Source organism: Schistocerca piceifrons, chromosome 2 (genome assembly GCF_021461385.2).
Source record: "Schistocerca piceifrons isolate TAMUIC-IGC-003096 chromosome 2, iqSchPice1.1, whole genome shotgun sequence".
Taxonomy (NCBI): domain Eukaryota; kingdom Metazoa; phylum Arthropoda; class Insecta; order Orthoptera; family Acrididae; genus Schistocerca; species Schistocerca piceifrons.
In genome coordinates this window covers 458,183,013-458,255,101 of record NC_060139.1, presented here as the reverse complement: position 1 = coordinate 458,255,101, position 72,089 = coordinate 458,183,013, and the positions used below count along the sequence as shown (strand labels likewise).

The 72,089-nt window shown below is 38.4% G+C and overlaps 1 protein-coding gene across 1 annotated transcript; it reads right to left on the bottom strand.

Annotated features, from left to right (window-relative positions):
* Positions 1 to 20,382: 20,382 nt before the first annotated feature.
* Positions 20,383 to 71,552, bottom strand: LOC124777859 (translational activator of cytochrome c oxidase 1). The gene is made up of 5 exons (XM_047253395.1): positions 71,304 to 71,552; positions 65,665 to 65,777; positions 60,057 to 60,190; positions 34,573 to 34,726; positions 20,383 to 20,944 (listed from the first exon to the last, which is right to left on the bottom strand). The coding sequence occupies exons 1-5, from the start codon at positions 71,485 to 71,487 to the stop codon at positions 20,744 to 20,746; spliced, it is 786 nt and encodes a 261-aa protein (XP_047109351.1). The 5' UTR covers positions 71,488 to 71,552; the 3' UTR covers positions 20,383 to 20,743.
* Positions 71,553 to 72,089: the final 537 nt, after the last annotated feature.

The window sequence follows — 72,089 nt, the reverse complement described above, 5'->3', positions numbered from 1 at the left end:
GAAATAGACAAGAAGGTATCAGAATAAAAGATACAATAGGTCAATCAAACCAGCAAAATCGGTCCAATAATTTTAGAAGAATCCTTGGAAATGTAGAATGTAAGGTTTTAAAAATGATGTGTTGATGATGGACTTATGTTACAGATGCCTGAAGGAAGTCTTCTGATATACCCTTCAGTCTGATTTGTCTGCTGGTGTATGCTGAAAGTCAGATGTCAGAAGTCTGATGCCTTGCGAATCAGCTACTAATTCTGTAGTCACCGAACAGCTGCACCTGCTAATCTTCAGTTTCAGATGGTCCTAGGCCATCACAAAGTTAAATGTTGAAGTCACTGGCTGATGATTATTGTATCCCTGTGAGCAAGAGGTGCAGTCAGCATATCTACCGTAAGCTGACTATTCAACCCAGGTGCAACAAAGGGCCATCGTGTTTTATCCTCATGCAAGAGGAATTCTGCAGACAACTTGGCCCATAACCAAGGTAGTCAGATGACATGTTACACTGTAATGGGGCATGTTTAATTAATAAATAATAGAAAAGGTGCTCAGATGCCAGCATATCACAATACTGTGTACACTGCCATATTAACTAATAATTGGGTCAATTGACTTCAAGCTAGAAGTATCATGTGTGGACACATAGCTTACCTGTACCATATCTTGTTTAATGAACTTCACGCAATAAATGTAGGAATGCATTTGTTAACTAACTGGTCTCTTTAATATACTACCACTCCAGTTACACAGAAACAGGCTCAGAAAGTGATAGCAAAAGTCAGGGCCAGTTCAAGACCACATTTCCATGCTAGCGACCATTTGGTGCCCCTCCTCCCCACCCCCTCCCACCCCACAGATTTTAGTTGCCTTTCCTTGGGCTCTTGGAAAGGTCTTTAAAAATTTTGCACATGGATGCCCCTAACGCCTCTCTTAGCTTGGTGGCACAAGTAGCCACTAGTGTCGTTTGGCCCTTAAACTGGCCCTCCCGATAGTATCTGTGTAGCACACTGGAAGAAGATGCCAGCCGAGACTCCAGAAGTTTAGTTTGTTGTCCATCCTTTCTGAGATGCAAATGTGCGTAGTAGCTTGTAGGCAAGGCCATGGCCAGTGGTCAACTAACCAGCACGATAACTGAATTGCGTTCCTACCTTTTTGTTCAATCTCCAATACACTGATTTGGAAATTCAGCTACTACTTCGCTTGCTGGACCTGGATTCACGAACTCTGGTAGTGTGTGTTACTGTTTAAGATTTTTCATGTGACTCAAAGGGCAGGTGCAAATGCTTAAATTGGATGGCACTTTGGCAAATTGTGCGTCTGGGATCTACCCTATGTGATCAAAAGTATCCAGACACCTGGCTGAAAATGACTCACAAGTTCGTGGTGCCCTCCATTGGTAATGCTGGAATTCAATATGGTGTTGGCCCACCCTTAGCCTCAATGATAGCTTCCACTCTCACAGGCATACATTCAATCAGGCGCTGGAAGGTTTCTTGGGGAATTGCAGCCCATTCTTCACGGAGTGCTGCACTGGGGAGAGGTATTGATTTCAGTCAGTGAGGCCTAGCACGAAGTCGGCATTCCAAAACATACCAAAGGTGTTCTATAGGATTCAGGTCAGGCCTCTGTGCAGGCCAGTCCATTACAGGAATATTATTGTCATGCAACCACTCCACTACAGGTTGTGCATTATGAACAGGTGCTCGATCGTGCTGAAAGATGCAATCACCATCCCCAAATTGCTCTTCAACAGTAGGAAGCAAGAATGTGCTTAAAACATCAATGTAGGCCTGTGCTGTGATAGTGCCATGCAAAACAACAAGGGTGCAAGCCCCCTCAATAAAAAACACAACCACACCATAACACCATCAGCTCTGAATTTTACTGTTGGCACTACACCCACTGGCAGATGACATTCACCGGGCATTCGCCAAACCCACACATTGCCACATTGAATACCATGATTCATCACTCTGCACATCATTTTTCCCTTTCCAGTCGTCCAGTGTTTATGTTCCTTACACCAAACAAGGCATCATTTGCCATTTACAGGTTTGATGTGTGGCTTATGAGCAGTCGCTTGACCATGAAATCCAAGTTTTCTCACCTCCTGCCTAACTATCATAGAACCTGCAGTGGATCCTGATGCAGTTTGGGATTCCTGTGTGATGGTCTGGATAGATGTCTGCCTATTACACATTATGACCCTCTTCAACTGTCGGCGGTCTCTGTCAGTCAGTGGGCGAGGTCAGCCTGTATGCTTTTGTGCTGTACATGACCCTTCATGTTTCCACTTCACTATCACATCAGAAACAGTGGGCCTAGGGATGTTTAGGAGTGTGGAAATCTCACGTACAGACATATGACACAAGTGACACCCAATCACCTGGCCATATTCGAGGTCCGTGAGTTTCACGGAGCCCCCAATTCTGCTCTCTCACAATGTCTAATGATTACTGAGGTCACTGATATGGAGTACCCTGCAGTAGGTGGCAGCACAATGCACCTAATATGAAAAACATATGTTTTTGGGGGTGTCCGGATACTTTTGATCACATAGTGTACCTCAGTTATTCGACAGGGGAAAGGGGACCTACAGTTTAACATGGAATCCAAACCACATGTCACTCCTGGTGACACTTCATGTCAGGCTGTGACCTCTCAGTTTCCAGCCTGTGCTTTACCACTAGATGACCAGGCCTGTCACACTGGCTCTCTCTGTTCAAAGGTACTGATTTTGAACTCACTCTTTACCATATTTTTGGCAATTCAATAGGTACATTGTTCTTGGTATCCAAGTGCTACATGGTTCACGGCAGATAGCTGGCTTGTCCGTGTCAGGATATGACATGAAAGTGGTGTCCAACAACTCAAACCCTTGCTTGTAACTAGTTTATTTATTTATTAGTGCATTGCAGATGCAAAGTTTATTGAAGTGTTGCAGCAGCAGCAACAGCAACAACAACAAATCTACATACAGTTTGAGATATTGCAGAAACAGCAAGGTGACGTGTTGAATTGCATAGAAGAGCAAGACAATGTTCTTTTAACAGCAACAACACAAACAGTATCTACCTATGCCAGCAGCACCTCTGTTATCAGGATTTGAGTATTTGAAAGAAATGCTGTGTTTTACTATGAATACTTTAATAACAACATTTATAATGTCCATGTGCAAATGTGAATGATTAGAAAAACAAAAAATAGAACATCAAAGCCAATGAATAAAAATGAAATCACAAAATAAACATGAGTTAGCGATTACATTACAATGCGTTATGACATTGCAGGTAGTGCTAATGGTACTTTCTACTGGAATGGACTAACGTTGTGCTGTGCATATGCTGTACAATATTATGAAAATTCCTGTATCATAACAGTGATGTAAAGGATGATAAACTAAACACTCTGCTGCTCCTTATGTAGACTGATTAACCTCCTACTGTCATTAACTATGCTTCCTCCAGAAATACAGTTCCTACTTCAGGTGTTCCCACCCAGCTGTTTATGTCACCAAAAACTGTCATTCCGTCTTACTCATTTAGTGCTTCCATCATGTCCTCCATATTATAAAAAAGGATTCCTTCACTTCATTAAGTGCATTTACATTTATTGCATAGTCTCCAATGATAGTCATCTTCTCATCATGTAAATTTAATTCCAGTTTCATTATCTTCTCACATATTTGTTCTGTGTTGATTATACACCTCATCCATTTATTGTGTATTAGTATCAACACTTCTTCTCTAGCACATTGGGATTTTGGTACCTCATTCCACATATAACAACTCTCCAGAATCTCTTCTCCAGAGCCTTCTTCTTAGTTTCGATTGGAATTATTACATCCAGCTCTAACTTACTTATTTCAGGTAAATCTGCTTTTATCTCAAACTTTGAGTATTCCAAGTACCAATCCAAATTATCCTTTTGCAGAGCTGGAGTCATTGTCTTTTAATCCTACATTTGGGAGTGAATACAACCAGAGAATGCGGTGCATGTCAGTTGCTCCATCCCCCTTCCAGGAGGACCAGGTACTTTTTTCCAGGAGTATCTTCCCTTATATTGACTGTCTTTCTAGACTTTTGAGTTCTACCTACCCCTATATTGCTAGTTTTGGTCCACTCTGAGTATTTAACTTCCTTGCTACCACCCATATCCCAATACCCATACCCATGGAGCATTGCCCTACCCACCACCTGAGGAGGTGTCTGAAGGAGGCAGCAACTCCACAACGGCCTTTTTCTTAACCTCAGCATTGTGTGATTGTTGCAGAATGTGCCAAAACCACAAACTATGGAAAACTAATGCTCTATACAGTCATGTTTCACTCTAGTAATCAATAAGTACAATACTCCCAACATTTCTTACATCACTGAAGATCACTAATGATAGCTCACAGGTGTCGAAAATATTTTCCGTAATAGTAGGAGACATGCTGTTCTTCTTAAACTCACAGGTGACCAATCTTCCTAAAATCTTCTTAAAACATTCTCTCTGTTCTCTCTGCTTTTAAGATTTAATCACATGTGCTTCTTAGTGAAGCCATATCATCTGTGGAGTATCTTCAGTTAAAGATATACAGTTCACCAATTCAATAAAATTACTTTCAACATTTTTTCCAGCTTCTGCAGTGAAAGTAACTGTGCAGTTGTTCTCGCATTTTGGATCACATGGCCAGTAATATTCTAGTACACCTCTAAAAAAAGATACGTAATTGAAAGATCAACATTCTGATGATATAGCAAATCATTCATTAACTTGTTTATCATGGTTGTACCATCTGGGAAAATGAATCATTCATCTAGTGATATATCAGCAATTCCTACAAATGGGACACATCTAAGAATACCCACACTAAACTATCACACTCTGTACAATTTAAGGTTTTTTCTCCTTTTTACGAATATTTGGCCCTCATGTTGTGAGAAGCAGCTTAAATAAGCAGTCAAGCGCCTTCTGGTTCTTTTTATTATTCTTTCTAAGAACTTGCTTGTCAATGTCGTGTCAGAGTTGTAATATACTGGCTGTTTCAACATCATGAATAAGCTGTAGACCATCACCTGAAGTAACACAACAGCATATGATTCATAACTTATTCAACTATCAATGTTAATTTTATCAAAGGTAAGAGCAAATACCTCCTTGAAGGTTTTAAAAAATTCTGCTTCGACTCTTGTCATAACCTGATGTGGGTTGCAACACACTTTCTTAGAAGCTTACACTCAGATCAGAGGTGATGGAGTATTTGAGGCCGTCCACTTCTAATAATAGAATGAGGTTTGTGGTGGCAAAAGTAGATAATGATTATATAGTTCATAATACTTGTACTCACAGAGATTATATTACATGGTTCACACACAAAACAGGAATTAGTAGTCGAAAATAGTCCACACCTCATAGACAGCGAGGACAAAGATGAAACAAAAAGCCAGATAATCAACATGACAACACTACCACTTAATCTGGTGACAATTTCAACTTATGGACAAGATATATGTGTTGCTCTCTAGTGAGTGGTTTAGTTAACATGTCAACAGGCATTTTCTTAATGACAATCTCACTTCTTTTTGCATATTGTCTAATGACATGTCCTTTAGCACAAACAAGTTGCAATCTAGAATGCAACACAGTATTTTGTGACAGTCTATCAGAACTCTGGTTGTCATGGAAAATGATTACAGAATTTTTATATTCATAATTTAACAATTCTCCTATCAGCCATTTCAAATACATTGCCTCTTTGACTACAGAACTGAAGCTGCATGTTTAGCTTCAGTAGTTGAGATTGCAACGTACTTCAGTTTCTTGCTCTCCCAGGAAATTGTATTTGTCCTCAACAGGAGAGAACTTCCATATTGTGACAACCCTGTAGCTAAATCATCTGCAAAATTTGAGTCAAGAAAGCCAATTACATGCAGGTTAAAAAATGATGAAATTCCTCCAGCTGTATTAAGGCGTTGGTTTTATTGGCAACTGTTGTTACAACATCAACTTCAGGCCCATACTTGTTGACAGCAACCGTATGTATCTACCACTAGTAGTCAGTGGTGAGACAGGCGTGTTCCATGTGGATGGCAAGTAGTAACTCGTTTGAGTTACTACTTGCCTTCCGCATGGAACACGCCTATTTCACAACTGACTACTAGTGGTAGACACATATGGTTGCTGTCAACAAGTATGGGCCTGAAGTTGATGTTGTAACAACAGTTGCCAATAAAACCAACGCCTTAATACAGCTGGAGGAATTTCATCATTTTTTAACCTGCATGTAATTGGCTTTGTACACTTTACCTTCATTCCCTTTTGGTACAAAACCCTTTGGTTATTTCATGAGAATACTTTTCTCCAAGTCCCCATACAGAAAAGCAGGCTTAGTATCAAAATGATAAATTTGATCTTAATATTTACAGCTAAACTAATGAGAACTCTTAAGAGTACAATGTCTCACAATAGGTGAAATGGTTTCACAATAATCTATACCAAACTTCTGTGTATACCCCTCAGCAACAAGTCTAGCACAGTAGAGTGCTGTGCCATCTGCATTCCTTTTCAGCTTAAATACCCACCTGTTACGTACAATAGTTTTACTCTTTGGCAGGTCCACAAGTTCGCAAATGCTATTGTTTGGAAACCCTTTACTTCCTCTTTCATGGTATTTAACCAGTTTTCTCTGCCAATCCTCGACACAGCATACTCCAAGGTTACATTGACTTCTTCCGAACTGGAAAAATCACTTACCAAATAGGTGACATAATCTGGGTACTCCTTAGGCTTAGGTACACTGACTGACCTTCCGCCTGGGTTGGACCTTTTCTGGAGCATCACTGTCTGTTGGTTGCATCTCAGTCCCTTTTATGTCTGCCGCTGACTGAGCAACCAGGATGTAGTGTGGGTCTTGATTGATGTCAGCTCTGTCACACCCAGCACCACTGACTTGCAACAGTTCCTCTGGCTCTCCCTGTTCAACATACTGTTTATTTGGCCATAACATACAGTAATCTTCATTATTTACAGCTGGTGCCCTGGTGTGTCAGTCGTGCACTCACTCTCCAGAAAAATAACACTACTGCATTTCAAAAACTTCCTTGGGGTTCTGTGGATCAATTGGTCTGCAACCTTTGGTCATTTCATTGTAACCAACAAAAACAAGTTCTTTAGCTTTGGCATCCCACTTTCTTCTATTTTGATCTGATATATGGAGAAGGGCTCAACAACCAAACACCTTTAAATGGTTCAAACAAGATACTTTTCCCTTCCAAACTCCTGTGAAATCTTTACCATTAAGTACTCTGTGAGGAACGTGGTTCTTTACGCAAACAGCTGTATTGCATGTCTCTGCTAAATATTGCTTGGGGAGACCAGATTCAAAAATAACATGCACCATGCCATCTTATCTCACAAATTGATTTGTTCATCCTCTCCACTGCACCATTCTGTTCTGGACTACAGGGCACACTAAGCTCATGCTCTATTCCATTCCCTCTGAGAAGTGAATTAAACTTAAGAGTTCACAAATTCACTACCATTGTCTGATCTAACTGCTTTGATCTTTGCACCAACTCTACTTTCTGCCCAAGTTTTAAACATATAAAAAAATTCAAATGTTTGATCTGTACTCTTTGGAGACCAACATAATAGCCTTCTGGAACAATCATCCACAAGTATGTACAGAAAATAGCCATAACATGTGATACTTGCTCCATGTGGCCACATAAATCCGTATGCACAAGGTCAAGCAACTCAGTTGCACATTGTCCTACAGTCTTAGGGAATGGGAATTTTGACATCTTACTAAGTACACTTGTCAGGAGGTTCAGATTCACAACACTTCAACTTTATGCAACCACACTGTAAACATTACTTAATTCCAGTGTAAACTCTACCATGGCCAAGTCTACAATACCATAAATCTTCCATATTACTAAATCTTTTAACAGCAAGAGCATACTTATCTGACAACACAGGTTCAGCATTTTTTTAGTTTATAAATACCATTTGACTGTAACCCAGACCAAAGTAGCTCATCACTTTTGAGTATTTTACATCCATATTTGTCAGAAACAAAATTTATACCTTACTTAACCAAAGAAGAGACTGACAACAAATTAATGGCTAAGCCAGGGACAAAAACAACATTCCTGATTGAACAAACATCTGGTGAATTGACATCATCATTTCCTTTCCCTTCACTTACTAATTCAACATTTTCAGTACACATCACAGTTTTTTGTTTGCAGTTTTCTGAACAAAATCCTGAAGTCATTCCTTTCTTGAAGTAACGTGTGATGATGCTCCCGAATGAATGATCCACTCATTCTGGTTGAAATCCGACATACCAAGTGCATAAAATGATGATTTGTCTGCCCCCTTGGAAATCTTCTTTGACAATTCTTGTTTCTGGGAACAGTTGGATTTTAAATGACCATATTTCCAACAATAGAAACACATTATTTTCTTCTTTTGGTGCTTGTCTTTGGAGGAAGCCTGTTGTGATTTCTTACATTGCTTTGTGACTAAGGCATTATCACCCCCATCTTTGTCCAGCTTGAGATAGTCTTACACAGTTCCTTTAAGCAACTTTGCTTTTCTGACTTGAAATTGTTGTTCATTGTACTGGACTCTATACCCATCCGGTAAGGCAAACAAACTTTTGGTAAACTTCTAAGCATAATGAGTGCAATTAGCTGGTTTGTCCACGCTCAGCAGTTTGTTGGCTGCATCTGGAATACGTGTAATGTAACTCTGAACATTTCTTTCAAATTTGGATAATGTAGCATCCAATAGGACATCCCAGAACTTCAACTACCTAGTTTTATTCTTACTGGCATGCAAGTTTTCCAGGCTATCCAAGCTTTCTTTGCCTTTGCTGTGTTCTCCACGTGCACAGAGATTTATCCATGTGCAAAAGAATAAGTGTCCAAGCATCTATATCTTTCTCTACATTTGTAGCAGTACTTGCACCTACAGCACAATGCCATAATTTTTTATGCATTAAATGAGTTTCGTTCCAAACTTCCACATCTTGTAATCATCTTTGTTTCTCAGTTTGTCATAACTGGAGTGGCGGTTTTGCTCAAACTTAGATTTGAAACCATTTTTGAAAACCTGAATTCACAGACACTAAACCATGTAACTGATTTCTTTCAAAAACGAAGAGTTCAAATGCTGAAGACTTTGACAGAACACAAACTGAAACAAGTATCACTCACAAAATGGTAACATAAGCTGAAATGTTTGTTCAGTTATTTATCTTCCTACATGCACAATGTTCATAGTTCACTGCACAGATTTACTGTTCAAGGCCCAGATTCTGTTAGCAGAGTGAGGTTTGTGGTAGTAAAGATAAATAATGATTCCATTGTTCATAATACTTGTATTGACAGAGAATGTACACTGAGGTGACAAAAGTCAAAGGGCAGCAATATGCACAAATACAAATGGCAGTAGTATTGCGTACACAAGGTATAAAAGGACAGCTCATCAATGGAGCTGTCATTTGTACTCAGGAGAGCCATGCGAAAAGGTTTCTGATGCCATTATGACCACATGGTCATAATGATGCGTGGAACATTCCACTTTGAAAATCGCTAGGGAATTCAATTTCCTGAGATCCATAGTGTCAAAAGTGTGCTGTGAATACCAAATTTCAGGTGTTACCTCTCACCATGGGCAACACAATGGCCGACAGCCTTCATTTAACGACTGAGAGCAGCAGCGTTTGTGTAGAGTTGTCAGAAATAATATACAAGCAACATTGTGTGAAATATCTGTAAAAATCAATGTGGGACGTACGGCAAAATTTGGCATTAATCGGCTATGGCAGCAGATGATCTACACGAGCACTTTTGCTAACAGCACATCGCCTGCAGTCCCTCTCCTGAGCACGTGAGCACATCGTATGGATCCTAAATTACTGGAAAACCATGGCCTGATCAGATGAATCCAAATTTCAGTTGGTAGGAGCTGATGGTAGGGTTTGAGTGTGGTGCAGACCCAACAAAGCCATGAACGTAGGATATCAACAGCTGGTGGTGACTCCATAATGTTGTGGGCTGCATATACATGGAATGGACTAGGTCTTCTAGTTCAACTGAATCAATCTTTTACTGGAAATGGTTGCGTTTGGCTAACTGGAGACCTTTTGCAGCCATTCATGGACTCCAATTAAGGATGACAATTCACCATGTCACAGGGTCACAATTGCTCGCAACTGGTTTGAAGAACATTCTGGACAATTTGAACGAATGGTTTGGTCACCCAGATCACCCAATATTAATCACTGGCAGAGGTCAGTTCATGTACAAAATACGACACCAGCAACAATTTCGCAATTATGGATGGCTAAGGAGGAACTTGGCTCAATAATTCTGTGGGAGACTTCCAACAACTTGTTGAGTATACGCCATGTCAAGTTGCTGCACTATGCTGGGCAAAAGGAGATCCTACATTATATTAGGAGGTATTCCATGACTTTCATCACCTCAGTGTATTAGATGATACTCACACAAAACAGGACCTACTGCACAAAGCTAGTCTACACCTCACAGGCAGCGAGGACAAGAAGAGAGCCAGACTACCAGCATAACAGTTTATTGGTCCATGAGCACCTGTGTACAGCAGTGAAAGGGCAATGGGCTCAAGCTGACATGGTTCCAGTCTCTATGGCTCATATGTTAAGCTAAGGAGGCAACTAATGTGGTAATGAGAAAATGAGGCTCTGGATGACTTACTGGTTTGGTTTTTATTGTTTCTTCATGTGTTAGCAATGAACATGCAGACAATAGTTTATAACTTCAGTAAGTATAAAACGTAGAAGAGGCTCACTAGATTCTCCAATTAGTTACCTGAATAAATGAGCAATTGTTAAGATTCAGGTGCACACAGTTATGTATGGGTCTACAGACCATGAACCATGGAAGTGCCAGATTCTATTGCTCTAATCGAATCCTTAAATTCAAGTACTCATCATTGGGGCATTGAATGGCAGGACAAATGATACTTCCATCTCATCAGATAATTATATTTTTTGTTAAACAGCTCTTAATGTGAGTACCTTTGCAGAAAAATCGAAACTGTGTACCAAAATATTCTTTCCTGTCAGTTATGCATGAAACCAGGAGCAAATTTAATTACTAAATCATGTTTTAACATTGGCAAAGACAGAAGTAAAAGGAGCTTGCTTCTAAATGTTGACTTTAACAGTTCAACAACTCCTACTGAAGATGTGGTGCACAGGACATTGACTTACCTTCAGGTGTGAGAGCACTGACAATTCACTGAGAGGTCAAAGAGGTCAAACAGAAAATTGTTAGCCTACTGCAAATGAAACTGTGCAGCACGGCTGGATTGCGATGATTTCCAAAAAGTGGCCTTGTATCTCCATTGCCTGCATGGCTGTCTAAATTTTTGGTGTCCAAGCACATTTTCACAACTTTCCAGAGAGAAAGAATTTTAAAGTCCAATAAGGTGATGGAAGTAGATACATCCATGATATATCCTACATGCAGCAAGTAAAGACCAGCTCTCAACTGAGTCTCTTTTAGGGTCTGCAAGTTAAACATCCAGCGCTAAGATCGTTTAAGACAATGCCAACATTATTTAATAAGCTTATGCAATAAATCTGACAAGAAACTTTACTGTGCTGAAGTTTGTACTAATCTCAATTTGATAATTATTTTAAGAAGTAAACATACGCAACTGCAAGGTACTTGAATCTGTTTGAACAATGTTCTACTAATTTGAGCAGCCCCACTCTATTTTTAGCGCTGTAACTATATACTTCAGCTTGACTGATTTAGAATAGCAGTTGTTTTAAAATGTACCAGATTTAAAAAGTGTGATTGTTTATGATCAGTACGAGGAATATACCTAGTAACAACATACAGGTCATTGATTACCACAACAGAAAATTTAAGTTTGCAGCCCTGCTGTCTCTGCCACACAATGTTGAACGATCACGGTGTATTAGCTGATTAACTGGAACTCGTCAACTATTAAATTTCTAACTATTTTGGTCTGAGCCACCATCATCAATTCCTGAAGGAAATTACGAGATAAAATTCAGGGTGGTGGGAGGGGCACTGAGACTTCCAGGTATTTCCAGGAAAGTATTACAAATATCCGTGTGAAAAAATTCATTTCTTTCTCATATATCATAACTGAAGAAATTAATAAGTAATGGTCCTCGCCTACAAGCGAATAGAATTTTATAGCATAAAAATAGTTTAAAATGTTGTGTGTAGCTACAGTTTAGGATAAAACAGACTATAATAGGATGTCTATAATAAAATGGTTAAAATAGCTGATAAAGACAACTTAAAATGAAAATTATTAAATCAACAGAATTTCTGCTGTTGTTACAACAACTTTTAACACAACTTCTTCAAGTCTGCATGGACGAATTGCTGTTGAAGGTAATACAGGTACTTTCAATTCTGTAGAAGATAATACTGAAGTGCGTGGCTAAGAAGTAATAAGTGACAGGGCAGCAGATGACTTTCACGGCTGAAAAAACACATGAAGTTACAATGATGATCTCTTACTTAAAGCACATTATGTATGCTTTTATCCCTTCGTGTGGCCAGAAAGCACATGATGTCCTATGTTACTTAATGATATTTTTTTTCTGTTCTCTGTCTCTGTCAATCTAAAACTCCACCCAAACATGCCATGAAGGCCCAATGGTACCAACCAACCGCTGTATCATCCTCAGCCCACAGGTGTCACTGAATGCGGATGTGGAGGGGCATGTGGTCAGCACACCATTCTCCTGGCCACATGTAAGTTTACGAGATCAGAGCCGCTACTTCCCAATCAAGTAGCTCCTCAGCTTGCCTCACAAGGGTTGAGTACACCCCACTTGCCAACAGCACTCAGCAGACCGAATGGTCGCCCATCCAAGTACTAGCCCAGCCCGACAGCACTCAACTTTTGTGATTTGATGGGAACTGGTGCTATCATGGCAGCAAGGCCATTGGCTTCTGTCTCTGTGCATACTGGTGACAAGCATTTCTTGCAGTGTATTCGGATCATCTGTAACAGTATTTGCCATACAGTTTTCATATCATCTGCTATGTCATGTCTAGTGACATGGAAACTGTAATTATATGACATGCTGCATTATTAATAGTCGAAGAAGGTTCACACAACAAAATGAAAGGCGTCATTTGTGTCAGTGGATGAAAACATACTACAGAAGAATTGGCAGTAACAATTTACTATTGGTGCTTAATATGGAAGATGGCTCTGGCTTTGGTAACGTCACTCACATGTCATCCACTGATTTTTAATTTCTAGCAAATGTGGTAGCACCATTTGTTAAAAATAAAAACAAAAAACTCAAATTTCAGGAAAGCAATTATGGTCAACAAAAGACTTGCTGTTACTCTTTGTTTTTTTGGCAATGGGAGATTTATTTCAGAACCATGCACACTTATTTCACATTTTGAAGCGAGTTATATCTCACATAGTACCTGAAGATTGTGGAGCACTTGTGGAAGTCCTGAAGGTAATTGCATGAAAAACATTGTTAAATATGCAGACGATCAAATTTTTATTCAGTTGGTATGATTCCACATAAATCATCAAAAATTACTGCCTTAAGAGGGGCAACAGTTTCTGGGTTGCCTATGAATGTGACAGGGGAACAAACACTACTTCTTGTACTTCTTTGTCCACAGGATCTAGTTTCCTTTGGCTTGCAAACATCATCAGAAAATTGTGGAAGTGGATAGTTGAACCATTTTAGGCTGTACAACAGGATCCGCATCACTGTCTGATGTTATGCTGTTTACCACCTTCCTCTTTTCCCATCGATACTGAATGACATGCAACCTTTCTATTCAACAGAGTCATTGCTAGTATCAAATGTAGCAGCAGTCTGGTTCACGGATAAAACTCAAACTCAGCAGCCTGCTGCCTTGTCTACTACAATTTTTTCAGAAAAACTCATTACAAGAAGCAAAAAGACAACACAAAACAACTCTGTAGTACACCAGACACTATGTGGCACATAAACATGCACTACGTCATGCAGTGGTGCAATGCAATAGCTGATCTGAAACACTGTTTCCTTTGATCTGTACCAAAATAGCTAGGGATAGTTGTTTCCATGTCTCAAAACATATGCCCAAACAGTGTCCACAAGTAGCAAACAGAAACACGTATTGAAAACACGTTTAAAGCTCAGTTTGTATGCAATTTTACGACCATTACGACCTAGATCTCTATTTACATTGTTGGGGCTAACATGTGCACCTGGCCTTACAACTCAATAATTTATTTGGAATAATATTCATGTAAGTAGTATGATACATTAAGTATTTTGTAACTTGGGATTTATAAAGCTCAATAAAATTAAATTACAATGCTACGTTGTTGTTGTTGTGGTCTTCAGTCCTGAGACTGGTTTGATGCAGCTCTCCATGCTACTCCATCCTGTGCAAGCTTCTTCATCTCCCAGTATGTACTGCAACCTACATCCTTCTGAAACAACAGGCGCGCTGCCAAGATGGACTCACCGCCTTATCGGCGGGGTCAAAGGTCAAGCGCTCAGAGAGCTGACGTAACATGCTGTTGCATACTCTATGTCGACAGATCCTAGATGTACGCTTACAGGTTCTCAGCTACGCTACAGATTTTTGGGCTACGCTACAGGTCAATTTATTTGTGAAAATACAATGTACAATCTCCTACAAATTTAACATATTCACAAGTACCTTTCCCTTTAATCCATATAAAAACAGTTTCATTAACAGATATCTTACGTCTATTACGTGTATACAAGGAAAAGGGTGAGGGTGACATATATGTAGATTTTCCAAAATCTTTATTTGCATTTTCAGTAATATGATATGTTCGGTATGCTATGATGTCCCGATCAACGAAGCTTTCCAGTCCAGATACATTGGGTACTCCTGTTCCACCACGTACAACAGCGACTGTTAGCCATCCATTCCCGTGGGTAAAGGAATCATTGATGTCAATGCTGAAGTTCAGTCTGCATCCACAAAAGACTGCAGGTCCGTCCAGTAGAGAGTGTGCAGCAACAGATTTGATTGTATTCTTTTTCTTGTCGGCGGCAGATGTGATCATTTCAACGTCTTCAATTGTTTTATATATAGTTTGTCTTGCACGACGGCTGCGCCTGTATCTTCCAGTCCTGATACATTGGGTACGCCTGTTCCACCACGTACAACAGCGACTGTCAGCCATCCATTTCCGTGGGTAAAGGAATCATTGATGTCGATGCTGAAATTCAGTCTGCATCCACAAAAGACTGCAGGTCCGTCCAGTAGAGAGTGTGCAGCAACAGATTTGATTGTATTCTTTTTCTTGTCGGCTGCACAGGCAACTGCATTGAACGCTGCCAAGATGCCATACAGAAGATACAGGCGCAGCCGTCGTGCAAGACAAACTATATATAAAACAGTTGAAGACGTTGAAATGATCACATCTGCTGCCGACAAGAAAAAGAATACAATCAAATCTGTTGCTGCACACTCTCTACTGGACGGACCTGCAGTCTTTTGTGGATGTAGACTGAATTTCAGCATCGACATCAATGATTCCTTTACCCACGGAAATGGATGGCTGACAGTCGCTGTTGTACGTGGTGGAACAGGCGTACCCAATGTATCAGGACTGGAAAGCTTTGTTGACCGTGACATCATAGCATACCGAACATATCACATTACTGAAAATGCAAATAAAGACTTTGGAAAATCTACATATATGTCACCCTCACCCTTTTCCTTGTACACACGTAATAGACGTAAGATATCTGTTAATGAAACTGTTTTTATATGGATTAAAGGTAAAGGTACTTGTGAATATGTTAAATTTGTAGGTGATTGTACATTGTATTTTCACAAATAAATTGACCTGTAGCGTAGCTGTTGTACGTGGTGGAACAGGAGTACCCAATGTATCTGGACTGGAAAGCTTCGTTGATCGGGACATCATAGCATACCGAACATATCATATTACTGAAAATGCAAATAAAGATTTTGGAAAATCTACATATATGTCACCCTCACCCTTTTCCTTGTATACACGTAATAGACGTAAGATATCTGTTAATGAAACTGTTTTTATATGGATTAAAGGGAAAGGTACTTGTGAATATGTTAAATTTGTAGGAGATTGTACATTGTATTTTCACAAATAAATTGACCTGTTGCAGCCGTCGTGCAAGACAAACTATATATAAAACAATTGAAGACGTTGAAATGATCACATCTGCCGCCGACAAGAAAAAGAATACAATCAAATCTGTTGCTGCACACTCTCTACTGGACGGACCTGCAGTCTTTTGTGGATGCAGACTGAATTTCAGCATCGACATCAATGATTCCTTTACCCACGGAAATGGATGGCTGACAGTCGCTGTCGTACGTGGTGGAACAGGCGTACCCAATGTATCTGGACTGGAAAGCTTCGTTGATCGGGACATCATAGCATACCGAACATATCACATTACTGAAAATGCAAATAAAGACTTTGGAAAATCTACATATATGTCACCCTCACCCTTTTCCTTGTATACACGTAATAGACGTAAGATATCTGTTAATGAAACTGTTTTTATATGGATTAAAGGGAAAGGTACTTGTGAATATGTCTCCCTCTACGATTTTTACCCTCAACGCTGCCCTCCAATACTAAATTGGTGATCCCTTGATGCCTGGGAAGAACATGTCCTACCAATCGATCCCTTCTTCTAGTCAGGTTGTGCCACAAACTTCTCTTCTCCCCAATCCTATTCAATACCTCCTCATTAGTTAAGTGGTCTACCCATCTAATCTTCAGCATTCTTCTGTAGCACCACATTTCGAAAGCTTCTATTCTCTTCTTGTCTAAACTATTTATCGTCCATGTTTCACTTCCATATGTGGCTACACTCATACAAATACTTTCAGAAACGACTTCCTGATATTTAAATTTATACTCCATGTTAACAAATTTCTCTTCTTCAGAAACGCTTTCCTTGCAATTGCCAGTCTACATTTTATGTCCTCTCTACTTCGACCATCATCAGTTATTTTGCTCCCCAAATAGCAAAACTCCTTTACTACTTTAAGTGTCTCATTTCCTAATCTAATTCCCTCCGCATCACCCGACTTAATTCGACTACGTTCCATTATCCTCGTTTTGCTTTTGTTGATGTTCATCTTGTATCCTCCTTTCAAGACACTGTCCATTCCATTCAACTGCTCTTCCAAGTCCTTTGCTGTCTCTGACAGAATTACAATGTCATCGGCAAACCTCAAACTTTTTATTTCTTCTCCATGGATTTTAATACCTACTCCGAATTTTTCTTTTGTTTCCTTTACTGCTTGCTCAATATACAGATTGAACAACATCGGGGAGAGGCTACAACCCTGTCTTACTCCCTTCCCAACCACTGCTTCCCTTTCATGTCCCTCGACTCTTATAACTGCTATCTGGTTTCTGTACAAATTGTAAATAGCCTTTCGCTCCCTGTATTTTACCCCTGCCACCTTTAGAATTTGAAAGAGAGTATTCCAGTCAACATTGTCAAAAGCTTTCTCTAAGTCTACAAATGCTAAAAACGTAGGTTTGCCTTTCCTTAATCTTTCTTCTAAGATAAGTCGTAAGGTCAGTATTGCCTCACGTGTTCCAGTGTTTCTACGGAATCCAAACTGATCTTCCCCGAGGTTGGCTTCTACTAGTTTTTCCATTCGTCTGTAAAGAATTCGTGTTAGTATTTTGCAGCTGTTACTTATTAAACTGATAGTTCGGTAATTTTCACATCTGTCAACACCTGCTTTCTTTGGGATTGGAATTATTATATTCTTCTTGAAGTCTGACGGTATTTCACCTGTTTCATACATCTTGCTCACCAGATGGTAGAGTTTTGTCAGGACTGGCTCTCCCAAGGCCGTCAGTAGTTCCAATGGAATGTTGTCTACTCCGGGGGCCTTGTTTCGACTCAGGTCTTTCAGTGCTCTGTCAAACTCTTCATGCAGTATCGTATCTCCCATTTCATCTTCATCTACATCCTCTTCCATTTCCATAATATTGTCCTCAAGTACGTCGCCCTTGTATAGACCCTCTATATACTCCTTCCACCTTTCTGCTTTCCCTTCTTTGCTTAGAACTGGGTTTCCATCTGAGCTCTTGACATTCATACAAGTCGTTCTCTTATCTCCAAAGGTCTCTTTAATTTTCCTGTAGGCAGTATCTATCTTACCCCTAGTGAGATAAGCCTCCACATCCTTACATTTGTCCTCTAGCCATCCCTGCTTAGCCATTTTGCACTTCTTGTCGATTTCATTTTTGAGATGTTTGTATTCCTTTTTGCCTGATCCATTTACTGCATTTTTATATTTTCTCCTTTCATCAATTAAATTCAATATTTCTTCTGTTACCCAAGGATTTCTACTAGCCCTCGTCTTTTTACCTACTTGATCCTCTGCTGCCTTCAATATTTCATCCCTCAGAGCTACCCATTCTTCTTCTACTGTATTTCTTTCCCCCTTTCCTGTCAATTGTTCCCTTATGCTCTCCCTGAAACTCTGTACAACCTCTGTTTTAGTCAGTTTATCCAAGTCCCATCTCCTTAAATTCCCCCCTTTTTGCAGTTTCTTCAGTTTTAATCTATAGTTCATAACCAATAGACTGTGGTCAGAGTCCACGTCTGCCCCTGGAAATGTCTTACAATTTAAAACCTGGTTCCTAAATCTCTGTCTTACCGTTATATAATCTATCTGAAACCTGTCGGTATCTCCAGGGTTCTTCCATGTATACAACCTTCTTTTATGATTCTTGAACCAAGTGTTAGCTATGATTAAGTTGCGCTCTGTGCAAAATTCTACCAGACGGCTTCCTCTTTCATTTCTTAGCCCCAATCCATATTCAGCTATTACGTTTCCTTCTTTCCCTTTTCCTACTACCGAATTCCAGTCACCCATGACTATTAAATTTTCGTCTCCCTTCACTATCTGAATAATTTCTTTTATTTCATCATACATTTCTTCAATTTCTTCGTCATCAGCAGAGCTAGTTGGCATATAAACTTGTACTACTGTAGTAGGCATGGGTTTCGTGTCTATCTTGGCTACAATAATGTGTTCACTATGCTGTTTGTAGTAGCTTACCCGCATTCCTATTTTTTTATTCATTATTAAACCTACTCCTGCATTACCCCTATTTGACTTTGTATTTATAACCCTGTATGCGCCTGACCAAAGGTCTTGTTCCTCCTGCCACCGAACTTCACTAATGCCCACTGTATCTAACTTTAACCTATCCATTTCCCTTTTTAAATTTTCTAACCTACCTACCCGATTACGGGATCTGACATTCCACGCTCCGATCCGTAGAGTGCCAGTTTTCTTTCTTCTAATAACGACATCCTCTGGAGTAGTCCCCGCCCGGAGATCCAAATGGAGGACTACTTTACCTCCGGAATATTTTACCCAAGAGGACGCCATCATCATTAACCATACAGTAAAGCTGCATGCCCTCGGGAAAAATTACAGCTGTAGTTTCCCCTTGCTTTCAACCGTTCGCATTACCAGCACAGCAAGGCCGTTTTGGTTAGTGTTACAAGGCCAGATCAGTCAATCATCCAGACTGTTGCCCCTACAACTACTGAAAAGGCTGCTGCCCCTCTTCAGGAACCACACGTTTGTCTGGCCTCTCAACAGATACCCCTCCGTTGTGGTTGCACCTTCGGTACGGCTATCTGTATTGCTGAGGCACGCAAGCCTCCCCACCAACGGCAAGGTCCATGGTTCATGCTACGCTAAAAACACAGAATTCCATGGGTTTTATGAAATTCATCCGTTATGTTGCTCAACCTGCCAGTCCACCATTTGTTTCATGGTGGTTTAACAGCACCAAACAGCACAAATCTCGATGAATATGCTGCTTGTATATTAAAAATTTCTGAAAGATATCAAACTCTAGTCTACTTTTTTAAAATGTAGTTTGTGTTGAAAAAAGTAAAAAAGAGTATTTTTCAATTTACTTTTTCTAATTATCTATAATATATTGAGAACATACTGAACTAGGCCTCTCAATAACATTCAGCAGTGAATTAGAAAACTCTGTTAATATTTGCTTCATTAAAACATAATACTCTTCCACACTCATGAGAGTATTTGCTAATTAAGCTGTACTCTGACATATTTGCTTTCTAAGTTCAGCTTTGTCACAGCAGTGATGAAAATATAATTTATGGTTCCTAATACATTTGCTGTTTGTAAATCTTGTTTCTTCCCCATTGTGCCTTATACTGAAAATCTCTCAAGGGCTTCTGTTCTAAATAATGTCTGTTATCTTTGCAAGTTGTGATTAACTTTTGTCATTTGGCTGCATTTGAAGAAACTTAATTAAATTGAACCACAAAAAGATAAGAACAGTAATCAAATGTACCTTTTAATAAAATTGACAAAAAAATGAATGCAAAACATATCTCTTGAATTACTGCTCCTTCTTTATGGCAACATGGGACACTTGTAGAAGATAATGATAGAAAATATATAATATGCTGTATCTTATGCAATAATATAAACAAATACAGCTGTGAATGTTAATCTTCATTACACAGTACAAGTACAAGTACAAGTTGACTACGTATCTTAAATATACTTAAGGAGATAGGCAGGTGTTGGTAATTGGTACAGTTACTTAATGATATAAACAAGGCTGTTGTCTTTTTTGTATTGATGGCAATATTTACAACATTCTTCAAAAGCATCATAATTAATTTCCTTCATCATGCAATATTATCATATATCCTAACAACATCTGGATGCTGTTCTAGCTTCAGATAAACAGAAGACAGTTCATCCAAAATATCATCACTCAGTGTCACTTGGCTCTTTGGAATGTATTCTTGTTCTGCATATCTAATATCATACAGTCTTGTCTGCAGACCCTTTTTGACAGCATAGAACTGTTCAGCTGCACATATAAACTGAAACAAAAGAAGAGAATGGATAGGATTTCAGTCTTTGAGACAAAGTCACAAAACAAATAAGCAACCAGACTTAAGGTAAATAAAAATTACAAATAAAATTTACAGAGCCAAGTTCATAATAGAATAAAATTGAGCTGTGCAAAATCTGAGCACAAGAAACAAAAAAATTCAATGTTTTATGAGCACTTCAATGGATAACTGGAAAATATCGAGCAAGTTCGAAGACAATTTTAGCCAAATTTAAGATTACTTAAAATTAAAGCTGGCAGTAATCCAAAGGAACTATTTGGATCAGGTGAACAACATTTTGTGCTCTACACATTACAAAAATTTCAAGGCTGTGCTATTTTCACGATACAGGATGTCAAAATTACCTGCTTCTATGATGAAATCATGCTTCTCACTCAGTTTGAGTTCCTGAAAAAGCACTGCTTCAATCCTTTGCAAAAACATATCATGTCATTAAAAGAGCTAATGTGGTCTAGATAAAGCAAGAGCAGGTGCATTAAATATCTTCAACAATGTGAATGTTTATCGGGTAGCCAAGAAACTTTCTGCTCTTCCGTTCTCCTCAACAGCTTCACATGCTGATGGTGATAAAGAATGGGAACTGCAGAAAGAGTCAACTGAAGTTTGTCAAATCTTGGATACACCCACCTAAATTGTCAAAGTCTAGAAATTAGATTCACAGCACTACATAAAGCTCAGAACTGCCATGCACAAAGTGAAAATTTGTATGCAAAGCACAATTTCTGATGAGTGTAAGCCACCACATATACCTGTACAGCAAAATTTTAGTGATCAACATATACTGCATCAATTATGACTGATGAACTACCAAATGCTATGAAGCAAAAAATTTAAGTTTCTGCAAATCTTTAAATCCGCAAATTTTTTACTGTAGGTTGGATAAGGAGTACACATGCTGTGTGTGGATGCAAGAGGAGCTCACTGCAGTTCATGAAACACTGAAGATACTGTCAGCCATAGTCAGCCGTCTGCTGTCTCGAGGTGTGGTGCTGGTAGAGAAACAGGTACGTCGCATGAGATGCGCCAGGGTCACTTGTTTTCCCCTCACACACTGCTGTGAAGCACCTTCCAGTGTACCCAATGCAGGACAATTGTGCTCACCACAAGAGTGATTGGCAGGTTGTAACACATTCATGTCGCTCGACGTGGAGGGTCAATGTGAGGACTGGCCGCCTGGTCTCACCCATTCGCCCTGTATGTGGACAAGTGGCTGCTCCTTCAGCAGGGGCTGAGGAGTCGGTTGGGGGGGGGGGGGTAGGGGGGGGAGAGGAGACTGGGAGATTTGGCAGGTTTGATAGTTATCAATGAGATGTGCTAGGGAGCCTCTTAGAAAAATAGCGTCCAAGGCTGGAAAAAATATGTCTGCCAAAAAGCCTCATTGGAACATGCAGATACTTTCATTCGAGGTAATCAATGGTTCACAATCTAACAACTCAGCGTTCAACTGGATAACTCTGTTGGTTGTACTGACACATTCATCCACCAGTTAGGGGAACTCAAAGGTGTGTGGCCACTGGGTTTTTCAACTCCTGACAGAAGATCATAAAAAGCAATGGAAGACTATCTGTGCAGAATTGCTTGTATGTTACAAGGCTGACTGTGGCAACTGTTTGTTGAACTTCATCACAGGTGATGAAACATGGGATCTTCACTTTGAACCAGGCAATCCATGGAGTGGTGCCACACCACCTCTTCTCCAAAAAAAAAGAAAAAAGTTCAAACCTGCACCCTCATACAGTAAAGTCATGGCAATGGTCTTCTGGGACTCTGAAGGAGTTGTCCTGTTTGATGTCCACCGTCATTACTTAAGGAAAAGGATTCTATCCATCATTCACTTGTTGACCAGTCTGGTGGGGCAATAGAAGACAGCAAAAAGGAAAGCTGAAATTCTCAATTTCACATTTTAAAAATCGTTCATGGAGGAGGATCATACTGACATCCCATTGTTTGACCCTCGCACAGACTCCCATATGGAGGACATAGTAATAGATATCCCTGGTGTACAAAATCAATAGAAAGAGTTGAAAACATATAAGGTGCCAGGTCCAGATGGAACCCCAATTCAGTTTTGCAGAGAGTACTCTTAGGCATTGACCCGTTACTTGTTGTTGTTTGTTGTTGTTGTGGTCTTCAGTCCTGAGACTGGTTTGATGCAGCTCTCCATGCTACTCTATCCTGTGCAAGCTTCTTCATCTCCCAGTACCTACTGCAACCTACATCCTTCTGAATCTGCTTAGTGTATTCATCTCTTGGTCTCCCTCTACGATTTTTACCCTCCACGCTGCCCTCCAACACTAAATTGGTGACCCCTTGATGCCTCAGAACATGTCCTACCAACCGATCCCTTCTTCTGGTCAAGTTGTGTCACAAACTTCTCTTCTCCCCAATCCTATTCAATACTTCCTGATTAGTTATGTGATCTACCCATCTAATCTTCAGCATTCTTCTGTAGCACCACATTTCGAAAGCTTCTATTCTCTTCTTGTCCAAACTATTTATTGTCCATGTTTCACTTCCACACATGGCTACACTCATACAAATACTTTCAGAAATGACTTCCTGACACTTAAATCTATACTCGATGTTAACAAATTTCTCTTCTTCAGAAACGCTTTCCTTGCCATTGCAAGTCTACATTTTATGTCCTCTCTACTTCGACCATCATCAGTTATTTTGCTCCCCAAATAGCAAAACTCCTTTACTACTTTAAGTGTCTCATTTCCTAATCTAATTCCCTCCGCATCACCCGACTTAATTCGACTACGTTCCATTATCCTCGTTTTGCTTTTGTTGATGTTCATCTTATATCCTCCTTTCAAGACACTGTCCATTCCATTCAACTGCTCTTCCAAGTCCTTTGCTGTCTCTGACAGAATTACAATGTCATCGGCAAACCTCAAACTTTTTATTTCTTCTCCATGGATTTTAATACCTACTCCGAATTTTTCTTTTGTTTCCTTTACTGCTTGCTCAATATACAGATTGAACAACATCGGGGAGAGGCTACAACCCTGTCTTACTCCCTTCCCAACCACTGCTTCCCTTTCATGTCCCTCGACTCTTATAACTGCTATCTGGTTTCTGTACAAATTGTAAATAGCCTTTCGCTCCCTATATTTTACCCCTGCCACCTTTAGAATTTGAAAGAGAGTATTCCAGTCAACAATGTCAAAAGCTTTCTCTAAGTCTACAAATGCTAAAAACGTAGGTTTGCCTTTCCTTAATCTTTCTTCTAAGATAAGTCGTAAGGTCAGTATTGCCTCACGTGTTCCAGTGTTTCTACGGAATCCAAACTGATCTTCCCCGAGGTTGGCTTCTACTAGTTTTTCCATTCGTCTGTAAAGAATTCGTGTTAGTATTTTGCAGCTGTGACTTATTAAACTGATAGTTCGGTAATTTTCACATCTGTCAACACCTGCTTTCTTTGGGATTGGAATTATTATATTCTTCTTGAAGTCTGACGGTATTTCACCTGTTTCATACATCTTGCTCACCAGATGGTAGAGTTTTGTCAGGACTGGCTCTCCCAAGGCCGTCAGTAGTTCCAATGGAATGTTGTCTACTCCGGGGGCCTTGTTTCGACTCAGGTCTTTCAGTGCTCTGTCAAACTCTTCATGCAGTATCGTATCTCCCATTTCATCTTCATCTACATCCTCTTCCATTTCCATAATATTGTCCTCAAGTACGTCGCCCTTGTATAGACCCTCTATATACTCCTTCCACCTTTCTGCTTTCCCTTCTTTGCTTAGAACTGGGTTTCCATCTGAGCTCTTGACATTCATACAAGTCGTTCTCTTATCTCCAAAGGTCTCTTTAATTTTCCTGTAGGCAGTATCTATCTTACCCCTAGTGAGATAAGCCTCCACATCCTTACATTTGTCCTCTAGCCATCCCTGCTTAGCCATTTTGCACTTCTTGTCGATTTCATTTTTGAGATGTTTGTATTCCTTTTTGCCTGATCCATTCACTGCATTTTTATATTTTCTCCTTTCATCAATTAAATTCAATATTTCTTCTGTTACCCAAGGATTTCTACTAGCCCTCGTCATTTTACCTACTTGATCCTCTGCTGCCTTCACTACTTCATACCTCAAAGCTACCCATTCTTTTTCTACTGTATTTCTTTCCCTCATTCCTGTCAATTGTTCCCTTATGCTCTCCCTGAAACTCTGTACAACCTCTGGTTTAGTCAGTTTATCCAGGTCCCATCTCCTTAAATTCCCACCTTTTTGCAATTTCTTCAGTTTTAATCTACAGGTCATAACCAATAGATTGTGGTCAGAGTCCACATCTGCCCCTGGAAATGTCTTACAATTTAAAACCTGGTTCCTAAATCTCTGTCTTACCATTATATAATCTATCTGATACCTTTTAGTATCTCCAGGGTTCTTCCATGTATACAACCTTCTTTCATGATTCTTGAACCAAGTGTTAGCTATGATTATGTTGTGCTCTGTGCAAAATTCTACCAGGCGGCTTCCTCTTTCATTTCTTAGCCCCAATCCATATTCACCTATTACGTTTCCTTCTCTCCCTTTTCCTACACTCGAATTCCAGTCACCCATGACTATTAAATTTTCGTTTCCCTTCACTATCTGAATAATTTCTTTTATTTCATCATACATTTCTTCAATTTCTTCATCATCTGCAGAGCTAGTTGGCATATAAACTTGTACTACTGTAGTAGGTGTGGGCTTTGTATCTATCTTGGCCACAATAATGCGTTCACTATGCTGTTTGTAGTAGCTTACCCGCATTCCTATTTTCCTATTCATTATTAAACTTACTCCTGCATTACCCCTATTTGATTTTGTGTTTATAACCCTGTGGTCACCTGACCTGAAGTCTTGTTCCTCCTGCCACCGAACTTCACTAATTCCCACCATATCTAACTTTTAACCTATCCATTTCCCTTTTTAAATTTTCTAACCTACCTGCCCGATTACGGGATCTGACATTCCACGCTCCGATCCGTAGAACGCCAGTTTTCTTTCTCCTGATAACGACGTCCTCTTGAGTAGTCCCCGCCCGGAGATCCGAATGGGGGACTATTTTACCTCCGGAATATTTTACCCAAGAGGACGCCATCATCATTTAATCATATAGTAAAGCTGCATGCCCTCGGGAAAAATTATGGCTGTAGTTTCCCCTTGCTTTCAGCCATTCACAGTATCAGCTTAGCAAGGCCGTTTTGGTTATTGTTACAAGGCCAGATCAGTCAATCATCCAGACTGTTGCCCTTGCAACTACTGAAAAGGCTGCTGCCCCTCTTCAGGAACCACACGTTTGTCTGGCCTCTCACAGATGTGTGTTGCACCTACGGTATGGCTATCTGTATCGCTGAGGCACACAAGCCTCCCCACCAACGGCAAGGTCCATGGTTCATGGGGGGGGACCCCCTACTTAGTTTGCATTTATTGTGGATCTCTCACCCAGCATGAAGTCCCAAGTAAAAGGAAGATGCACAGGTGATCCCCATATTCAGGAAGGGAAGAACGGCCAACAACATTGCAGATAAATATTATCAGCACTGGTTTGTTGCATAATTCTTAAGGATATTCTAAGTTCGAAAATAATAAATCTTCTTTATCCTAAAAACAATGCACAAAGGGCAACAGGCAGCTTCCATATTCCTGGATTTCTGGTCAAGTGTTTGATACAGTGTCCACTGCAGACTGTTAATGTAGGTTTAAGCTAAGAAATGTACATGTTTCTTCGCTGTCATATGTTAGGCCCCATGGCTGAGTACTATGTTGCATAACATGTCATGTATCTTAACTAAACCATTCAACAGCCCACAATTGGCATGGCACCAGATCACTGAGCGCATTGATACATCATCGTGTATGTACACTTTTTATTTTGCAAACATATTTTTACGCACATTATCGTTCCAAACTGGGCTTCACCAGATTCTGTCCAACACCAGTAACTGAAAATAAAGCTATTTCAAACCATCTCTGATAAAATAGTTCATCTGGATACAATCTGCTATCAAATTGTGACTATTTAGTAATTTCGCGTTTTAGCACTTTGGGGCAGAATTCACACCTATTTCGCATTTATCACAAAATGCGAATTTTTCCAGACCCTAGATATGACGGACAGGGTGAGCAGTAAACTGCAACTATTTGTTGATGATGTTGTAGTGAACAGAGAAGTGTTGACGTTGTGTGACTGTAAGGGAACACAGGCTGAATTATGCGAGATTTATATTACGTGTGATGAATAACGGCTTGTCCTAATTCGGAAAAAAAATTAATGTCAATTAAAACAGATGATAAGGGAAAATAACTTTCTAATGTTCAAACACAGTATCAGTGATGTGCTACTTGACACACTCATGACAATTCAATATCTAGGCGTAACAATGAAAAATCAAAATTAAGTGGAACTAACACGTTAAGGTCAGTAGGACAAATGGAAGACTATAGTTTATTGGGAGAATATTAGGAAGTGTAGCTCATCTATAGAGGTGATTGTATATAAAACACTACAACAACCTGTTCTTGAGTACTGTTCTAGTGTGTAAGGTCCCCACCAGGTTTGATTAAAAGACAGTGAAGCAATTCAGATAGTTGCTACTCACCATATAGTGGAGAGGCTGACTCACAGATAAGCACAACAAAAAGAGTGTCACAAAATAAGCCTTCGGCCAACAAGGCCTTTCTCAAAAACACACACACACACACACACACACACACACACACACACATACATACACACACACACGAGACACTCACAAACACAACTGCAGTCTCTGGCAGCTGAAGCTAATCCATCTGGCTTCAAATGCCAGAGACTGCAGTTGTGTGTATGGTGAGTTGTGTTTGCATGTGCGCGCACGCGCGCATGTATGTGTGTGTGTGTGTGTGTGTGTGTGTGTGTGTGTGTGTCACATCTGTTTTTGACAAAGGCCTTATTGGCCAAAAGCTTATTTTGTGACAGCCCTTTTGTTGTGCCTGCAACTCAATATCTCCACTATATGACGAGTAGCAACTACTCTTTTCATAGTACTGTGACATTCCATCCTGGATTTTCCATTGTTTGAAGCATTTCAGAGTTGTTCTGCTAGATTTTTAGTGGCAAGTTCAATCACTGTGCGATTATTACAGAGTATTCTTTTCGCAAAACACTACTGAAAAATTTAGAGCACAGGCATTTGCAGCTAACTGCAGAACAACTCTACTGCCAACAATATAAATTTTTTGTAAGGACTGCAAAGACAGGATAAGAGAAATTAGGACTCATACAGAGGAGCACAGGTAGTCATTTTTCCTGTGCTCCATTTGCGAGTGGAACATGAAAGGGAATGACTAGTAGTGCAATGCACCAATGCTCCTTGTGGAGTATGTATGTAGATGTAGAGGTACATGTAAACAAGACTGGTCAATACCACAAGTGGCTTAATAATTTACAGTTTCACACAGAATGTTAAAAAAACTAGAAAGCTTCCACAGTAGATGGTTATATATAAATATGTCTGGCAAAAAGGAAGTAAAAATGCTTCCTGCTGAGACACAAAGTAAGTTATTAGCTTACCTCAAGGGTGGCAAATTTAGCCTAGAATTAAAATGCATTCAATGGACTGTTATGTGCAAAAACATGAAAACATTTTGTAAAAGTTGTACTTCATGTTCAGATTAAATCTGTAACTACTATACAAATAATTTAGGTCTCTTATACAAAACACATGTTACAATGATAGTCTGCACATGTTTCACAGTTGTATTTTCAAGCTCCTTTTTTAAACTCACCCAGAGGAACTCCAAGACAAACATAACCTTTTGTGGCACAGAAATATCTGCTGTTTCTAATTAACTAAAAAATTAAGAAAATATGTGGTGACAATTTACATATGTGTAATATACATCAAAGTATGCACAAATTTGATACAAAAAAATTTGATGCCATGTTTATGTTCCATTTAACTTTTAGAATACTTACAAATAACTGCTTCAATCTGGCAATCTGAGAGCTAGTAACTTCTCCGTAGGACTGCTAAAGGGCACTCAACAAATTCTGATAGTTCAAAAGTTGTTGTAAACATAAAATGACTGGAAACCTGTTATGCCCAATTTATCCAAAGCTTATGTAGCACAAGAATGGTGATGCCATAGTCTTGAGATTCTAGAAGTGTGTTGAGCATAAAACTTTGTGCATCTGATCCAAATATTTACTTTTGATTAGTACTAGCATCAATTTTAAGTTGTCTCAGGCCAAAACTGTTGTATAGCTCACATGACATTTTGCATCCTCCTGCTGAAATCCTTCTAAAAACCATGAGCTGTTATTATTGTGAGATTAAATTTTGCACAGCTTAGTTTTGTTTTATAAGAAACACCTCTGCACAACTACATTCAAACTGAACATGGTTGGGTGAAGACCACTGGTCCACTTAATGTCATGTCCTGGGAGTCATGAGCTTAAACCCAAACATTGAAAAGAAAACGAAAGAAACTGATAAATGTATTTTTGGTTGGACATTACAAAGAAGCAAAAAAGTGGAAACATCGGAATATTTTCATAATGTCAGTAATTTCAATTTGTTGACTTCTAGAAGCAACTGTTCCCTTAGGTCTCAACAGCACAACTTTTCATTTAACAAAACTTAGTTAAAACTATTGTAATCACTGAAAACAAATATCAAGTCAGTAAATGGAACCCAACTATGCTCGAAATAGAAAATAAAATTACTTAAAAATAAATGCAATTCACTTACCAAATACAAACAAAAAAAAAAGTTTGGCGCATGGGTACAATAAGGCAACAAAATAAAGTGAGTCGAGGCAATGTCGCAAATTGTGTAGGCCTTGGCAGTTCACAAAGGAAAAGTTATGATATTTCCAAATGACCAAAAGAAAAAAAAGAGACAACAGAACTTCAGACAAAGTTAATATGAGATGAATATGTGGTGCAGAAAATGATTTGTAGAAAGTGAGAAAGTCAGGATGCCTGATGATGCTCGCATCTGACTTTGACAACTTGTACAGTTTTCTGTATCATTGTAGGTACACATATTTTATGGGAAAATAAGTGTCGAAGACACTCAGCATAAATGGTTAAACAAGCATGTAGAGAAAATACTAGAAAACACATTCTAACTTCTTAAGCTTCCACAAATAAAGTTACACCACTTTTACGTTCCCTGAATTAACATTTTCCCATTATTTACAACACTTTTTATTGATCTCCTTAAATGTCGTATGTTCACAATGCTAATTTATATCTCCTTTTGCATTAATATAGCTATAATTTTTGCTTCGGTTTTCACTTAATGAAATGGTGTTCATGGAGAAAAAATAGGTAGCCTTTCACGTAAAATGATTTGGCTTTCAAGTAATGGTAACAAACATTACACCCTGAGCTCTTTACTCTCTAGATCTTAATTGGTATTAGTTATTATAAGTCAGAACAATTTGTGGAATTAGTAGTCCCTGCCAACCTAGCAATTTCTATTAATTGTTCACACCAAGAAAATTCTTCGCGTGGTGGCTGACATGAATAACTGTTTCAAAAGAGATCGGGAGATATTATATGAGTTCAAGACTTACATTCACTTGTTTACAATCACTACCAACATTAGCTATAATACTGTGAGCTAGTATGCTAACATTATTGGAGGCATATGATTTCCATGTTAACTTTTGTGATTATGACCATATACAGACAACAATCACTACACAGTGTTTGAAGCTAATAATATATTTTCATTAATAGCTTGCAGACACTGAGTTAGTTTTGTATCATGTGGATCACCTGCATGATAAATCATAATGATGTGGAACATCAAAAATTAATTTGTAAGAATGGCTACATGCTGACCATTTACAAGACTACTTTTCCCCAGATGACAGTGAATAACTTCTGCCCACTGCCTTTTACACATTACTACAAAAATAGAAATTCTTCTGGGGAATAGAAGGAGTTTAATAAAAAGGATTTTTTAGTTTATTTTCAAATTTTAATTTGCTTTCTGTCACACATTTATATAACTGGGTATGTGAACGAAAACTTTGGTGCAAAATTGTGCACTCCTTTTTGTGCTAAAGACAACCTCAATGTGGGGTAATAAATAATATTGTAATAATGTACATCACTGTTCCTTTTCAGCTGCAGTGGATTATTTACATCAACCTTCATGAGGGAGGAAATATACTGTGAAGCAGGAGTCAAAATGCCTAGCTCCTTAAACAAGATTATTATGGTGAGCGCAACATATTATTCTTGTAGCACATTTTTGAGCAATGAGTACTTTCTCTCTTAAAGATAAGTTACACTAGAACATTATTCCATATTACATTATTGAATGAAAATATACTGATCTGCCTCTCCACGAGATTAGCAATGATTCTAAGAGCAAATGTGGCTGAACAAAGTTGTTTTCGGGGTTTCAAAATGTGTTTTTCCAATTAAAATTCTCATCTATATGGGCACTAAAATTTTTTTGAAGTTTCCACCCTATTTGTTATTGTTGTCTTCTAGTTACGGTTAAGCTGGTTGGTTGCAATGAGAAAGTTTTTGATACCTATCAGCACCATTTGATTTCAACTGATACAGCTACTCCTATAATACACCATGAAAAGTCTTAATTATGTACTGTTGCTCATAACTATCATGTTTGTGAATGGACTGTTGTGTTGTTAGATTTTCTTTTAAGTAGAATTACAGTGTTTTTCTGGCACAGTTTTAAGATGGAGAATATTACAAAGAGAGACAAGAAGATTTTTTTCAGTGGAAGAGAAAGCAAAAGTTCTCGATAAAGTTGAGGTGCATCATGGAATGTGTGTTACAAGTTTAAGTATTCCTGTTTCCACACATTAAATAATACCATCATGAAAACCAAGGATTTGATTTTGGAAAGTTCAAACAACAGTGAACTAAATGCAAAAAAGGAAAAACAATATGCCAGTACTCAAAAATGCAGAAGTGGAAAGAATTACAAGGAATTGGTTTCAGACAACACATGCATCCAACAACCTGGTGAATGGTGTGATGTTACAGTAAAAAGCACTGATGATGTGTCTGTAGGTTGGACTAATTGATTCAATAAGAGCTATAATGTGATCTACAAAGCTGTATGTGGGGAAGAAAAATTGCATAAACGTAAAAACTGTTAGTGAGTGGCTGACTGGTAAGTTAAAAGAACTTACACAGCACTATGAACCAAAGGACATCTTAAACATCCATAAAGCAGGACTCTTGTAAACTGTACTTCCAAATCTACATCTACATTTATACTCCGCAAGCCACCCAACGGTGTGTGGCGGAGGGCACTTTACGTGCCACTGTCATTACCTCCCTTTTCTGTTCCAGCCACGTATGGTTTGCGGGAAGAACGACTGTCTGAAAGCCTCCGTGCGCGCTCGAATCTCTCTAATTTTACATTCGTGATCTCCTCGGGAGGTATAAGTAGGGGGAAGCAATATATTTGATACCTCATCCAGAAACGCACCCTCTCGAAACCTGACAAGCAAGCTACACCGCGATGCAGAGCACCTCTCTTGCAGAGTCTGCCACTCGAGTTTGCTAAACATCTCCGTAATGCTATCACGGTTACCAAATAACCCTGTGACGAAACGTGCCACTCTTCTTTGGATCTTCTCTATCTCCTCCGTCAACCCGATCTGATACGGATCCCACACTGATGAGCAATACTCAAGTACAGGTCGAACGAGTGTTTTGTAAGCCACCTCCTTTGTTGATGGACTGAATTTTCTAAGAACTCTCCCAATGAATCTCAACCTGGTACCCGCCTTACCAACAATTAATTTTATATGATCATTCCACTTCAAATCGTTCCGCACACATACTCCCAGATATTTTACAGAAGTAACTGCTACCAGTGTTTGTTCTGCTATCATATAATCATACAATAAAGGATCCTTCTTTCTATGTATTCGCAATACATTTCATCTATCAATGTTAAGGGTCAGTTGCCACTCCCTGCACCAAGTGTCTATCCGCTGCAGATCTTCCTTTCCCTTCCCTTCAAAAGTGAAAATTGCAATGGTGGGAAACATAGCAGAGTCCATCTTACAGTAATGGTAGGTACCAAGGCTGATGGTTTTGAAAAACTGAAATCCTTTGTGATTGGAAAATCAAGCAACCACAATGTTTTAAAAATGTGATACCTCTGCCCACAAACTACAGTGCCAATCACAAAGCATGGATGACATCAGAACTTTTTGAAGAAAAACTGTATAGCCTGGACACAAAATTGGCAGCGCACAACAGAAAAATTCCCCTACTTGTTGACTGCTGCCCTGCACACCAGATAAATGTAAATTTGATAAACATGCTACCAAATTACAGAACATGTTGCAGCCCTTGGATTTGGGCATTATCCATGCTTTTAAACCACACTGTAAAAGATCCAAAAATCCATGGTGATAAGGCTTCAACTTTGATGAAAGCTCAAAAGAATCTTAGCTGCTTTATAGTCTTGATTTTGCAAGCACTGCATTACATAACAAAGGTGTGGATGGAGGTAACAGTGTCCATCTCCAACTCCTCGAAAGCTAGATATGAAAGATATGAATCTGATCTACCATATGAGGATGATTGTGAAAGTCTTATTGCTTCATCATGGGAAAAGCTACAATTAGATCATCCAGTCCAAGACATCTTCCATGTTGATGAAAGGTTGTGACTGTTGATAGTGGGTCAGTTCTCATATACAAGAAAAATGTGACAGCATAGGATGTGAAAGTAATAGGACGAAAGTGGGGCGCCTTGTAGCACAGACGTAAATGCAATAGTGAAGACGATAAACAAATATATTTCTGCTGCAGTAGTGGATAGAAAAGCTTTCCACTTTATTTATGAAATCAAAACACATACAGAAAAAAATTCACCATAAAAAGTTAAAACAGACTACAAATCTGAATTTTATGTTCAAAAATGTATGTTTTTCTGGAAAATAGCTACAAATGTGTTCATATGCCAGATTTTTGTAAGATTGCTGGTTCCCAATTACAGGTCAGCACAAATTTAAAAAATGATTTATTTATGTTTAATCAAGCATATGCTTAAAAAGTAATTTCACACCTTCTACATTTTCCTCCATTTTACACCTTTTTTTTAAAGCCCCTTGAAAAGTGTAAAAGAGGTGCCTCACTTCAGATAACAAACCACCAGCAAAGGTAAAACAAAATGTATATAAGCATCTCAATATTTACCAAGTAAATCTTGCACTGTACTCTTGACTTAAAAACGGAGGAGTTAATCTTCGCTATATCTATGAAAAAAAATTTTACACAATACACAGATGAAGTGGTGAATCAGATAATAACCCGCATAAACAATCTGCAAGAGTTGAGACAATGTTACTAATAATTATTTTAGGCCTGCTCTAAAACACCAATTTCTTAGTTCCCAAGGAAAGTGAATTACACAGTTATTGTAAACTGAGTTTAAGATAGTAAAAAAAAAGAGAAGTTTTCATGTGCATTATACCTTTTCAACCATCTTAAATTAAAATCTATACTTTAATTCATTCATACACTTTAAACATTGAGTTTACTATACAGAAATCCTTCTGTGCTACTACATACAAGGTCATCAATTTAACAAGTCAATGTGTCATAATTTACCTGCAAGACATCCCCATCTAACTGATGCACCTCTTCAGCTCCCACCTCAATTGCATGTTCCTCAGCAACATCAAAGCCAACTCCTGCTGGTGGTGTTACTTCAAACACTCCCTTGTGTTCAAACATTCGACCACCACCATCACTCACAGTAGCTCTGAAAATTTCTTGTTGGTTAATATATTATAGACCTGCAACTACAGTTGCTCTAAACTACTAATAAAAGTTCAAATATTAATGTCAACTGGTAAAGTTCTCTTGAGCTTCCAGCCATGTCAAGTGGTTCAAAACCCATGAGTTTTCGGCCAACTGCTCCTCAGCCATTGTGAAGTACTTTACTACTTTTTAACCATATGACATACATAGAAATTCAAGACAATTTTATCAGTAAATGTCCTGGTGAAATCTAGCATTCACACCTAAATATTAGCATATAAAATATTACCACATTTTCTGGTTGTTGTCTTGTCATTTACATAAGGGATGACTGCAAATAACAACTTCATCACAAGACCACCATTAAATATTTAGCACTGTGAAAATGCAGTCTTAACATATACATAAAATTAATCAAAAACTCATTTTTAATCAAATATGATATAGCCATGCTACTTTGTAACATTTAAGCACAGTACTTGTTATGTTTCAACTGAAAACAGTTGTTCTATACCCATAACAAACATCATGACAAAGATGAAACGTAATCTTCAGATGATATTTCACAAGAACATGCTCCTAATAAGACATTTCCTTCACGTCGGGAAGGAACAGGCTTCTTCAATCTGTCTTTACTAGGAGTTGGGCATATTGTGATGAAACTCAAAACTGCATGAAGAAATTAAAAATCTACCAGAAAGTCCAACATTTTATTGGTCTAGAATTAAGAACTCTCAGTCACACAAAAAGTGGCTTATAAGCAAAAAAGAAGACTGTAGCCCAACATTTTGTTATTAGGGGTCCATACAAATCACACAAAATTAATCAGCAAGCTGAAGAATTAAACCAGATGCCAACAAAAATAAAAATTAGGTAATATTTGTTTTGAGATTTTGTACATCAATATTTACTTGTATAAAACTCACAGAGGTAAATTGCATTAAATCTGGCCAGTATATCTGAAGTACCATTAATGGTTTCAGACAATGAGATAGGTCTGGCTACTTCTATACCTGCACTTTGTTACAAAAAGATTTGCTAAACAGACAATAATATGGGCCTCAGAAACAAGACTGCTTCTACAGCTTTTTACTTAGGGCCAATAAATTAAATTGCAGAACTCCAGGATGTACAGACAGATTAGCCAAGTTGAAAGAGGGATTAAAAAAGATAAAATGGATGTAGTACAATTATCATCAGAACTGCAGTGAAAAAATGAAGGTCGAATATAATTCAAATCTGGCCATGTGTTTTATTACAGAGAAGGTTACACAAAACAGAGGAATTGATATGTAGGCATTATTGTAAGAAGTGAATTAAAAACAACAGTATAGATCCCTATGGAATTTTGAAGAGAATAGCAAGACCTTTTTGAAAAATAAACAAAAGATATTCCACAGAAATCATATAGCTCTATGCAGCAATATGTTCACCTTATAATGTAGAAGACTTCTAGGCTGAGCTTCAGAAGTTCATAAGTGACAGGAAATACATGATAAAATGATGATCAGGGATTTAAGGTGAAAGTTGGACGAATACTAAAGTTTATGTCTACAGTGTGGAATGTTGAATATAACGCTAGAAATGATAAGTCATTACGTTAGTACAATTTTCCGAGGACAAAATATCTGTCCTTAATACATTTCTCTAGAAAACAATAAACAAAAAATGAACCTCACAAATGGGGCTAAGACGTGCAAGATGTGACAATCCTTAATACGTCAAAACTGCAAGTGATCACAGGCTCTTCAAATGAAGAGTAAAAACCTGATGCAACATTGAAAAGAAATGGACTCATCAGGCAGGAAGTCGAAAACATAGCAAATGATTATTTAAGAATCATTAATTAAGCCATGTAAAATTAAGCAACAAATTCAGTATCTTAAAAATTAAAGTTATAAAATTATAGAGAAATGGGCAATAGTTTACATTTCATTAAATTGGTTGTAAATTCACAGAGCCCACAAAAATGATTTCTGCAATGTGGAAAGAAGTCAAAGGTGTACATATTGTTTGATAAAGGAACTTATACAAACAGCTAAATAATTTACAGGCACAACAAAAGCAAAAGAAAATCAAATGGAACAACATAACAGACATTAAAGAGAAGGAAATGATTATAGGTACAAAACAGAATAATCAGATTAATGTTTTCAAGACATGTGAGGGGGGAGAATGAAAATTTGATACACTAAAAAACTACAAAAAATAGAAGTATAAAGAAGACAAATCAGACACTTATACTTTATCACATTTCAAAAGATAAGATGGCAAGAAGAAAATTATACAGTCTTTCCCTAATCTTTTAAAATGCTTGTATAGCTCAGGTAATGAGTCAGAAACATAGATACGTAGTAGAGAGATTATGATGATGTAATAAAAATGATTCCAGATGAAGGAACAGCTATACAAAAGGAAATTACAAAGTGACTGGAATAATGTCGTAATTATTCTCCTCCACAAGAAAGAGGACATGACATAAAAGAACTATAGTGACATCAACGACGACATAGAACAAACATTAGATTTTAACTGTTTCCTGTTAAATAGAGACCACAGTCCTGCTATATTTTAGAAATGGCACCATTTTCTTCTACCTGATTTGCCATTCTCAAGTAACAGCTGTAAAAACATAAGTAATTAAAGACCAGTTCAATGTTAGCTAAGCTGTCTAACAACCAAAGTGTTAACAATGTAGGTACACACACCTTACATAATATTTTATGCTACTGTTTGTTTTAAAGAAGGTTTTTAAATATTGCTGTATAATTTTTTTACGTAACAAATCATCTGAATTTGACACTGATAGTTGTTAGCACCATATTACAGTAGTGAGATAAAATCATGCCGCAAACAAGAATACATTATACAAAAGATTGTATTAGCACATGCCATTAGTGCTACTTCTCACAGAATGTATGTGTTATAACAAATGCCGGCCGGGGTGGTCGAGCGGTTCTAGGCGCTACAGTCTGGAACCGCGCGACTGCTACGGTCGCAGGTTCGAATCCTGCCTCGGGCATGGATGTGTGTGATGTCCTTAGGTTAGTTAGGTTTAAGTAGTTCTAAGTTCTAGGGGACTGATGATCTCAGCAGTTTAGTCCCATAGTGCTCAGAGCAATTTGAACCATTTTGTTATAACAAATAAAGATAATTTTTCCTCCTCCCTCACAGATACAACAATTTTAAAGGATTTTTAAGTTTTTATTTACATGTAAACTACATTTAATGGCTGTCCACCATGAAAGTATTGTCGTTTCTAAAATCGTATCTTAATTAATCAAGTAAGTAACCTGGCTTTATAAGAGGGCATGGCACAACAGATCACCATGCACATTCTGAACAAAATTATAGAACAGAGCAATGTATTTAAATCCCATTGGGGATTCATTGAAGTCTTGAGAAAGATTTTGAGACAAACGCAAATGAGAAAAACAAGGAATTAATTTTATCTATGTTACAACACTGAAAAATACATGTGTCATCACTAAAGCTTCCATTTGACTTCATCAGGATATGAAAAGAATCAAAAATGAAAAGAAAACAAATAGGAAATTTTCATATCGCCAGAACTGGTCTCAGCAATAGCAGGGTACATTTTCAAATCCTTAAACTGTGGAAATGAAGTAATCTGTGTTACTGGAACACACCTGAACCACCTTCCCTTGCTGATGACATTAGGGGCTCTTGCACGGACACTCCTAGCCACGTAGTTTAGAACAATCACACTCCCCTGCACGCAAGAATGTAGTTCCATGAAGCAGTGCCAGTCAGATGTGCCCCACACTCGAATGCCAGCACATTTAGGCATACAGAGTGCACAACAGGAATGTGGCAACATGTGGAGTGAAGGTTTGGTGATTATTCATGCACAACAGCAATGTTATCAGCGACTTGGGAGTATAGCACTCTCCTCTACATTCTTTTCAGTTGCCTTCAGTAAGCCACACAATTATTGTGTGCTCTCTAACAGACTCTTGTCTGTCACGCACACATGTTTCTTCTACAATTCGAGAAAGGAATTCCATTCTGAAAGCTATCAAAGTAAAGCTCTGTACCTTTTGTGTGTCTGTCTGTTGACGACACAGCTTTTCTGCCTTTAGATGTTTCTTTGAAGTACAGATAAAATAGTGAAAACTCTAGACCATTCTAATTCTGCCATTTGGGCAGCCATGATTTGAGCCTTTCAAAATTGTTGGAGATAGTGGGAACAGAATCTTGTTTCCAGAGTAGTGGTCAGCTATGCTAATCTCTACACTGTAGGGATGAGCACACGCAGCATCTGAAATTGAAAATAAAAATTCCTCTACTGAAGAAATCAGGCATAATGTAGAAGCGTACACATTTTGTGAATCATAACATCTGCTTTTAAATTACTGTCTACATAAATGACTCATTTCTCAGTCTCATTTTACGAACAGTTTAAAAGTAAAGAACTCATTTTGAGGAAAAATTATAAATCAGCAGATTTACTTACAAAAAAGTCACTTGTACACGAGTTCAAGTCTTCTTTCTTGGGACAAGCACAAGAATTTCTCTATTACGCTGTCAAAAACTGGGTATTGCTCCTCTGAGTGGTAAGGGTATGCTTCTCTATTGAAAGTAGATTTAAGTCACTCAGTCTTTCCTGTGACTATGTGCTTCTTAGACATGTGTTGATTCTTTTCAGAGCTGAGAAATACTGTTCCACTGTTGATGTAGTACACGAAATTGTCAATATCAAATTCGAAAATTCATACAGTTCACTGAATCCTGAGATCAGTCCATGCTCGTTCATTAGTGAAACTACCTCGTATACATTCTTTGAAGAGAATTCAGATGAACTGTTTAGTAGAATGAGTTCATTCTTCAAAGCGACATAATCTAAGAGCGGTCCATAAATTGATGACAATTTATGTAAAAGATGGTCAGGAAATTTTAGTTTGTAATTTTCATAGTTCTGAGAGTAAAGCAGGTGAAAAAATTCCAGCTTATCAAAAGAAGAGAACCTTGTTTTATCTCACACATAACGTAATTTACTATTTCAAAATACAGTTGACGATAAATGTCCATTTCTGTTTCATCTATGTTTAGAATTTGTATCACATTTTTGAGCCACAGAGAACATCCAAAAACTTTTGAAAGTGTGTTCCGTGTCAAATTGCAGCTGTTCTGAAAGCTCCTTAATCTTCTTGCTGTAATAAATGACATAATAGTTTTTCATTTTCAGTATGTTATACAAGACATCTGTGTAACTGAACAACTTAGAAAAAATTTTGAATAAGAAAAGTGACTGAGAGTTGCTCAGAAAAGCTAATGAAACCTCAAGAATTCGCCATTGTTGTCTCAATTATCACTATTTTCCAGAACACTGCCACAGTTTTTCACTGTGTTCTTTCACTGTGTTGACTAATCTGGATGAGAACTTCTACCTAGTTGAGACAGGGGATGGCAACTTCCTATGAACAAATTCCTGTAACTTGTATTTTGTGTTAGAAGATTTGGAAAAAAATGAAGAAAGATTGCTCAGACTTTGGAAAAATATTTGACACTCCTTTATATTAGAGATGCTTTGTTGCAAAACCAAATTTAATACTTGGGCATAGCAGTGACTATAGAGAGTCTTGGGATACTGTGACAAACCATACTCTGTTGGCCATTAATATGACCACTCATTACTGATGCTCCATCATACGTCTGGCCAACCAACTTCTTTACGATGGAAAATTCTTAAACCATGCACTCAACATGAGCAAACAAGCCATTAGCAGTTCTGTCTGCACTGATGTCAGCAAAACCAATGGATCTTCCTCTCACATCACCTTCATGAATGCAGCACAGAACTGTGGACAGTTGCAATTTACACCGTATGTCTGAAGTTTCATCAAGCATAGTGGCTAAAAAGTCTGCTGTTTGTATTTCCTTTTTCAGTGATCCCTTGACTATCTCAGAAATAGCTTTAATAATGTCATTTTGTATACTTGCAGAAGTTCCTCAAAATACTGTAGAAGTACCCAAGCGCACTTCTAACAAGGGGTCATGGTTTTTCAAAACATTCAGTAATTCCAGGTAACTTCCTTTGTTAGCAGAAGCATTTGACTCATAATGCCCTCGAAATGGGAGCTCTTGTTTAGCTAAATAAGACACTGTATGGATGAGTCTCTTCAAAATTTACCCGTTCCTTTTAACTTGTTCGTTTTGCTGGCTAATATTACTTCAGTGCTGCTCGTTTAATAAGATGTCAAAACTACCCTGCCCAAACATTTTTAACTGAAATGACTGAATGACTGAATATAATTTTGTGATTTTGAATGTATTTGTTGGCTGAGCAACAGGAGATTTAAATCTGAAAAGTCGTGACTATTCCACACTGATTTTTCTCAGGAAGACAGCAAACACAGCTAACAGAAAAGTTTATTTGAATCGGGACAGCCTGTCACAAACAGTCAACACTTTCATACCGTGGAACAGAAAAATGTATGGTGTAGTGTTCTTTTTTGCTCTTATGGTCTGAAACTAAGTTAGGTAATGGTGGCTTCTGCTTACCTTTTTTAACTACTTCCAGTTTCTCTTGAAGTGTTCTTGTGGAAAACGGTTTTTCAAGCAGGTGTTTCACAGCTGTATTTACTTCTGTTGTCATTTTGAAATGGAATAAAAACTCTAAGAACTATTTTAGTTTTTGAAATAAAATACTTCACTGAATTTTAGATTATTACAGACATCTGCAGTTAAAAAGAAAAACCACAAACACCTCTGGGAATGTGTCTAGATAATGCCAATACCGAGGTGCGGACTGTGAAACTGTCCTTGCCAGATGAAGCAAACAGTGTGGTCCCTTCACAGCACATATTCAGTGACATCAAGTTGTATCCCCTCCTGAAAACTGCATGCGCGCACACCTTTCTATCTTTCCCCTCCTGCCCACATTTTCTCAACAATGTGTGTGGCCTCACCACAGAACGCTTCCCTTGCAAAAGGCTTAGCTTTCCTGCTGGCTGGCAACATTTCCCCTGTTCCTGGCGTTTCCTCCGTTCCCTTTTAAACCCCAGTCTGTTCACAAGAGCACAGCCACCACTCAGCATGCAGAATGCCACAGGTCGCAATTAGTCATTCTCATGTTCAGCAAAAGAGCAGAATTAAGTGCTGTTCTCTGCCTGTCCACTAACTATATTCTAAAGATTTCAAAATAGAAGTACTGTATTCATTAAATGGACTAATTTTTGCAGGGCATGAGGCGCACATCTAGCACACATTGAATATACACACCTTTAATTACCTCATGCTCTTTAATCAAAGGAGTATGACTGTGAGGGCACCTATATTTCTTAGCCCCAGCGCAACATTTTCTTTGATATATGTTCAAATTGATAGCTACAATACCTACTGCTGTAATAGCTATAATAATACATGTTCAATACGTTTTCATATGGAACATGACTGCATCTAATGTATTCACAGTGCACACACCATGAAGATTTTAGAACAGACAAAAATCAGCAAGCCATGCATTTGCATGTACTTGCGCACAGGTTTTACCACTTATTTGCAGACTCTTTCATGTGGCACTCCTAAACACCAAGTTGTGCGTGGAAATCAATGTGCTCCTAAATTTCTTCCCACGTACTGAAGCACCACAGTTTTGTTTGCATTCCCACACACAGACCTGCCACATTCAGTCTCACTGTTACAGCTGTTACAGTACTGTTTGCCTCAAGTGCAAGTAAACTACAAAACTGAATGGCAGGAAACAGTACAGCAAGTTTGAAAGTAGGCTGAAAATCAATTACAAGAAGATAAAAATAATAGTGATGAACACAGGGAGAAGACAGTAGCACAAGTAAATAATGAAGTCTTAAACCAGTTTGCAAGTTTTTCTATGAGGGTAGATGAAGACAATGGCTGGATGGACAGTAAAAGAAACAAACAGAAGAGTAAAAGTGATCTGGAACACTTTTTGCAGACTAAATAGAGTCTCCAAAACAAGGTTTCCAATTTGCCTGAAAAAAGAAACCTACAGTCAGTTTGTTGTTAATAATCCAACCCAGTTCAAAAGTAATAGCAGTGTGCATAGCTATAACACGAGGAGAAAGGATGATCTTCACTATGCAGGGTTAAATCTGACTTTGGCACAGAAAGGGGTAAATTATGCTGCCACAAAAGTCTTTGGTCACCTACCAAACAGCATCAAAAGCCTGACAGATAGCCAACTAACATTTAAAAATAAATTAAAAGAATTTCTAGATGACAACTCCTTCTACTCATTGGCTGAATTTTCAGATATAAATTAAGGGGGAAAAAACCAACAACAACAACTTAAACATTAGTGTCATGAAATATTTTGTGTAATGTAATATCTTGTACAGACATCTTTTATAACCTGACACGTTCCACATCATTACGAAGTGTCGTATTCATGATCTATGGAACAAGTATTAATCTAATCTAATCTAATCATTGCCAATTTTGACTTGCGGAAGTGAGACAAGGACTTTTAATGTGAAAACTAGCCACAAACTGAAGATTGCTCAGCAAGCAACAGATATATGTATCTTGAGAATTATTGGGAGAGGCAGGAAAAGAAACAAATAGATCAGCGAATACACTAGAGAGGACAATGTACGTATGGCCACAATGGTGTGCAGGACATGTAGTCATGAACACAGAAAAAAGATGGGCCAAGGACACTCTCTACTGGATTCCCAAGAGACAAGCAAAGATTGAGATGATACCCTAATCAAAGATGGGTAGATACAATCAGGGAACATGTACGAGCAACATGGGTACATGTACATGAAGACTTAGTAATGGAAAAGGCTAAAGGACATCTTTTTCCAACAACGAATGTCAAATGGTTCATGATGGTGAAGATAACTGTAAGTTTGAAGACGGAGAATATTTACCAAAAAAGTATACTTATGTAAGTTTATTCTGATGAAGAGTATTAACACTAATAATGCCAATCACACTTGAGCTGTTACATACTATTGTTTACTTTAAGCAATATTTGAGAATAATGGAGCATCTACTTACCATTCACTGAAATGCAGACTAAAACAAGACTAATAGTTATGTCAATTACCGTACTAGCTATATTTCTCCCCTGCAGCAGTTTTACAGTAGCCAATAAAAGGGAGAATAATAATGCATAAAAACTTGAAGGAAGAAAACTCCATTCCACATCCTTCATTTAGAAGTGACACAAGCAAAAAAAACATATAACAGCTCTCTTCCTGTACTAAGCATCTCGTACACAGTCTGGAGTGACCTTTTTTTATCTTCAGTTTTTATATATTTTATCACCTTTCTCTTCGCGTATAATGATCAGTACCGTCATCATAGCAATCCTGTGCACTGTCGTACAATGATGGTACACCTGTCATTGTGCTGTAGGCGCCACTAGCGACTCTTCTGTACCTTGATGCTTTCTGTAATAGTTCCAAAGCCACACCAATAGATGGCACTAGTTGTAGGTTTGTGAAATTGAGGCATTAATTTGAGCTTACACGAATTCAGTCTGTGTTTTGTGAGCTCAGTGAATGCTACATGCCTAACTTCCATTAAACAGAAGCAGCGAGAATTTGGCACTTTTTGGAAGAAAGTGACTTTAGTGATTTGAGTAATAGTGCAGACTATGACACTCTGGGCAATATATCAAGTGATGAAAACAATAGCATTTTGAATGACAAGGAAATAGGAAGTCCACAACAAAGCATGGTGATGCAAGGAACATGTGCCAAGGAGAACAACTAACTGTGCTGCGGACTATTCATAGGCAACTCACTGGGACTGGGGCAGTGTAGCTAATCGTCCTAAAACTAGTATCTACACTGTGACATATGAAATAGAGTCAACAGTTCTACAGTGTCTGGGACAATATACTACAGAAAGTCAAGTCATAAATGAATTTCTAACAAAACAGTTTTTTTAGTCCATTGCAATAAAAGCAAATGGTTTCTCCTAACAGTTGATGAAATGAAGCTGTACTTTGTTCTCTGCATCCATATGTCACAGATATGAAAACCTTCTATAAGAGACAAATGGCCAAAAAGAAAAATAACGACCTATAAAAGAACGTATTAATATAAAAGGAGTAATGCAGTACTTTTATACAGTCTGGAGAAGCCACAAACATGATAATAACCAAGCCTTCAAATTCAGCATAAGTTATCTTCCTTACTTACATATACATTAACAGTACATATTACATTGCATGCAATGTGGCACACAAATTAAATTGCCAATCGACATGTGAAGCCACACATGAAACACTCCTTATGCAGTATAACTTAAGGATGAAAATACCATCCTTTCACTACAAGACCTCATATAATGGGGGAACCACAAATACTCAAAATGCAGACTGAGGTTGTAATCAGCTGTTGTAATTTTGAACATTCAAAGAAAATTTAGGAGTCTATTGAAAATGTATGCCCGTGCATATTATATAGTCTGCTGGAGTGCCAATTAGTGATAGTTAAATCTTACATTATATGTAACATCTCTTCTGATATCAAAATGGTACACATCCCATTATACCATATGGACAGTATTCATATGCAGTGAAAAAAATGTTATATATGTACATTTCTGTTAAGCAACCTAAATTCTGAACTGTTCCAAGCATGACACACCACATCTATATTATAAAGTGTGCATCATATTAGTCTAGGTAAGGTTGAGATAGAAACATACATGAAGAGCAGAAAGATACACTTACAAAAGTTGATGATATCAACATTGGCAAAAAAGACCTACCATATTACATAACTGATTACTTTACAAATGCTTGACAAACATTTAGCTCAAAATTCAACACACCAAGGCAAACCCAGGTTTTAGATACCAGCATACAGCACGGTGTTTGTTCCAACTAGTGAGAATGAAGTAGTAAAAGTGATTAAAAGCCTCAAAGACAAAATGTCAGCTAGTGTAGATGATGTATCAATGTCACTTATAATCAATACTGCTCACAAACCACTAAGCTCTTGGCTCACATTGTTAATTTATCATTCACAGAGGGGGTGTTCCCACAGAGATCAAAACTACTGAAAGTGATACCTTCATTCAAGGGTGGGAATAGGTGCAAAGTTTAAAATCACTGATCCATTTCACTCCTCTCAACATTCTCTACAGTAACTGAGATATTAACAAAACAACGAATTGCCATGTACTTAGACAATCACAGTCACAGCCTACTGAATGATAATCAGCATGGCTTTCAAACAGATAGCAGTACAGAAATAGTGATAAATGATTAAACTGACGAAATTGTTAGTATTGGATAACAACAATAAAGTTGTAGAACAGCTGCCAGAGACTGCAGTCATGTGTGTGTAGGTTGTATTTGTGTGAATGTGTGTGTTTATGTCTGTCATCTATTTTTGACAAAGGCCTTGTTGGCCTAAAGCTTATTTTGTGTTAACCTTTTTGTTGTGCCTATCTGTGACTCCGTATCTCCGCTATATGGTCAGTAGCAACTATCCTTTTCATAATATTGTTGTAGAACTCAATTTAGATCTTTCTAAAGCATTTGATGCGGTTAGTCTGAAATTCTTTTAAATAAGTTGGAAGCAATGGGGACAACAGGAACAGAAAACAAGTTGTTTCAATCACATCTGCAAAATAGATCACAAGTTTTGGAGCTCACATCAGCTCATGCTAGTCATAAAATTAGATTAGCAACTGATGCCAGGAAAGTCGAAGTAGGTGTAACCCCAGGGTAGTGTGTTAGGCCCTCTTCTTTTCCTTATTTATGCAAATGACATACACACCACAGAATATGCAACCAAGACCATTATGTTTGCAGATGACACTAGTGTAACAGTAAGTGATGACAAGGAATCTATGTCCGCTACTACAGATCAAGTCCCCAAGTCCTTGCATTCATGGTTCAAAGCCAATAGACTGACACTTAATGTGAAGAAAACAAACTATTTACAATTTGGAACGATGAAACAAAAGCAGGATCTCCATCTGGTACTGGGAAGAGATGTGTTAGGAAGGGTACACTGCACAAAACTTTTCGGAATGTATGTTGACCAAGACTAACTGGAAAGACCACGTAACTAAACTCTCCCGGAGATTCAGTTCTGCATGCTTCGCTCTGAGAATTATTTCTGAATTTTGTTGCCCAAATGGCACTAGAATGGTTTATTTTGGTTACATCCAGTCCTTTGTAGCTTATGGAATAGTTTTCTGGGGTAAAATTAATAGTCGATTAAATGACATTTTTGCATTACAGAAGGTGGCCATTACCTTGTACACATACAAATGTGTTAATAATAAGAGCTGGACTTGGTGAACTGCAAACCAACTCCAATTACCACAGATATAATACTTGCAATTGTGAGTCCCTCCCTATAGAAAAAGTTAGAACACCCCATACTCAAATACATGTGATCTTGGTGCAACCAGTTGGCTGTATTATACAAATCACATGGGAGCCACCTTGGTATCATTCTTTATAATGCACTGCCAACATACATAATGAGGCTGGAGATGGAAATTGCTTTTAGAGCAGAATTAAAATTATTTCTTGTTGCGAAGTTCTCTACAATGTAAATGAATATGTTATCTTATGGGATTACTAGGCCTCAATTGTAGTTAATTCTTTTGATTCTGTTAACTGATGTACCACCTATGCTGTGTTTGTCTTTGCAAACCATTTTTCTGCTGTTGGTTTTTTGTTCTCTGTGTTTCATATGCAGTATAATACTTCATATGCAGTGCAACACACCTCCTCTGAGAACGGATCTTTTGTGATAGATACAATGTCGACAGGTTTTTATGTGTTCATGCATCATACTTTTCAACAGTGCTATCTAATGTGTTGATTTGTTTTTACTTTTACTAAGGTGTTTTATATCAGTTTCATGGTTTACCTACAGTACTGATTTACTTATTGTGCATGTTTTACTTTTCAGCAGTGTTATGAAATGTCTTCTCACTTTTTCAGTAGTGTTTCCATTTTCAGAATTTCTTGTTCGCTGATTTACTTCTTGTGCATGTTGCATCACAATTTAGATTATGTATTTGTGATTCCCCTTCCAATCATATACAGAGCGAGGTGGCTACACCAGTCTTAATGTACTGGACTTGCATTCGGGAGGACTGCCGTTTATTCCACATCTGGCCATCATGTCTTGGGTTTTCCTGCCCTACTATGTTGGTGATTTATATGTATTTATACACTATTTCTGTAACGTAGCTGACACATCCAATACAATTGTGCTAAATGGTCTATGGCCAAATAAGTAAATAATAAAAAATAAAAAAATCAGGTGGGATTAGACATTATCAAATTGCTTGCTCCAATTACAATACGTATATCACTGGCACAGGGAGATATCAGCATAGTCCTAAAAATCTGAATGTCAGTTGCATCTCTTGCAAATGCTTTCATATCTATGAAGTACAGTTATGAAAGTAACCTATAACTGAAAGTATAATAGCGTGCATCCCAAATGTTGCAAGGAATGTCCTACATACACAATATATCAAGTGATGAAAACAATAGCATTTTGAATGACAAGGAAATAGGAAGTCCACAACAAAGCATGGTGATACAAGGAACATGTGCCAAGGTGACAACTAACTGTGCTGCGGACTATTCATAGGCAACTCACTGGGACTGGGGCAGTGTAGCTAACCGTCCTAAAACTAGTATCTACACTGTGACATATGAAATGTTGTTGTTGTTGTTGTTGTGGTCTTCAGTCCTGAGACTGGTTTGATGCAGCTCTCCATGCTACTCTATCCTGTGCAAGCTTCTTCTTCTCCCAGTACTTACTGCAGCCTACATACTTCTGAATCTGCTTAGTGTATTCATCTCTTGGTCTCCCTCTACGATTTTTACCCTCCACGCTGCCCTCCAATACTAAATTGGTGATCCCTAGATGTCTAAGAACATGTCCTACCAACCGATCCCTTCTTCTAGTCAAGTTGTGCCACAAGCTCCTCTTCTCCCCAATTCTATTCAATACCTCCTCATTAGTTATGTGATCTACCCATCTAATCTTCGGCATTCTTCTGTAGCACCACATTTTGAAAGCTTCTATTCTCTTCTTGTCTAAAGTACTTATCGTCCACGTTTCACTTCCATACATGGCTACACTCCATATAAATACTTTCAGAAACGACTTCCTGACATTTAAATCTATACACGATGTTAACAACTTTTTCTTCTTCAGAAACGCTTTCCTTGCCATTGCCAGTCTACATTTTATATCCTCTCTACTTCGACCATCGCCAGTTATTTTGCTCCCCAAATAGCAAAACTCCTTTACTACTTTAAGTGTCTCATTTCCTAATCTAATTCCCTCAGCATCACCCGACTTAATTCGACTACATTCTATTATCCTCGTTTTGCTTTTGTTGATGTTCATCTTATACCCTCCTTTCAAGACACTGTCCATTCCGTTCAGCTGCTCTTCCAAGTCCTTTGCTGTCTCTGACAGAATTACACTGTCATCGGCGAACCTCAAAGTTTTTATTTCTTCTCCATGAATTTTAATACCTACTCCGAATTTTTCTTTTGTTTCCTTTACTGCTTGCTCAATATACAGATTGAACAACATCGGGGAGAGGCTACAACCCTGTCTTACTCCCTTCCCAACCACTGCTTCCCCTTCATGTCCCTCGACTCTTATAACTGCCATCTGGTTTCTGTACAAATTGTAAATAGCCTTTCGCTCCCTGTATTTTACCCCTGCCACCTTTAGAATTTGAAAGAGAGTATTCCAGTCAACATTGTCAAAAGCTTTCTCTAAGTCTACAAATGCTAGAAACGTAGGTTTGCCTTTCCTTAATCTTTCTTCTAAGATAAGTCGTAAGGTCAGTATTGCCTCACGTGTTCCAGTATTCCTATGGAATCCAAACTCATCTTCCCCGAGGTCGGCTTCTACCAGTTTTTCCATTCGTCTGTAAAGAATTCGCGTTAGTATTTTGCAGCTGTGACTTATTAAACTGATAGTTCGGTAATTTTCACATCTGTCAACACCTGCTTTCTTTGGGATTGGAATTATTATATTCTTCTTGAAGTCTGAGGGTATTTTGCCTGTCTCATACATCTTGCTCACCAGATGGTAGAGTTTGTCAGGACTGGCTCTCCCAAAGCTGTCAGTAGTTCTAATGGGATGTTGTCTACTCCCGGGGCCTTATTTCGACTCAGGTCTTTCAGTGGTCTGTCAAACTCTTTACGCAGTATCATATCTCCCATTTCATTTTCATCTACATCCTCTTCCATTTCCATAATATTGTCCTCAAGTACGTCGCCCTTGTATAGACCCTCTATATACTCCTTCCACCTTTCTGCTTTCCCTTATTTGCTTAGAATTGGGTTTCCATCAAAGCTCTTGATATTCATGCAAGTGGTTCCCCTTTCTCCAAAGGTCTCTTTAATTTTCCTGTAAGCAGTATCTATTTTACCCTAGTGAGATAAGACTCTATATCCTTACATTTGTCCTCTACCTATGCCTGCTTAGCCATTTTGCACTTCCTGTCAATCTCATTTTTGAGACGTTTGTATTCCTTTTTGCCTGCTTGATTTACTGATTTTTTATATTTTCTCCTTTCATCAATTAAATTCAATATTTCTTCTGTTACCCAAGGGTTTCTACTAGCCCTTGTCTTTTTACCTATTTGATCCTCTGCTTCCTTCACTATTTCATCCCTCAATGCTACCCATTCTTCTTCTACTGTATTTCTTTCCGCCATTCCTGTCAATTGTTCCCTTATGCTCTCCCTGAAACTCTCTACAACCTCTGGTTCTTTCAGTTTATCCAGGTCCCATCTCCTTTCCCACCTTTTTGCAGTTTCTTCAGTTTTAATCTACAGTTCATAACCAATAGATTGTGGTCAGAGTCCACATCTGCCCCTGGAAATGTCTTACAATTTAAGACCTGGTTCCTAAATCTGTGTCTTACCATTATATAATCTATCTGATATCTTTTACTAACTCCAGGGTTCTTCCATGTATACAACCTTCTTTCATGATTCTTGAACCAAGTGTTAGCTATGATTAAGATATGCTCTGCGCAAAATTCTACCAGACGGCTTCCTCTTTCATTTCTTAGCCCCAATCCGTATTCACCAACTGTGTTTCCTTCTCTCCCTTTTCCTACTGACGAATTCCAGTCACCCATGACTATTAAATTTTCGTCTCCCTTCACTACCTGAATAATTTCTTTTATCTCATCATACATTTCATCAATTTCTTCATCATCTGCAGAGCTAGTTGGCATATAAACTTGTACTACTGTAGTAGGCGTGGGCTTTGTGTCTATCTTGACCACAATAATGCGTTCACTATGCTGTTTGTAGTAGCTTACCCACACTCCTATTTTTTTATTCATTATTAAACCTTCACCTGCATTACTCCTATTTGCTTTTGTATTTATAACTCTGTATTCACCTGACCAAAAGTCTTGCTCCTCCTGCCACCGAACTTCACTAATTCTCACTATATCTAACTTTAACTTATCCATTTCCCTTTTTAAATTTTCTAACCTTCCTGCCCGATTAAGGGACCTGACATTCCACGCTCCGATCCGTAGAATGCCAGTTTTCTTTCTCCTGATAACGACATCCTCTTTAGTCCCCGCCCGGAGATCCGAATGGGGGACTATTTTACCTCCGGAATATTTTACCCAAGAGGACACCATCATCATTTAATCATACAGTAAAGCTGCATGCCCTCAGGAAAAATTGCGGCTGTAGTTTCCCCTTGCTTTCAGCTGTTCGCAGTACCAGAACAGCAAGGCCATTTTGGTTAGTGTTACAAGGCCAGATCAGTCAATCATCCAGACTGTTGCCCCTGCAACTACTGAAAAGGCTGCTGCCCCTCTTCAGGAACCACACGTTTGTCTGGCCTCTCAACAGATACCCCTCCGTTGTGGTTGCACCTACGGTACGGCTATCTGTATCGTTGAGGCACGCAAGCCTCCCCACCAACGGCTAGGTCCATGGTTCATGGGGGGAGGCCTACATACATATGGAAGAGAATTTCAGGCACAGTCACCAGTAATATTATCATAAAAATATTTTCCAAGTATCACACATGCAATGTAAATATTAATACTTTTGGATTAAAGGAGACCACTCACAGAAAAGCAAAAGCATCCCCCCACACACACACGTGCACATATGCCCTTCCATGGTGCCAGCTGGACTAACAGTGCCAACATTGTAATTTGGCAGGTTGACTGTTTGTGGTGAGGGTAGTTTTTGGTGGGGTGGGTAGAGGTAAATGGAGGTGGGAGGCAGGAAGAGTGACTGGGGTTAGGTGGTTAGCAGCTCAGAGAGGCAGATGGTTTGGCGGCTAGGAATGTGAGAGTGAGCAGTGGCAGGTATATAGGTCAGATACAGAATGCACAATTGTAGGGGCCAGTGGGGAGCAGCACATGCTGAAATCAATGTAGGGACATGAGTTGAGAGGGTGTAACATGAGGAAGAGGACACTGCTGGGTGAACGGTGAAGAAACAGTGCATCGCCTTAGGCTGCAGCTGGGTCAATTACAGAAACAGAGAATGTGTTGTAAGGATAACTTCCATCTGTGTAGTTCAAAGAAGCTGGTAGTGGAGGGAAGGACCCAGATGACCCAGGTCATGAAGCAGCCATTGGAATGTGGAAGTTTTTTCAGCTGGATATTGTGCCATGAGGCACAGTTTGTTCTTGGCAACAGTTTAAAAGTGGTCATCTAGGTGGTAGTCATACTGACATAAAAATCTGTGCGAGGTTTGCTGCAGAATTAGTATATGCCATGGCTGCTTTCTCAGCTGACCCTGTATCTTATGGGGTAGGATAAGCCTGCAACAGGCCAGTAGGAGGAGAGTCTAATTTGGGCAGACTGGGCAGGTCTTTCACCTTGGTCTGACATATGGATATTGTCTTTGTGTCATGGATTGAGTGTCAGAGTGGCATAAGAATGGACTAGGGTGTTGTGTAGGATGGAACACAACTTTAGGTGGGGTGCGAAGGATCTTGGGTAGGATGTCTCTCATTTTAGGGCAGGATGAGAAATAAAGCCTTGGCGAAGAACATGGTTCAGTTGTTCTAGTCCAGAGTAATACTAGGTGATGAGGGGGAATTCCTTTGTAGCTGGTTCTTATATGTAGCAGAACAATTTTCAAAAAAAAATGTTTTCTGGAGGGTGGAGTGGGGTGTGGGGGGTTATGTTGTGGGAAATCTTTGTGGATTAGGTTTCGGGGGTATTGGCTGCGAGTGAAGGCTTTCATGAGGCCTTGGGCATATTGGGCAAGGGAGTTCTCACGACTGCAAATGTTTACACCACGGGTTGCTGGGTTGTATGGGAGGGATTTTTTGTTGTGACAGCCTAGCCACTTGTGTATGACTTATATGCAGTGACAGGAACTCCCTTGCTCAGTATACCGAAGGCCTCAAGAAGGCCTTCACAGACAGGCAATACCCCACAAACCTAGTCCACAAACTGATTTCCCATGCCACATCCTCACACACCTCCAATCCTCCCATCGCACCCAAGAATTAGCAACAATGGAGTGCCCCCTCGTCACCTAATATCACTTTTGAGTTGAACAACTGAACCATATTCTTCGCCAGAGCTTTGATTATCTCTCATCCTGCCCTGAAATGAGGGACAGCCTGCCCAGAATCCTTCCCAACCCTCCTAAATTGCTTTTCCATCATCCAGCCAACCTACACAGGATCCTAGTCCATCTCTATGTCACTCTCACTCCCAACCCCTTGTCACAGGGATAATATCCCTACATCACGCCAAGTGCAAGAACTGCCCAATCCATCCACCCAGAACCTCATACTCCTGTTCTGTGGCAGTGTTATCCTGGGCCACCATAGGCCAAGCCACCTGAGAAAGGAGCCATCAAATACCAAGTCTGCTGTAAACACTACACAGCTTTTTATGTCAGTATGATTACCAACCAGCTGTCCATCAGGATGAATGATCACTGAAAAACTGTTGCCAAGAACAAAGCTGAAATCCCCTCACCCCCTCCCAATTCACGTCGCCATGTCACCTTCAGCTTGCGCCACTACCCACCGGCCCCTGCAATCATACATTACATAGTAGCACATATACCTCCCACCACCTGCACCAGAATTCCTAGCCGGTAAACTGGCTGCCTCCCTCCAAGCTGCTACCCACCCATGCCCAGCCATCTCCCTCTGTCCATGCCACCTGACAACCAGTCCACCCGCTAAAATACAGCATCGGCATTGTAGTCCAGCTGGCACCAAAGCACAGCGTGTGTGTGTGTGTGTGTGTGTGTGTGTGTGTGTGTGTGTGTGTAAATGTGTGTGTGTGTGTCTACAATCTCAAGTAGTGCCTACTTCTACAAATATCATTACAAACACATTGGCAATACAAGACATGTTAGGGCATCAGGTGACTGAAGAATATTTATTGAACAGAAATGAACTGTCATTATAATATGATAATGGCCTTATAGTGAATGGATAGTGTTTCCATCCTTGAGTTCTACTGTATATAGACTATTTCATGTGTGGCATCACATGTCGACTGATAATTTAATTTGTATGCCACAGTACCTGCAACATAGTCTACACTGTTAAGTATATGTAAGTATAGAAGATAACTTATGTCTAATTTAAGTCATTGTTATTATTATGTTTGTGAGCTCTATCAGCAATATATAAGCAATGTAGTACTCTTCTATTTTGGTGTGTTCTTTTATAGGAGCTTAATAATGACCTGATCATCGAAAGTGGTCAATTGTGTGCTACATAAATGATATCAAGATACAGCCTACAATGGACAAGATTTTCTTTTAGAATAAAAACTAACTGAGACCTCAATATTTGCTGAAACAATGCCACTCATAAGATTCAAGGCTATCTCCACATATTTACGCTTTGCTACTAATTCACTAAAAACACAATATTATAAACTGAGAAAGGTAAGACCAGTCATTTCACAACAGCTCGATATATTTCGAAGAGTATTTGTTCCAGGCAACAACACTAACAATGGCAACAGCCTGTAGAAGTTTAGTGGTACACTTTCCTATCTTCAATACAATCAACCAAAGAGAGCCGGATTTGGCATAAAGACATATAAAGTCTGCTTTTCAGAGAATGGAGACAGAGAGAGCTAACATTCGTATTGTAAAACAATATTGTTACAGTGAAATGGGCTGATAGGTAAAATATTCCCCTCTTGTCAATGCTTCATGACAGACCAAAGTATGTGTAGGTACATAAACATGAAGAAATGAAGCTGAGACCGATTGTTTTATTGATTACAACAAAGGAATGGATGGAGTTGATATACACAAATAGTGTCTGTTCTCATATCCACTTATGAGGATATATGCCAAGGGGTAGAGGAAGATATACAGTATTTCTATCACCTGGATATACTGATGCATAATGCAAGTGTAACATATCACGTACTGAACCCAGCACTTATGTCATCAACAATGTTCTGGATCAATGTGGCAGAGCAGCTCTTGAAGAAAGTAACTTTCGCTGTATACACCTTTAAGGGACAACCAAGGAAAGCAGAATATACACAGAACACTGGTCCCCCTAGAAGATTATGATATCTGTTTTGAATATAACATGTGTAAAGTTACCTGTGGACAAACATATCAAGATATACCATACACAACTAAACTGTTTGTGAGTATTAATGACAAATTAAAAATGATTCATGGTGTACCATAAACCCTGGGACTATGTCTGTATGATTATAATTTTATATTTTCTTAACGAGTACAATTTCTTCATATTTCATATATAATCATGTATACCTTGAAGAACAAAAACATACAGTAAAAACATTAGTATCCCTATGACAAATGTATTCTAAAAAAAATAAAAACTATGGGAATTGGTTAAAACTTACGAAACCCAGAAGCTGTAACATCTGAACATCATTATTCCCCCACGAAACAGGGTTAGGACTATGTATCCTAACTTTCCGGCACTAAAAAATTTAACTGTTCTTCAAAGTTCCTAGCTTTAAACTCCCTTAAAAATTAAGCCCCCCCCCCCCCCCTCTCTCTCTCTCTCTCTCTCTCTCTCTCTCTTTGTGTGTGTGTGTGTGGGGGGGGGGGGGGGGGGGGGGGAAGGATGGGGGGGGGCAGTGGAATCTGTGGAATCTGGAGGATGCGTATGCATGTTTGACTGTTTTATTGTTTCTTTAAGTATAACCTGGGTTTTCGGCCTTTTAGGCTATTTTCAAATATTTGCTAAAAACAAGAACTGCATGCAGTAAGACCACCCAAAATTTCAAAAGATGTAAAATGCCTTAAACAATGAATGTAAATTGGTGTATAATTATGAAATATGTACTTACATTTATGTCTTTAACATATACTGGGGGACATATAATATGTTGCCAAGCTCAAAGTTGGCTACTAATTAAGAAAAATATTGGTTCCCCATGAAATGCCAGATGTAAAAGCACCACCTAGTAACAAGTACGTAACCATGGAAGCATGTGATATTTAGTAAAAACAGGCTTACATTGGTAAGTAAAAGGTTAGCACCTGTCCTGAAAACATAATGATAGTGAAATCAAAGAGTATGAGCAGTAGAGCAATTAAATACTAAAATGACACAGCATCATAGATATATGACTATTAATGTTAAATATCTTCAGACTATACATAACAATCTAACTGTCCATGATAGCCAACTCTGAGCCTGGTAAGATGTTAAGTGTCCTGCAATATATGTTAAAGGCAGAAACTGTAAGTACATATTTGGTAATTACTCCAATTTTCATTTATTGTTTAAGACGTTTTACATCTTTTGAAATTTTAAGTGGTCTTACTGTACACAATTTTTGCTTTTAGTGAATATTTGAAAATAACATAAAAGGCCTAAATCTGGGTTGTACTTAACAAACAATAAAACATTCAAATGGTGGTGTGTTCCTTTAAAAAAATATTGTACGACTGTTGCTCAAAACATCAAAAACTGCTTACTTTCCATTTTCTCTTGTCATCTACCTGTAATTACCTCTGCACTTGACAAATTTATAATAACTCTGCTGCTTTCCCACTGGTTCCCTCACTATAAGATTTACCAATACAACAAGGTCTTTCACAATTCTAAAGTTATTCCTGTGTAGAGCCCAAGTACCCAAATGGAATTTCACAATTACACATCCAGTTTGATGTACTGATACACAGCTACAATATTTAACAGATCACTGACTAATATACAATGAAGTGCCAAAGAAACTGGTATAGGCAAGCACATTCAAATACAGAGATGTATAAACAGGCAGAGTGCAGGGCTGTGGACGGCAATGCCCATATGAGGCAACAAATCTGGCACAGTTGTTACAGCACTTGCTGCTGCTACAATGGCAGTTAATCAAGACTTCAGTGAGTTTGAACATGGTGTTATAGTCGGGGCACGAGCGACTGGACACAACATCTCTGAGATAGCGATGAAGTGGCAATTTTCCCCTACGACCATTTCACGAGTGTACCATGAATATCTGGAATCTGGTAAAACATCAAACCTCCAACATCGCTGCAGCCGGAAAAGATCCTGCAAGAATGAGACCAATGACGACTGAAGAGAATCATTCAACATTGCAGAAGTGCAACCCTTCCGCGAATTGCTGCAGATTTCAATGCTGGGCCATCAACAAGTGTCAGTATGTGAACCATTCAATGAAACATAATTGATATGGGCTTTCAGAGCTAAAGAGCCACTCTTTTACCCTTGATGACTCCATGACACAAAGCTTTATGCCTCACCTGGGCTCGTCAACACCAACAATGGACTGTTGATGACTGGGAAAGTGTTGCCTGCTTGGATGAGTCTCGTTTCAAATTGTATCGAGCGGATGGATGTGTATGGGTATGGAGACAAACCTCATGAATCCATGAACACTGCATGTCAGCAGGGGACTGTTCAAGCTCCTGGAGACTCTATAATGGGGTGGGACGTGTGCAGTTGGAGTGATATGAGGCCCCTGATCGCGTCTAGATACGATTATTGACAGGTGACAGATAAACATCTGGTCTGATCGCCTGCATCCATTCATGTCCATTGTGCATTCTGACGGACTTGGGCAATTCCAATGGGACACTGCGACACCCCATATGTCAGAATTGCTACAGAGTGGCTCCAGGAACACTCCTCTGAGTTTAAACACTGTCTTTGGCCAAAAAAACTCCCCAGATATGAACAAAATTGAGCATGTCTGGGATGCCTTTCAACGTGCTGTTCAGAAGAGATCTCCACACCCTCGTACTCTTATGGATTCATGGTATCATTTCCCTCCAGCACTGCTTCAGACATTAATTGAGTCCATGCCACATCATGTTGCGGCACTTCTGTGGGCTCGCATGGGCCCCTACACAGAATTAGGCAGGTGTACCAGTTTCTTTGACTCTTCAGTGTATATGAATCACATTTCTAAGTGCTTATTTTTTTCATTGCAAGTAGCAATGTCTGCATGTCTCCCAGTAAACTACAAATGAATTTAATATTCATTAGTCTTTGCATGTACCTCACAGAATATACAAAACACAGAAACCTTAGTCTCAATACATCTCCCAAAATTACAATAAAATACGAGCAATCAAGTGAGAGAAAGAAATCTCATATTTATGAGTGTATAATGCAATTAATGAATTCATACTTTCCAACAATAAAAGTGTAACTCACAAGTCACATACCAGTTTCCCAATGAGTGACTCTCCAACAAGAAGAATTTTGGCTGCCAAACAGTACAGCGAGGAGGTGCAAGCCGCCAAAGTGGCATCAAATCAAAACACTTGCACCAGACTGGCATTCACACGACATTTAGCTGATGTATTTAGACCACAGAGCAGCAAGTGTACCACCAACTGAGGAGGGAGACAGATGTGTAAAGCACAACAAAACACTCACACATATATATTACAGAGAAAAACATATTAGCAGCTTTGAAACTGGGAAGGAGGAGGAAATGAGTGCGGTAAACTAAGCCATCAAATGTGAAAAGAAAAACAACAAATAAGTATGAGAGCTGAGAGTTTTAAAATTGAAGAGAATACAGAAGAATGTAGACCAGAAAAATATGATACTGGGAAATGTTTGGTCAGGTACACGTTCTTTAAAACTATATCCTCGTCAACAACTAGCTACAGAAGAATCAAGAATTATCTTTTCCTACTTCCATTTATTTCAGAAGCATATATAATAACATATTTTATGCCATCAGTTTAAATAGCAACTGATCTACTACTAGCTACAGCTAAAATAGGCAAAGTTGTCATCATCTTGAAGGTTGATTAGAACAGCCTTACTAGGCAAGGTCCTATTAGAGATGGTGTCCACTCCTGGTAGCTGAATGGTCAGAGTGACGGAATGTCATACCTAACGGCCCAGGTTTGATTCCTGGCTGGGTCAGAGATTTTCTCCGCTCAGGAACTGGGTTTGTGTTGTCCCTATCATCATCATTTCATCCCCATTGACACGCAAGTCACTGAAGTGGTGTCAACTCGAAAGACTTGCACCAGGCGAATGGTCTACCCACTGGGAGGCCCTAGCCATATGGCATTTCCATTAGAGATGGTATGCTGTTGTCTTCTTCCAACCTTTGACCTGACTTACCCAGGCAGTTATAGGGAATCTACATTTTAATCAGTATTCTGAACCAGGTTGGAACTCAGTATTTTTCATATTAACAAACTTTGCAACAGATGAAAGCATTGGCAAGTGTCAGGCGAAAGTTCTAAGACCGACTGATACTTTCTTAAAACTTATGATTTACGAAAAGCGATAAATTTGAGGTACACAGAAAACTTCCCTTGAAGTAACCTGATATCTAGGACTTATCCAACACAAATTAAACCCCCTAACAATGACCAAAATGCTAAAAAAGTTTGTTTACCACCTAATGTACTATGGTGCAACACACTGACAATCCAACAGCATAAGAAAAGCTGAAAAAGTAATAATTCAAAAATATTTCTAGTGGTGTGATGTTTCTTACAAATATCTACAGAAAGATGTGGAACTTTTTTCTTTATTTAGTAACGGAAAGCTATGTTGTCATGGCAGTTACACTTTATAAACAGGTGGTATTGTGTTGCTCCTGGAGACACGCCGCAATTTAAGAATTCCTGGTGTTGTTTTTCACTCTGTGTGTCATATCTCACATTGAGAACATAAAATCATGCTGTAGAGAGTACTTAAGTTAAACTGTCTGCCAAAATGAGGCACTTATTACAAAAAAAATTTAAAAATAATCCAGACACACAGCTGTTATCAACACTTTTTAGATTATTGATTTTCCCTACTTAACTTTATCACACATCACATTAAAACACAGAAAAAGACAACATGTGCCAGAATGAAAGGACATCAAGATTTAATAACTAACCTTGTCTTCTTTATGATTGTCAGTAATTCTGTTCTTGTTTTTGCCAAGTTATCAGTTAACACTGAGACAAGCATCAGTGAGCCTGCAGGACCCTTCAACTCTATGAGACCAGGTTTGCTAGCCACTTTTGAATTCTGCAAACACAGACGGAAATTACACATATACATTTACCAACTTGAAATACAAATTCTGCAAATTAATCAAACAGTTGTGTTTGGCAGCTTTTGCAATCAAACAGTGCATATAGTCTGTACTGAGTTTCAGTGAAAAAAGGGTTTATTTTGCATAATCAGGCAATGCGAATGGAAGCATCCAATTACATCCATCTGCTTTGACCCATGACTTGGATGTGCTGTGTTACATGACATCACTGTGGCATGGTGTTTTTGAGTCAGGATGTGTTTGTAGATGTGTTGTAGTGTTTGGTGGGTGCTCTTGTGAAGTTGGTTGTGTTACAAGTGGTATTTGATAATTTGACTTTGCATAACAATTCTGTGAATTAGTTGTTGGAAGAATTTCCTGTCTAGCCAGTGAGTTATTCCAATTTATTGTTTTATGGTTTACACATCCTTGTTTCCTTTAGGTACGATAAATGTCATGTTTTTGCTATGGACTGAAATTTAATACATTCTTTTTTTTTCTAAGTGATGGATATAACGGGAAAGTTTAACATTTATTTGCTCCAGAAAGTGCTGGGCAACGATATGATGATGACTATAAGATTGTTGCAGGGGTTTGGCTTGACTGCTGACTACTTGACGTGTAATGTGATCACAAAGCTGACTAGCATTCCAGCTCGGACCAGGAACCTGTTATGTGGTGGTGTCACCTTTGGCAGTCTAACTGATGAGGGATCTATGTCTACATCTATACTCTGCAAACAACTGTGAGGTGCTTAGAAGAGGGTACATCCCACTGTACCAGTTATTAGGGTTTCTTCCTGTTCCTTTCATATATGGAGTGCTGGAAGAATGAATGATTGAATATCTCTGTGTGTGCAGTAATTGTTCTAATCTTATCCACACAATCCCTGTGTGGGCGATTCATAGGGGATTGTAGCATATTCCTAGAGTTACTATTTAAAGCCATTCTTGACACTTTGTTAATAGACTTTCTCGGGATAGTTTATCTTCAAGAGTCTTCCAGTTTAGTTCCTTCAGTATCTCTGTAACACTCTCCCAAGGATCAAAGTAACCTGTGACCAATCATGCTGGCCTTCTCTGTACACGTTCAATACCCCTGTTAGTCCCATTTGGTATGGTCCCACACACTTGCAGCAATATTCTAGGGCAGGTCGCATGACTAATTTGTAAGCAATCTCCTTTTTAGACTGAGTGCACTTCCCCAGTATTCTACCAATAAACCAAAGTCTGCCACCTGCTTTAATCGCGATTGAGCCTATGTGATTATTCCACTTCATATTCCTACAAAGTGTTACACCCAGGTATTTGAATGAGTTTCAATTCCAACAGTGACTCATTGATGTTACAGTCATAGAATACTATGTTTTTTCTTGTTTTGTTTTGCAAAGCAGACAGTTTTACATTTCTGAACATTTAGAGCAATTTATCAATATTTGCATCACCTTGAAATCTTATCAAAATCTGACTGCATATTTATGCAGATTCTTTCAGATACTACTTCATTATAGATAACTGCATCATCTGCAAAAAAAACCTTGATGTTAATATTAATACTGTCTGCAAAGTCAATAATATACAACATGCAATAATATACAACATGAACAGCAACATTCCTAACACACTTCCCTGGGGCACACCTGAATTTATTTCTACACCTGACAAGGATTATCCATCCAAGATAACATGCTGCATCCACCTTATCAAAAAGTCTTCAACTCAGTCACAAATGTCACTTGATATCCTATATAATCAAATTTATTGACAATAAGGGTAGATAGGGTAATGAGTCAAATGCTTTTTGGAAATCAAGAAATACTGCATCTACCTGACTGCCCTGATCCAAAGCCTTCAGTATGTCACATGAGAAAAGTGGAAGTTGGGTTTCACATGATCTATGTTTTCGGAATCCACCCTGGATGGCAATGAGGAGATCATTCTGCTCAAGATACCTCATTGTGTTTGAGCTCAGAGTATAATCCAAGATTCTACAATAAATCATCGTCAAGGTGGACAGTAATTTTGTGGATCACTTCTACTATCCTGGTTCGAGCTATCTATGTTGGCCATCAGCAAGATTGCTGTACTTACATATTATTTCTGTTATCATTCATCTTTACATTTTTGTGGGCATGAGACAGGAGTGACTGTGTAAAGCATTTTGGATTGGGTTTCTTTTTGTAGAAAAGTGTGCACTGACTATGGGTTGGGTGGGGTTGGGTTGTTTGGGGGAGAAGACCAGAAAGTGAGGTCATAGGTCTCATTGGCTTAGGGAAGGACAGGGAAGGAAGTTGGACGTGCCCTTTCAAAGGAACCATCCCAGCATTTGCCTGGAGTGATTTAGGGAAATCATAGAAAACCTAAATCAGGATGGCCGGACGCGGGACTGAACCGTTGTCCTTCCAAATGCGAGTCCAGTGTGCTAGCGACTATGCCACCTCGCTCGGTCACTGAGTATGTGAAGTACAGGAGGAAGCTGGGAGGGCGGTGGTGGAGTGGTTTGTGTGGTGAGGAGGAGGGCTGGGAGGGGGGGGGGGGGGGTGTTGACGCCCCGTGGTGCCAGCGGAGATCAATGAGTCACTGTGTGTGTGTGTGTGTGTGTGTGTGTGTGTGTGTGTGTGTGTGTGTGTGTGTGTGTGTGTGTGTTGGGGCTGGAGGGGGGGGGGGGGGGGGGGGCGCTTTAGAGGATGGGCAACACGGCAACCTAGTGCTACTTGTCAATGACATTTTGAGTTTTGGTATTGTTGGTTTCATTTTCTAGGTATTGATGGTTTCGTTTAAGCTACATAGGTCAAGTGAAATCTGTGGTACCACATTTTGGAGTTGTGTCTGGTATCAAGGGGCTACATCTGAACTAAATAGGTATGTGAAATGTAAGAATCCTGTGGTTTTCGTGTTTGTAGTGTTATGCCATATGTTGAGAATTTTTTATTTCATTTTGAGGATAATATTTTTTTGCGATGGTGCTATTTTGCATATTGCATATATTTAGCTTGTGCCCACCCTAAACCCCCAGCTTCCTGTGGTTTTCCTACTAGTTTCATTATTCTCATGTTGTTTTGATTTTTGTTCACATGTGTATGTATTGACATTAGGGTCGCCACATGTATATACTGGAAATATGGGTGTCCACCATCTTGATGACATCATGTGGGGTGGAATCAGATGGGTGGAACCTGACATTTTTGTATGGAACCTGACATTTTTGTAATGCCATATTGTGAAAAGTAAATAAGCAAACAATTGCCGAAGAGGTCTTGAATTCTTACACTAATTTCCCAATATGTTTACACGTTTTTAGTATTTAAAGTCAATAATAAGGTAAATTTCAGATGAACTGTTATTTACACAACCAAGAGACGAAAGCAATTTTTATGTTGGTATTGCCTTTTTGTCTAATGTTCACAGTGGGGCTGTCCTTTGTGTTACAAAGATTTTCAACAGACTGCTGGCAGGTATAATGCAAGGAATTAGGACTCTTCACAATTCAAAAAAAATTAATGACTTACCCAAAAGCCAACAAACTCTTGACAAAATAATTTCATGTAACAATATTGGTTGTAAAAGAGGAATTACATTATTACAGCATACGGAGAATCATTATAGTCTGACAATTGTGACTTAATATTAAGCAAGCATCTGTAAATCAACAAAAGCTTTTTGGAATAAATCAGGAAGCAGTTACAGGTTTGTTTCCTCCTCTAAAGTAGCAGCTTCCCAGCTTGTTTCACTTTGTTCACTTAGAGCCTCTGTGAGTAAAAACCCATCAAGAGCATACAATGAGTCAGACAACTGAAATATTAAGAGGTGGGGTTCAAATTCCCATCCGGTCATTTAGCTTTAGATTTTGCATTATAGGGGAAAACTCAGATCGATCCTTTGAAAAGAGGCTGGCCTACTTTATTCCCAATCTTTGTCACACCTGAGCTTCTAACTCATCTCTAATGTCTTCACCATTCTCATGGAATTATATCCTAAACTACCTTTTCTCTAAGTATAATAATATAAAGTAATTAATTGTTACTACTGATTCAAGAATGAGTTGTCACCAGCTGATTCTCTCTACTGATGTACCCCTTTACTCACTACACGTCTTTAAAGATTTTCCTTCAATATACAATGGAAAAAAATGATCAATCAAGTAATGATCTAAAAATACTGTATACAATCCACTGACAAAAAAGTGAGCAATAAACAAATTGTTGAACTGCAAAGAAAATGAAAGTGCTGTTTCATACTTACTACAGCTTATGGACTGTTAACCTTAACTTATCAACACACTATACTCAATGATTGTATTTTTTAATAAATCTGGAAGAACAGTTAGGGCTAAAACACAGCCCCACCACAAGACTCATTTTGTTCTGTATACGCCAAGGATTTTATAATTAATCCAACAAAAGAAGCAATGGTACTAAGCCACACGACGAAAATATAATTAAAAAGGAAACTAAAGCAAAATTTATATTTAAATATACTAATCTAGTTAAAAAGGCATCTGTAAAAAATATGCTGTCCTTGACTTACCACGAAGGATGCATTGCGTTTGTTGGCCTCTTTTAGACACTGTACTATGGCCTGAAGAGAATGTACACAGATGAATTCGGTTACAGTGACTCAAAATGCAGTGCCCGCTACTTGCATAACACAGTTGGACAATGTCAGGAAATACATGTACAATCTTATTGTTAAAATGTGGTATTTCTTGTGGAACAAGTAATTACATACAGTAAATGTTTTTTTAACAATCACAGCACAAGACCTATGATAATGCTGAATGGACAGGTAATCCCATTGACAAATTATATTCTGCATGAAATATTTGAGTCTTGGGTGAGTATTTCTGAACTGGCACTCTTTAGGAAAACTAGATCTGAATATCGGCATGTGCCATAAATGTACAGTTTTTATCCATCTCCATCATTCATTTCATTAAATGTCTGCTATAAATCACTGTTGCTACAAACCTAAAGTGTCAGTCCCCTACATACATGTCCTCGAGCATTGTAGTAATGACTCCAAGGAATGAAGAACTAATGGACATATGAAGAGACAGATTAAAGTTCTGTGTTGGTTCATGAAACCCATTTCATTTGTCAATTATGTCCTGCTTGTGGATGGTTGAGTTCAATGTGTAAACCCCAATACATACATCACTCTTTGACAAAACAAAAGTATCAATGAACCACAAAAATACAGGGTATGAGAGATGGTCCGAGGGCGAGCGAAAGAAAGAAGGAACTATAGGCAGAAAAAGAAAGAGGGGATTAGAGGATTGATAGCAAGGAGAGAACTGGTTTATGTGCACATGAGGAATGATAAACAAGTATACATAATTAACATTATAATAATGCATGCAATACCCTAAACACAGATGAGTATAGCAACACACACTAAACAAGTAATAGTTTAACTGGTTTCATAAACAAATGGAGGAATTAAATTATGTAATCAAGATGATATATTACCTGTGCTGCTTTTATGGCATTTTCAATAGATGCTACAGGCATGTTGTTCTTTCGAGCTCTTTCAACTACTTGCGCTAACTGGACGTTGTGCTCTGGATCTGCACTTTTACCCTCTGCAAACACAAACAATAATTATTAGTGAAATATTTGTCAATAATATTAAAATGTCAAAATTAATGTATGTAAATTAATATTAGGCCAGAAGGTAAGATAAAGAATTTAGAATGGATTACCTATATGTTAGTAATATCAATTTTCCACTTACAGTTTTACAGTCATGAATATTATATGTCAAATTATTTTAATTTGTTCACTGAAACACCAACTTTGTATTCAATATTCAGTAACTATATTAGCATGCACACTAAATGCTAGTTTTTCACAAATAATTATGTTTAACTAGAACAAACTAGACACACATTCAACACATGGTTTCTATTTTAGAGACATATTTCAGCACAAAATATTATCACGCCATTTTTCAGGCTCATTGCTAACTCCTAAATCTATTCCAAATAGGGCATTTGTATTTTACAGACACACTTTCCACACACAGCAATTAGTGCACTTTTACAGTCTCTGTTGCCTGTCTGTTGCAAGATGGTAGTAGAGTGCACTTCATCAATGAGCTGCTTCACCATATAAGAGAATGAGTAATGGTGACTTGTTTTTGTCCTAGCTGGTAACATTTTCAAAAACTTCTGGCATGCTGGAAAAATTTTAAGAATTTGCTGGCCATCAAATTTCTTCCTTGGTTTATGGACAGGACAACACAGAGTGTGAACAGAGGATTGTTTTTACTGCTTTAGTGGAGATGCTCTAAATGAAATAAAATATGTACTTTATACATACAGCAGCAGCGGTTCAGATTACCAGAGCGTAAGTTGGTAGTAGCCTCTGTCCACTCCACTATTCTCTCTCCACAACACTTATAGGTGAAATAAGTTTACAACTACTACAAACTCCAAATTCCGACACAAGAGTGGTTTCTAAGTTGATTTTTCACCAAAATCGTAGCCTAAGCCATTAATGAAATCTCTCTCTGACAGCATCTCTCCCAAGCACGTAAGCCCACCAAATTCATAGCCTATGCCATTAATGAAATCTCTCTCTGATAGCATCTCTTCCAAGCATGTAAGCCCCGAGTGTGTGGGCAAAATTAAATCCTGTGAGGTATGTTCATGTACAAAAGGCAACACGACAGGGTCTTATCGCGATAATCATATTTTTCTGTTTTTGATTCTGCATGTCCTCATGACACAGTTTAATCACCACAATTGCATTTTTCTGGTTTGGATTCAGAATGTCTTTCTTTATTGATTCACAAATACATTAAAAAGTACTCATAACGGAATTGTCACCTCTCTTGTAGGCAGTGGAGCCTCCTCACGCTATGATTTTTCATACACAAATGTCTTCCAGTTTCTGTCTCTGTCTCATTTACGTCTCCATCTACCATCCAGAATGTTGAAACATTTGTCCAAATCTGTTGAATTGATTGCAATGAAGCTGGATACTGAATGGCAAAGACATCATCTTCTACCAACTTCTGTTCATTCACAGTATGATCTTCATCCACACGTTTCTGTGGCACGAAATCACTGTAATTACAGGAGCATTCAATTTCCAATCTATCATGTGAATTCTCTAAAACATACTGCGTACCTCTATCTATGGTCACATTTCCCATGGTGTCTTGAACATCTTTTTCATACAAATAAATTCATCAAAAAACTAAACATAAATTATCAACAACTTAAATATCCACTCAGCATCAAGAGATACCAATGCATGTTTTAAGTCTGTGTAGCTTACTAATAATTCTATACTGATGCACCTGGAGCACAAGTTACAGTGAAATATTTGGTTTCACTCTGTTTCTATATGTTTATTGCACAAAATTTTCATGCTGACACTAAACTCATAAAATAACGGAAATATCTGTACATCACTGAAACAATGACAAAATATAATGCACTTTTAAATAGTTAAAAAGATTTCCTGCAATGGTACTCAAAATGTTGTCAAGGCTTCCATTGTTAGAGTCTTAAGTAAAATGAGCAACCATACTCCTCTTCATGGGTTGCCACAAGCTTCCCCAAGTGGAATTCCCTGATATTTCCCTGATCTCCAGACCAGTTGACAATCTGTCTTTGCAGCTATCATACAAGAAACAATAGTGCAAACAAGGAAATATCTAAAAAAAAAAGGCTTGCATGCAGATGGTGTTTCCTGATGTGGGCAAAACTATTAAGTAGTAACACAAAATCTTTTCTAATGAACTGTTTGTAGATGGAGAAAGCAAGCCAAATGGTATATGTGTTTCATTAAGACCACTGACATTATTTTAGTTCGATAAAATGAAACACATTCACTATAAAAATTTGCATTTCCTTGGAGTCATAAGACAGATTTAAAATACCTTCACTGATTTCATAAATAATCACAGGAAAAAGGTAGGCCTCTTGAAAGAAGTGTCTAACGCAAGGAAGAATTGTATAAACCAACACTGTAGGTGACCGCCAATAAAATGTTGGTTCTACTACGTTCGTTATTGTCGGATATTACCCACTGTGTTATATTTATTATTTTACAGGCATTGTGTGATTTTTCTTTCAAGAAATATATGAGTACATACCATACAAACTGCTAGTGACTGACACAATTTTCTTCTTCTTACTGTCCATACTTTCTGACATGTAAACTACTTTTGAAGTGCCAAAATGTACTAGAACAAATAAAATGTCTATAAAATGCCACACTGCACAATGCACTTGTTGTGAGACATCGCAATTCCTGGAATCCATTGTCCATGGCCTCTGGCCTGCTGAGGAGCACCACAGTCCTAGATCCAGGGATAAACCACGAAAATCCACAGCATTACGCCATACACAAACAGATCTGGCATGCGGGCAGATCGGTGTGATGGGCAGGGCCTGCACATTAGTAGGAAACGAAAGGATTCAGATCGGCAGGCCCAATCCATTGCAGATACCCGTAGAAACGCCTTGCGGTTTTGGCCTGTCACAGAAATTCAATCATGTGGCCAGCTATTACCAAGCCAGAGGCAGCATGTTGATAAAATGAGACTATAGTGATCAATCCACGCAACAGATATGTTGTTCAAATACTCTGAGAGTCACTAATGATGAGGATAGATATCAACTCACCATAAAGATGATTGCTGAGCTGCAGAGAGCCACATGGAAAACACAAATACACTGTGACAAATACATTTTCAGCCATAGCTTTTGTCAGAAAACAAGAGCACACACACATTCACACACTCACTTAGACACAACTCATGCACACATGACCCCTGTCTCTGGCCACTGCGTCGAAAGTCTCTGAAAATCAGAATCAAACAAACCACTCCTAATGCCTCCCTGCGTCACATAGGCAGCTGGTAGGCTTGCAGCAAGAAGTGATGGCAGCACTGACTGAAAGCTGAGGGCAGTGGTAAGAAGGGGAGAAACAGTAGTAATGAGGGGAGTGGGGAAGCGGTGAACGTAGTCAGCTGCACCCAGCAAGAGACGATGCGTAACACCTCAGTAAACAAACCATTTCATCTACTGAGACAAAAACAAGATTTTCCAGTGGTTTTCTTTCCAAATTCCCTAACGTGTTTGAAATTTCCTATATTTCCTGATTTACAGAACCTATTGCAACCCTGTCTTCTCAGCAAATTGCAAGAGATTAGATTAGATTGGATTAGATTAATACTAGTTCCATGGATCATGAATACGATATTTCGTAATGATGTGGAACGAGTCAAATTTTCCAATACATGACATAATTAAGTTAATTTAACAACATACTTTAACAACTTTTTTATTTTTTAAATTTTTTTTTTTTTTTTTTTCCTTAATTTATATCTAAAAATTCCTCTATGGAGTAGAAGGAGTTGTCATTCAGAAATTCTTTTAATTTCTTCTTAAATACTTGTTGGTTATCTGTCAGACTTTTGATACTATTTGGTAAGTGACCAAAGACTTTAGTGCCAGTATAATTCACCCCTTTCTGTGCCAAAGTTAGATTTAATCTTGAATAGTGAAGATCATCCTTTCTCCTAGTATTATAGTTATGCACACTGCTATTACTTTTGAATTAGGTTTGGTTGTTAATAACAAGTTTCATAAGAGAGTATATATGCTGAGAAGCTACTGTGAAGATCCCTAGATCCTTAAATAAATGTCTGCAGGATGATCTTGGGTGGACTCCAGCTATTATTCTGATTACACGCTTTTGGGCAATAAATACTTCATTCCTCAGTGTTGAATTATCCCAAAATATGATGCCATATGAAAGCAATGAGTGAAAATAGGCGTAGTAAGTTAATTTACTAAGATGTTTATCACCAAAATTTGCAATGATCCTTATTGCATAAGTAGCTGAACTCAAACGTTTCAGCAGATCATCAATGTGTTTCCTCCAATTTAATCTCTCATCAATGGACACACCTAAAAATTTGGAATATTCTACCTTAGCTATATGCTTTTGATTAAGGTCTATATTTATTAATGGCATCATACCATTCACTGTACGGAACTGTATGTACTGTGCCTTATCAAAATTCAGTGAGAGTCCGTTTACAAGGAACAACTTGGTAATTTTCTGAAAGACAGTATTGACAATTTCATCGGTTAATTCTTGTTTGTCAGGTGTGATTACTATACTTGTATCATCAGCAAAGAGAACTAACTTTGCCTCTTCATGAATATAGAATGGCAAGTCATTAATATATATTAAGAACAACAAAGGACCCAAGACTGACCCTTGTGGAATCCCATTCTTGATAGTTCCCCAGTTTGAGGAATGTGCTGATCTCTGCATATTATGAGAACTACTTATTTCAACTTTCTGCACTCTTCCAGTTAGATACGAATTAAACCATTTGTGCACTGTCCCACTCATGCCACAATACTTGAGCTTGTCTAGCAGAATTTCATGATTTACACAATCAAAAGCCTTTGAGAGATCACAAAAAATCCCAATGGGTGGTGTTCGGTTATTCAGATCATTCAAAATTTGATTGGTGAAAGCATATATGGCATTTTCTGTTGAAAAACCTTTCTGGAAACCAAACTGACATTTTGTTAGTACTTCATTTTTACAGATATGTGAAGCTACTCTTGAGTACATTATTTTCTCAAAAATTTTGGATAAAGCTGTTAGAAGGGAGATTGGACGGTAATTGTTGACATCAGAGTGGAGTTATGAGTGAAAACAGTTCAATTGCTGTCTTCAAAGAATACAATATTATCACAATGAAATTGTTGGTGACTTAACTACAAATAGAAGCTAAGATACATGCTTTTTCAATATTTGACAATCGATACACAATATGACACAACCAACTTCGATTACTACAAACACGGGTGAACTAACATGTTCAGTTCTCCTCATAACACACATTTTTTCAATATCTGACAATACGGTACACAATATGACACAACCAAGTTCGATTACCATTTACACAGACGGGCAGCGATGTAAATTCGAACAAACTTTGTATTCAGTATCTCAGTAACGTATTAACCAACACCAAACAAAAACTGTGCGTATACGGCCCATCTTGTGTCTATACATACTACTTGTGGAAGACCATAGATCAAGTTAAAACAAGCAACCTCACTTTCCTTGTACGGCCACGCGTATTAAACGTGACATTTTCGTGAAGACAGCGGATTTCTGTGAATCTTTCAAAGCCTTTATGTGCTTAATGTTTTGCCATTTGCTATGGCCAGCATTTCGCCGCCAGTTATCCCAAATCGCTTTTTTTGTATTAGCATTCAACACTACACACCTACAAATACTGTACATTTTGTTTGTAAACAACTACATTACAGCACAAAGATCTTAACATGTCTGTTACAGATGTCAACAGTCATGTATGCACATGCACTAGAATCGTGCACTAACATAACCTAAACTGCAAACACCATCACACTGGCTCACTGTCGTGCCAGCTGGTATAATAGACGAAAAAATTGAAAGTCGTATAACTTAAAGAGGACCATGTAGTAGTGACACTGAGAGGTTGTGCAATAATATTGAGAACATAAAAAACTTTATAAATATAGTTAATTAGTTACGTGTTCCGTTGATCAATCTCATGGTAACCGTTATGCTGTGGAACGTACCAAGGGCATAATAAATTCACACAAGAATGAAGGTTTTTTTTTCAGCTTAAAAGTTTTATTACCTACCCCATTATATTAAATGGCACAAAATGTGTATATTATACGTATAGATTTACAAATTCCTATTCAAGACTTCATCTATGGCATAGAAGGAGTTGTCAAGGAGATATCATTTCAATTTATTTTTGAAACTATTACCGCCGTTTGTCAAACATTTTATTTCATCTGGTAATTTACTGAAAAGCTTTACAGCAGCTTATTTTACCCATTTCGGTGCCAAAG

Coding starts and splice junctions, on each gene's coding strand:
- LOC124777859 (XM_047253395.1), bottom strand. CDS start 71,487: ATGTACAGTATTTGTAGGTGTGTAGTGTTGAATGCTAATACAAAAAAA. Junction 65,778..71,303: donor AATACGCGTGGCCGTACAAG/GAAAGTGAGGTT, acceptor TTGTGTTTGCAG/AGGGTAAAAGTGCAGATCCA. Junction 60,191..65,664: donor ATGCCATAAAAGCAGCACAG/GTAATATATCAT, acceptor CTGTGTTTGCAG/AATTCAAAAGTGGCTAGCAA.